The 72,089-nt window shown below is 42.7% G+C and overlaps 1 long non-coding RNA gene and 1 pseudogene across 2 annotated transcripts; one reads left to right on the top strand and one right to left on the bottom strand.

Annotated features, from left to right (window-relative positions):
* The first annotated feature begins 11,784 nt into the window (after positions 1-11,784).
* LOC123847675 (uncharacterized) lies at positions 11,785-54,025 on the top strand. 2 transcript variants are annotated; one of them, XR_010408363.1, is made up of 3 exons: positions 11,785-11,934; positions 12,929-12,990; positions 53,278-54,025. It is a non-coding gene; the product is annotated as an uncharacterized LOC123847675 (long non-coding RNA). The 2 variants fall into 2 exon arrangements; XR_010408366.1 differs by lacking the exon at positions 53,278-54,025 and adding an exon at positions 14,121-14,839.
* LOC123847677 (retinal rod rhodopsin-sensitive cGMP 3',5'-cyclic phosphodiesterase subunit delta-like) lies at positions 50,452-50,885 on the bottom strand (annotated as a pseudogene).
* Positions 54,026-72,089: the final 18,064 nt, after the last annotated feature.

Here is a 72,089-nt window from a genome sequence, read left to right as displayed (position 1 = left end):
AGCCTAGCTGGATATAGTGGTCTTGGCTGCATATTTTTCTCATTTAGTGCTCTGAATATATCATGCCAGTCCTTTCTGGCCTGCCAGGTCTCTGTGGATGGGTCTATTGCCAATCTAATGTTTCTACCATTGTAGGTTACAAATCTCTTGTCCTGAGCTGCTTTCAGGATTTTTTCTTTGTCTCTGAGACTCGTAAGTCTTACTATTAGATGTCGGGATGTTGACCTATTTATTGATTTTGTGGGGGGTTCTCTGTGCCTCCTGGATTTTGATGCGTGTTTCCTTCCCTAAATTGGGAAAGTTCTCTGCTATAATTTGCTCCAATATACCTTCTGCCCCTTAGTCTCTTCTTATTCTGGGATCCTAATTATTCTAATGTTGTTTCGTCTTATGGTATCACTTATCTCTCGAATTCTGCCCTCGTGATCCAGTAGTTGTTTTCTCTCTTTTTCTCAGCTTCTTTATTTTCTATCATTTGGTCTTCTATATCACTAATTCTCTCTTCTGCCTCATTTATCCTAGCAGTTACAGCCTCGGTACAGCCTCTTGTTCTTTTTTTGAGGTGATTTTTTCCATCTTGTCATTTTGTCCAGAGGAGAATAGATGAATAAGAGAAGAAAATGCTAACAGGGTAACAATGACCCCAGAAAAATATACATTAAACAAATCAAAAGAGACCTCAAACCTGGGGAAAAGAAAGGGAAAGAAAGAAAAAAGAAGAAAAAGAAAAAAGAAGAAAAAGAAAAAAGAAAAAATAACAAACAAACAAAAAACCAGAATATGATCAAATATGAACAGGCTGGTGCATAGATCAGTGCCACATACTAGATTTTGGGAGTATTTTGGTCTTTTAGAAGAAAGTGTCTCCCAAAATTTTAAAGAAAGAAAAACTTATATATGTACAAACATAAGGGTAAATACAATGAAGGAATGGATTATGACTGTAAAGCTGAAAATTATAAAAGTTTTTATAAAAGGAATTGATAAGATAAGAAGTTGGTTGAAAAAAGAAAGAAGAGGATTTAAAAAAAAAAGGGAGAGAATGTGATCAGGCAGGAGACTAGAACAAAGTCATACATTAGAGATTTAGGGTATATTTTGGTCTGTTAGAAGAAACTGTATCCCAAAATTTTAAAGAGAGAACAACTTATATATATATATCCAAAATAAGGTTAACTCCTATGAAAGGATAAAATATGACTCTAAAAATGAAAAATAAAATATATTTTTTAAAAAAAGAGATCAATAAGATGTTGGTTGAAAAAGGGAAAAAGAAAAATTAAAAAAAAAGACAGTTAAAAAAATGAATTTTGAAAGACTAAGGAATCATGGTAAAAAAGCATGAATTCTATCTGCTGTATTCCCCTAGTGCTGGAGTTCTGCCATCCTCATTGATCGGTAAACTTGGTCTTGGCCGGCTGTTCTTGCTGATCTTCTGGGGGAGGGGCTTGTTGCTGTGGTTCTCAGCCTTTCCCGGAGGCAGAATTGCCCCACCCTTGCTGGGGTCCGGCTAAGTAATCTGCTCGGGTTTGCTCTCGGGAGCTTTTGTTCCCTGCAAGTTTTCTGTACACCTTTGGAGGATGAGAATGAACATGTGGCCTCCCAATCTCTGCCCCAGGGGAGCCAAGAACTCGGGGCCCCACTTCCCAGTGAGCCCCCAGAGAAAAGCAGTCAATCACTCCCTTCTCCCCAGTCTCCAGCCACACTCTGTGCTCACCCTGTCTGTGACTGAGCATTTCTATCTCTGGCACACGATCCTGTTTGGAGTCTCCAAACCGAGGAGATTCCTGTGGTGCACTCCCAAGCCACTCCTCCTGGCGAGGGGGGAAGGGGAGTCTCCCCTGATCTGCCGCTTGTTGGGTCCCTGCTGGAAGTGCAGTGGCCCGACTGTGCCGAGGATCACGGTTTATGGCAACCCCGAGCTGAGGGCCCACTCCTCGGCTCCATCTCTGCAGCCGGCTTCCCTGCTCTGATACCTGGGAGCTCTGCTGCACTCAGGCACCCCCAGTCTTTCTGTGACCCTGAGGGTCCTGAGACCACACTGTCCCAGAGAGGGTTCCACGTCCCTCGGTGGAGCAGACTTCGAAAATTTCTGATTTTGTACTCTGCTGCTCTATCACTTGCCAGTAGCGGCCAACTGAGGCCCCCTCCCCCACCATCTATCTTCCCGAATATCACCTTGGATTCACTTCTCTGCACGTCCTACCTTCCAGAAAGTGGTCGCTTTTCTGTTCAGAGAGTTGTTGCTATTCTTTTCTTTGATCTCCTGTTGAGTTCGTAGGTGTTCAGAATGGTTTGACCCCTATCTAGCTGAATTCCTGGGACCAGACAAAATTTAGGTCTCCTACTCCTCCACCATCTTGCTCCTCCTGTCCATATACCTTCTGTTTTACCTCCTTTAGCAAATAGAAGTGCATTTACTTCCAGAGTTGGTATGGTGGAGAGGATATGGAGATCCAATGGCTTTAGGAAGTAATTTTCAACCTAACTACCATTTTTACCTCCACATTTATGCCCATCTCTATGGGGTCCTGAAGATGCTAATTTCTGACCCTTATGGAGGTACCATGGTACGAGATGCCTAGCTCTCATGTCTATGGTGTCTTCAAAGACAGTTATTACTCATTCTTCTGTTTCCTAACTCCCAAAATTCTGTGGTTATTGTTTTTTTCCTAATTTTCTTTGTCCTTGTTGTTCTATCCCTTAAAACATTTCTTTACTTTTTTTTTTAGTGAGGTTTTCAGATGAAGTGATGCTAAATGTTTTTTCAGTCTGCAGTCTTCACCTGAAGGCTAGATCTTGCTTCTTACTCTCTGGTCAAAGGTTGGGGTTGGGGGTGAGGAGGAATTACATGATAGTGTGATGTTACTAAAATTCAGAGTCATTGTCTTTCTCTTAATCCAAATGAGTAATTTTTTCTTTTAGTCATCTGACTAAATTGCTCAATCATCTGAGCTGCACGTGAAAAATAAATTTCAGGTTTACTTATGAAATACTGAATTCTACAATATCACAAGAACTTTTATAAATAATCTAAAAATATTTCCTGAACATCCATCATGTGCAAAACCTTGTTATCTAGCTATAGTCTCAAGCAATTTATGATTTGGTGTGAAAAATTGGTCTGTAAAATAAAAAGAAGTAATGAATCAAGATAATAATATAAGCAATTTTATTAATTTCTACATTACTACATTCCATGTACCCAGATGCAAACAATCATCATTCATGTGACATGATAACCTCCCAGATTCTGAGTCATTGGAACACATGATGGAAGTACACTTTATGATGATTAAATGCCTTACTTAGCATGCATTTGTGATTTCTACCTCTTTGGAGGTTTTAAAATTAAAGCTGTGTCATCTCTGAGTAAGTTAAATGTGGTTCAATCTGGAAATGATGGGATTTTTAGTGATTGTTTTTATTATGACTAGGTTCATCTACATGTGACAAATGACCTTAATTTCCTAAACAGTGATTTTATGGTAAACAGAGAATGGGGTACAGGGCTCATGCACCATAATTACCTGGCACCAGAACCCTCTGTCTTGCCACTTCACTCTCCTTAGGATGGCCTCTTATAGTCCAAGATGGCAGCATGAGCTCCAGCTACCATTTCCTCTTTCCAACCAACAGGAAAGAGGAAGGGCAAACAAAGGCCTGTGTTTTCATCTTGGGGACACTTCCTGGAAGCTATGTGCCTGTCATTGGTTAAACCTTGGTCTCATGGTCACACCTAGCTGCAGGGAGTGGCAGAAAATGTATCTTTTCTAGGCCGCCTTGGACTCAGTAGCTATGGGAGTTTGTTTCTATTTCTAAGGAAGAAAGGAAGAAAGGTAGGACAGATAAAGGAGAGAAAGAGCAGTCTACTTCACAGGGACACTATATGTCCAACCTGTGATTCTACACTGTTGAAAAACTGCTATGATAAGAGGTGGTGACAAGTGACCCTGGTGATGGGCGTCATGTCAATGGCAGGATCGACAATCAGTCATCTGTTTTACAGCTATTGCTGCTATTCTGGGATCCAGCTGGAAAGGAAATACTCTTTAAAATTATGTATTTTGATTGTAAAATATCTCAGATGCACAGAGAAGTCTGATGCCTGTTATCTTTCACTCAATTATAACAGATTTTGTCAGATTTACTTCTGATAACTCTTGTCCTGACAGGAACAGAAGTACCACAACCTCCCCCATTTCTTCCTTTCTGAGTGTTGAATCTTTACCAATGACATGGGATATTTTCCTTGGAATAGAACGTATTCACTCATGGCATTATGTAGGTGTCATGTGGTGATTAGGGGTGTCTTGGCTAATAGGGATCTAAAAAGCACAATTTGATAGGTGTGATTACTGATCTTAACAAGACACAATCCAATTAATACTGCTTTTATCTATTAAAAATATAAATTTCAGCTTAAAAATCTACAATACTAGGGCTGCCTGGGTGGCTCAGTCGGTTAAGCATCTGCCTTCGGCTCAGGTCATGATTCCAAGGGCCTGGGATTAAGCCCCACATGGGGCTCCCTGCTCAGCAGGGTGTCTGCTTCTCCCTTTCCTTGTGCCCCTCTCCTGCTTCTTCCCCCACTCATGCTCTCTCTCTCATGCTCTCTATCTCCCTCTCCCAAATAAATAAAATTAAAAAAAAATCTACAATACTATTTGTACACATATTTGAAGGATATAGCATATGATGTAATTTAAAGAGAACTGAACATCTAGAATAAATATATGTGCATATATAGAGACAGATGTATATTTTTATTAAGTGGCCTACTTGACTAAGAAAATGAAGCCAGAGCTTCCAGTGGAGTGAAACTCAGAACTGTTGGAAGCCTGACCAATCTCCTGGCCGCCTGTCAATAGAATTAACTTATCACTGAAGGTGCTTTGTGAGGCAACTCTCATACCAGGAATGCCCGGAAAAGGTTGTCGAACATGACTTCATGCCCGGGCCTCCCTACTGCCAATCCCGCCTTAGGAAAGGCTTAATTTTTTGGCTGCACCTGCAGTGGGGAGCAAGGGAAAGACCCGAGGGGAGCACAAGCAGGTGCCAGCAGCAGGAAGTTCAGCCTCAGAGCCTGGGTCCAGATCACATTTCAAGCATTGGCATTGGTATAACTGGATTGCTATTTGCCTGGTGCACACCCACCTTGGCGTCTCTAATGAGCAGCCCCCTCTCTCCATCCATGTGCGAACATAGGAGACTTTAATGAAGACGGAGGAGCAGCCCAGGAGAAGGTGTTGGAGTCTATTCAGCCTCTGAGCTCACTGAGCATGAGTCATCCTTCGAGCTGGGGGCCTGCACTCTGAGACCTGTGTCCCTGCCCTCACGTCCCCTCACACATAGATTCCCCTTTCTTTCTTCCCATTTCTAACTGAGGGAAGATACGCTTTATTTGAAGTGAGAACCCCCCTGTGTCCATGAATGTCCTACACTCCTGCAAATGACCACAAGGGGAATCATAACTCAAGTCATGCAGACAGAAGGCAGTTTGGTGATCTCATAGAGGAGTCCAGTGAGCGAAGCGGGGGGTAGGGGGGTCAGGGGAACTTGGCTCAGTCTGAGCTACACGAGCTTTCTTCTCCTCTCTTTGAGCAAGAAAGAGCATAGGCTGTGCTCTCTACCTCCTGGGGTTGCAAGTCAGGCGCACGACAGAAGGAGATGAAGGGTAGCTCAGCCCGTAGCAATCCAGGATCAATCAATCTGTCAACAAAACCTACCGGGATATTTATGGAACATCTGATATACGAGTGAGGGAAACCCAATGTGCATCATGATTAATTATTTTAAAATATTCCTTAAAACATTCAGAGGAAAAAAAAGAAAAGAATTAGCCCCTTTAAAAACTGAACGGAAGTTTCTGGCATTGGTGAGAATGGAAAACTGGCTGGAAACCTGCTTTGTGTGTAGTGTGGTAAAGAGACTACTTAAGCGTTGTTTTTTTATTTCCCCTAAAGTAGCCTTTCTTTCCATTCATTCAGGTATTTATACTCTGAGTAACGACTGGGTTAGGGGAGCAGCGTCTCCTACACTACTGGGAACCCTCACCTCAAGTCCTCGCTCCGCTTGGGGACCCTGCTTCTACCCCAAACCCTGCCTCCGCAGTTGTCCCAGCTTTGTACCTGAAAGACAAGAGAGGTGGGCAGGTGGGCATTTCTCTTCCTGCAAACCACAACCACCCATCCTTTTGTCCTTCGCATCTTAGAATAAAAGTGTTCTTCCTCCCTTCCTTCACTCAGGGCTGGCAACAGACCTGGCAAAGCCCAGGGCAAAATGAAAACCCAGGCAGGGAAGCCAATCTCCCCCTCCTCCAATGGCCCACTGTTTCAGTTCACAGGGGACAGGTGACCCCCAGGGTATCATAATCTCCATGGTGAACTTGTTTAATCCCTGATGGGGTGGGTGAGGGACCTTGCCTGTGTTGTCCACTGAGCAAGCCTGGTGCTGCCAGCCTGGATCAGAGCTGGCCAAGCCCGGCCCAGCTCCAAGATGCTGTGGGGCAGGCCCCTGCTGGGACAAAGGGGTGATGGCCAGTGTGGCTTTCCCTGCCCACACAACCTGCTCTCCACCTTGTGTGGGGGGTGAACATGTTTGTGGGGTGGGCGAGGCCACAGGGGAAGCACCCAGGTCCCCAGCGGGTGAGATAGCTTGTTTGCCGAGGCTCCACACCCCTCACACATGTTCCACTTGCAAAACAGAAAATCAAAGATAAAAGTATTAAGAATTTTAAGACAGCAACCGCAGAGCTTTAAACAATGTGGAGGGCCGTTCTGAACTGCACAAAGTTGGTCCTGACCCTACCTCTCCTCTGGGAACCACCCTCTCACAAATCCTCCACGAGGGTGCTGTGCCAGCCACACCTCTTCTCCTGGACCTCGCTCCATCCCTCGGCACTGACTCTTCATCCTTGGACTCTGTGTTCAACTTCTACCTATTATTTCGATGTCTTTCCACCTCTTCTCCTCTTTTTTCTTTTGATCACCCTCTTTCCACAGGTGGGCTTTTCTTGAAAGGAGTCAGCAGTCACTGGGTGTCTCTACTGCTTCACGTCTCATGCACCCTACTCGCCTGCAACGAGGCAAGCTCTTTCCTTACTCCACTGAAAGTCCCCTTGCAAAGGTCATTGTCAGACTCTCAATCACTCAACCCAGAGGTCAGATTTTCAGTTTTTTATCTTCTCTCACTAAAGATGTGATATTTGATGACATTGACGATGCCTCCTCTTGGGACCCACTCCTCAGTGTATTCTCTCTCAGTCCTGGAGGTCAGGAGTCTCAAATCAAGATATCTGCAGGGCCGGGCCTCCCCTAAAAGTCTCTGGGGGAAGGTCATACCTTGCCTCTTTCAGCTCTGGTGGCCACAGGCATTCACAGGCCGTGGCATCACCATTCCGATCTCTGCCTCTGTCTCCACATGGCCAGCTTTCTCGCATGTCCCTGTTTCTTCACATAGCAGTCTTTTTATAAGGACACCAGTCACATTGGATTAGGTACCCACCCAACTCCAGTGTGACCTCATCTTAACTAATCACATGGGTAGGGACCCTATTTCTACATAAAGTCCCATCCTGGGATACTGGGAGCTTTGAACTTCGACACTTCAAGCCCTAACATATTGTAAAAATAAAATTATATTTATAAAAAATGCATACCATTTAATTTCTTGGCTTCAGTGTACTTGTCTATATAATGGGCATGATAAAAAGCAAATCAAATAGTGAATATGGAAGCTATTATGGACTTAAGCACACTTCACAAGTTTGAGAGTTTATCATGATTATGATCCCCTTTTACGTTTTTGGGTTGTGCATCCTCAGACACACTGTGCTTTTCACTCTTGTTGTGAAAGGTACTAACCAGGTGTCGTAAGCACACACCAGGGCTTTGTTTCTTCCAGAATGTCTTGGCAACCCATGTTTCTTAACTCTATGTTCTCCCAGGCAGTGGGTGCTGCTGGGCTGTGAAAAGGGGTGAGATTTTATGCCAAATGGAAGGGTACACTGGAGGAACAGTGGGGAAGTCAAGCTTTTGGACTAGGGCTATGGGGGGTTGGGGGTTCACGAGTACATGGTAGCCTGCTCCCTGCCTCCACTCACCTCCTGCTCTCACAGCTGAAGCCACTTGACCAGTCAATCCTGCTTCTGGTCCTTGGAACTCTCAGGCTTTTAGATGAATTTGAGGTGTTTCAGGAGCCCGCATCAAGCAAGCCTTCCTGACCTTACCAGGAATAAGCCCTGCCTCATGGCTGTTACAGTAAGAGCACTTCCAGGCTCTCAGTCATCAGCCCCTTGCACCCAGAGCCCTGTCAGTATGCCCCTTTCCAAAATTATCTTCCTATTGGCCTTGCTGTGGAGCCTGAACTCCACTGTGATTCCCACTTGAGTTAAAGCACCGAACTGCCTTGTTAAGTAGCAAGCCAGAGGAAGACAAACTTCACCAGCCACAGAGCCCACAGCTTGCTCAGGTCAGCTCGTGATCAGGCGGTCTTTGTAGTGCAGCAACATCTGTCCAAAATGTCCCATCGAGCAATAATCAAAATGGCTCTTGGGGGAAAGCCTGTCTATAGCCCATGGACCAGGGCAGGAAAACAGAGCTTCAGATCCTGGTTGTATCACTAACCTATGACTTCAATCTTTATCTTCATTTTCTTATCTACAGAACAGAGATATTTCCACTTGAGAGAGCTTAGTAAGCAGTGAAAAGGGTAACTGGGTGATGGGCATTAAGGAGGGCATGTGATCTGATGAGCACTGGGTGTTATATGCCACTAATGAATCATTGAACACTACATAAAAACTAATGATGTCCTATATGTTGGCTAATTGAATTTAAATTTAAAAAAAGAAAAGGAATAAATGAGATCAAGTAGACAAAGTGCTTGTAGAGTGTCTGGCATGTGGTGGTGGACGTGAACACCCAAGTTCAACACTACGGACCTACATGTGAAAACATGTTGGAGTCCTTTTAAATGGAACAAAGTGGAAGTAGCCCCATTGTTCTGCCTTTTTCTCCCACATCCCATCCCTTTATTCCTCACCTGTTTAGAGCATCGCTCTTCTGTTGACCCTGCACCCTCATATAAATATGCTTCCTAGTACAACTGGGTTTTGGTTGGCTTAATACAAGGAACACTTTTTCGTGGCCAGAGCTGCCTGGAGATGGAGTGGAATGCCTCACAAGATGCTTACTATTATAGGGGATGTGTAAGCAAGAGCCTGGATAACCACTTGGTAGAAATGTCCATTTTTAATTATTTATTTGACAAATATTTACTGTACACTCACTATATACCGGGCATTATATTTAGCACTGCAGAAACAAAATAAATAAATCTTGTGGGTCTAAAACTCTAGCTGGAATTTTAGGCTGGAGCTATAGCTAACTACGCGGCGCACATCACGCTCTTCGTCGGTGCTGTGCCTCTTTTTATGCCTCTTTCCACTTTAAACTGTGTTCACAGTTTCATGCAGGCATCACTCTGTATAGAAAGTCTTATCTAAATTGCATTGGTTTGGGTTCAGTCCCTTTGTGTGTTCCCAGAGTACCTGGCTTTATCACTGTATACTCTAATCCTTGATATGCTGTGGATTCTTTGAGGCTCATGGTGATAATATTTTATTAATCTTAGTATCTCAACAGTTAGCATAGTGCTTGGCATCAAGTACATGTACAAATTGCATTTGTTGATTCAGTGTGAAATGAGACTGTACCTGCCCAGGCAAAGGACAGATTAGGGAGGTTATTTTTTCCCTTTAAGTAATTTCTGAAATTATAAAATCAATACATGTTCCTTAGAGATTGTAAAAATCCAGAATCAAGAGAGGATTAAGAAAATAAAAATGTGCTTGCTATCTTACCACCCAAACACATTGATAACATATCCTTCTGATTTTATATTTTTATAGTTTCTTATACATACACTTTAAAGACTAGTATATATTAGTTAATATTTTGCTATGTGCAGTAATAGAGAAACCTCCAAACATCAATAGGTTAACACAATAAAACTTTATTTCTCCCTTATGTGACATTCAAATGGATGCTTCTGATTGGGGAGTATCTCTCCTCCCAGTGATAATGCAGCTGTCCAGGCTCCTGCCATCTTGTGGCTCTGCCATCTTTGGCCCGGGGCTTCCAAAAATGTTGACTTGGGGAGAAAGGGTTAGAGGATCTTCAAGGGAATTTTTTATAAGAAGACCTGGAAGTAGCCACACCACTTTCTCTTATAGTTCTTTACCTAAAACTTGATTGTAAATTAGTATTATGTTAAGCAATAAGTTAGTAATGAGATCACAACTAACTCCAAGAGAGGCTGAGCAATGTAGTATGGTTGAGAGCCCAGAAAAAAAAAAAGGACAGGGGTTTAATGAACTTGCAGCAGCCCTTCCATAAATTCAAATGCTCCTTTTTTTTTTTTTTAAAGATTTTTTTTTTTTTTTGAGAGAGAGAGCATGTGCACATGCGCAAGCAGGGGAGAGGGGAGAGGGTCAGAGGGAGAGAGAGAATCTCCAGCAGCTCCCCGCTGAGCACAGAGCCTGACATAGGGCTCAATCTCAAGACCCTGAGATCATGACCTGAGCTGAAATCAAGAGTCCAATGCTCAACTGACTGAGCCACCCAGGCACCCCTCAAATGTCTTTCTAAGTACATATTTTATAGATTATATTTTCACTAAAACTAATCATAAGTCTTTCCCATATTATTACATAATCTTTTGAAATAGTGGATATATATTATGTTCCTATGTTACAGATGAGGATGGTGGAGGCAAAGTAATTTGCCTGAGGCCCTCAGCCAATATACAGCAGTGCTGGTCCTCAACCCTCCTATCCAGATTTCCTTCAGGGTGCTTTGTAAGGACATGCATTCAGAAATGAAAAGGGAAGAAGGTTAATAAAACCGTTGTCATGATGGAAACTGGGAAGATAATCTTGAGAGTATCCTGAAGCTTGATTAAGAATGACCAGCACTCAGATGTTTCACCCCAGATACATACTTAGGAGACAGAAAAAAAATAAATCCAAAACTCTCAGCAAAATGTGGTATGGATGAGGCTTGGTGGGTTGGGAGTGTTTAGATTGCTCATCACTTAGACTAAGTGGGTGGTTTGGCCCATGGCCACTGTTCTTTGAGTTAGCTTTGACCCTTGACAACTTAGTGGCCTGACTGGCTAGTGTGCAAGACCATTCAACCCATCTCAAGATTCCCAAGAGGAGAGAACTGGCCCCGCCTATTTGTGAATAACAACAGATACTTGGAACCAAGAAAATGTTTTGTTAGGCTGATGATTTCTCTTTTCCCTAATATCACATTGAGGGTCATGGGTTCTTGAGGTGTGAAATTAACTGGGAAAATTCAGAATTCAGCTAATACCTATTTGCTGGATTCTGAGCCTACATAAGGCTTGCAGAAGCCAAGAACATGTTTATCAACAGACAGAGCGAAGTTTCATTTCTCCTGTGAAATGACCCCTCGATGTGATATACGTATATTGAGTGCCCTGCTGTGACTAAGAGCTATCTAAAAAAGAAAAAATATAGCCACCTCCTGAAGCATGTATAAATTGCTTTTTTAGACCCTATAAAATTTTAGCTAGCACCAAACATAGAACTTCATTCATCATCCTGCAAGTGAGGACTGCCAAGGGAAGCCGGCTCTTCCTGAGCTGAAAGTGGCAACACTCCAGGATTGGCAGGAATCAAATGAATCATTTCCTGCTTTTAGTTTTAGATAAATAATCAGAAAAGATTGTCTAGATTATGATCCAAAAGCCATTTTTCATAGCTCTGAGGATCCAGAATCCTTAACTTCATGTGGAAGCCCCCTTTTCTAATGATTTTATTGAACAGTGTGCAAGAGAAGGCAGACAAACCTACCAAGGCCAAGCTAAATTTTTAATGCAGCGAAGACTTATGATCTCAGTGTGGTGAGTACATTCGGCACATCCTTTTATTTCCGTACTTTGATGCTTTGCCATCTGGAGCCTTGCTAACCCTGGAGGGACTAACCCTCTCGGGGTTAACTAATTCCTAGAGATAGTAAACAGCTCAGCTGGGTGTGTGCTCTCATACACGGACTGATCCATCGAGAGCTCAGACCCCGAACCACCTCCTCTGTCTGGCTCTCTCTCTGGGCCACAGTTGCCCTGCCCTAATCTCCCAGGGCCTTGCATCAGACAATTAGGGGCAGTACCTGTGCTCCAGAGCCTGCTGAAGTAGTTCAAACTAGTCGCTCCTCAGTCGGCCAGCTCTGCTCACCTGTCTTTCCTGTGGAAACCACACCAGAATCTCCCTGCCATGTTTTCCTCCTTCTGCCTCCCAGCCCACCCTGGTGTTTCCCCGTGTGACCCCCCCACCTCCCCATGCCATGGCCTGCCCCCTCCCTTTTGGATCTGTTACTATGACAAATTCTCTTTACAAGGACAATTGTCTCCATATCTGTTGGTCTGGCCATACCTGAATAATAATGAAATCTACATTTTAAGATGGTGAGGAGAAAGAGAAAGAAAAAGAAAGAAAGAAAGGAAAGAAAGAAAGAAAAGAAAAAGAAAGAAAGAAAGAAAGAAAGAAAGAAAGAAAGAAAGAAAGAAAGAAAGAAAAAGAGAAAGAGAAAGAAAGAAAGAAAAGAAAGAAAGGAAAGAAAGAAAGAAAAGAAAGAAAAAGAAGGAGAAAGAAAATAAGAGTCAAGGGCTGGGGTTCCAGTCCCGATTCTGTCAACTCCTTTCCTGGGAAATCTTGGACAAGTCTTCTAATTTCTCTAGGCCTCAGTTTCCTTGTCCTTAAAATGAGGTGGCTGGATGTCTTCAGACGAACCCTGAAATTTCTTCAGATGTTCAAATTCTAGGAGTTTATTTCTAATTCTAGGAGTTATTATAGGCTATTTTTTATATAGATTTCCAAATGATGTTATTTCTTCATCAGGTATTTGCTGAGTACCTGCTATTTGATGAACACTGAACTAGGGACTAGGGGTCCGAAGATGGGTAAGAAAAATTTCTGAGTTTCAAATGCATAGTGCTACTTTCACATTTGTGCTGATGGCTGCAGAGGTCCAAGAAACACCCAGCTGGCTCTCCTGAGAAGGTCTGCTATGCCCCAAAGGCTCTGGAAAGCTCTCAATTTAAAAGATTAAACATCAGCTGAGAAAATACAGAATTAACGTTAGATATATAGACCAGATATGATGATGAAATCTCCCCTCCACCCCCCAACCAGGTCTCTTTTCCATTGCATGTGTGCAGACATTCATAAACTGCATAGCCAAACAAGAGGAGAGGGGGTCATGTGGCCCCAGAGGTTTCCATATTTCTAAGCTTCTGTATTATCTTAGAAGTTTCTTAATTATTGCTTCTCTATGAGTGGACTCATTCATTGTTCAAGCACTCCAGGTTCCTTGCGGAAATGCTTCTCATGCCCTAGTACCTTTCTCCACCCCATCACATCCACAGAATGTCATATGCTCTGTCAATGCTGTAGAGAAGGACATTTTTGGGGGATTTCTGGTTTCTGTTTTGTTTTGTTGGCCAGAAAAGGACAAATTCCATTCTGAATTCCACTTTCCAGAGTTTCCATCCATTACGTGCCCCTCCTCCTGATTCTGTTTTCTTTATCTTCTGTGGCCTCCCCACTGGTGTTAGCCGCAGTTAAAACTTTCTGTTGCTGTCTCGCTGGGATTTTGCTGTACCCTCTTTTCAAGTATACTTTCCTATGCTGTAAGGAGGGATAATATTTTCAAAAAATATTAAAACAAGATATTTTTCCTTCCCCATAAAATATGTTGCCTAGCAATTTCATCTGCGTAATGAATCAATGCCATTCATTGATTTGGGGAGATTGTGGCCACCATCTAGAACAAAGAATTCATTGCTCGATTTTGAGTTTCATACTAGATTTTTTTTTAAAGTACATAGAGAGATAGTAGTCCTGTCAGCCTCTCATGGAGAGAGTAGAGGGTTTTTTTTTTCTTTAAATTTCCCCAAATTTCCATTCACTTATTAAAAAACAAACAAACAAACAAACAAACAAAACAACATGTTGGAGTATCTGAGCTTTATTTGCCCTTAACCGTTGTGTAGAGAAGACAAGGAGGAATATGTAAGTTTGTTTCAAACAGGAAAGGAAAGCCTCTGCTGATGTGATGGGGGAGAGCCAGGCTGCCAGGAAGAAGATGCTGTCTGCCTTGCTGAGAACCACCTGGAGTCTTTGCTCTCTGGATCACCGCTCACGCTGGGGACCATGCCGGACATATATCACTGATAGTTTGAGGCAGAAGCTGAAAGGGGAGAGGGCTTGCTTCTGAAATTCTGGAAGGAGAATGTTTGAGGGTCCACCATAGAGAAAAGGTGACCGGGGTAGAGCAACAGTAGGGTTTGGCAGAAGCCAGACAGGGAATTGTTAAGGGCACTTTCAGTTCTCCTCAAAGACTGCAAGTGACATGGAAGGAATCTACATTTTCCAAGGTGACTCTGTGCGGGACAAAGAAGGTACTCTGTAAACAGGCTGCAGGATGGACAAGCCCAGGGAACCCAGCCAGCTGGATGAGGCAGTGGTGTCGGAAGGTCTACCTCGTCAGCAAGAGCAGAGGTAGAGAGCTCAGCATCAGGGGAAGGTGGCTGAGCTCCCAGGGGCACTCACCCTAGAGGAGCAGCAGGTCCTTCCTTGCAGAAGCACTGAGGGCAGAGGTCAGGCGCTAGAATTTAAAACGACCTCAAACCAGGAAGTGTGAACTTCCCTTAATCCAGAGGTTAGTGGGAGCCAGCAAAGAGGGATAATGCATAGCCCAGACACCCCTCTCTCTTGCTCTCATATTTTTACAGAGTTTCTTCTGGAATTCAGAAGATGGAGAGGTGGGAAGCAGAAGAACTGGGCGGGGGTGGGGTGGGGAGAAGCATTAAAATCTGGGCATTTAGGGACACTTGGGTGGTTTAGTCCGTTAAGTGTCTGCCTTTGGCTCAGGTCATGATTCCGGGGTCCTGGAATCGAGTCCTGCTTCGGGCTCCTTGCTTGGCGGGGAGCCTGCTTCTCCCTCTCCTTCTGCTTGTGTGTGTGCTCTCTCTTTGACAAATAAATTAATAAAATCTTTTAAAAAAAACCTGAGCTTTCACCCTGAAGAGTTCAAGTTTACCTACACATTTGTCTTACGTTCATTAGTAGGCTATCTCATTGCACAAATACTTTAAATCAATCTTGCATTTAGTGAGAGGGTCTGAACAAGCACATGAACATGCACATCTATACATCCAGTTGTAATGAGACCACATGGCCCAAGGTCGTCATTCTACAGGCACGAAGACCTTAGGCATGACTTGTTGTGTGTTACAGGGCTAGTTCACCATGAGGCAGGACTAGATCCATGTCCTGAGGAAGTCAGGAGGGCCTGGGAATCTCTCCATGGCACTGGCCCCTTGGAAATATTGTACATGTCCATTTTGGCTATGGCAGGTCTGCTTTCATTCTCAAAAGATTTTATGAATTCTTCGAATGTCTTTTTTTCTTATAATGTTTTATAATGTCTCCCCCAGTTTTAGTCCTTTAGACATAGCTAAAGTGAAAATATTTTAGTATAACAGTGCTTTTTAAAGTGTAGTCACCAGACCTGAAGCATTGGCATCAGCTGGGAATATGCCAGAAATTAAAGTTCTCAGGTCCCATCCCAGGCCTACTGAATCAGAAACCCTGGTGGAAAGCCCAGAAGTCTGTTTTAATGAGACTTCAAGTGTTTCTGATGCATAAGAAAGTTTGAAAATCCACTATATTATCATACTGTAATTAGCCACAGATCCAAAAATTTATCCACTACTTCTTAAAATTCATATGCATACTTTTATTTAATTAATTTATTTATTTTAAATTTTATTTTATTATGTTATGTTAGTCACCATACATCATTAGTTTTTGATGTAGTGATCCACGATTCATTGCTATTGTATAAGACCCAGGGCTCCATGCAGTATGTGCCCTCCTTAATACCTGTCACCGGGCTAGCACATCCCCCCACCCTCCTCCCCTCTAAAACCCTCAGTTTGTTTCTCAGAGTCCATAGTCTCTCATGGTTCATCTCTCCCTCCGATTTCCCCCCCTTCATTTTTCCCTTCCTTCTCCTAATGTCCTCCATGCTATTCCTTATGGTCCACAAATAAGTGAAGCTATATGATAATTGACTTTCTCTGCTTGACTTATTTCACTTAGCATAATCTCCTCCAGTCCCATCCATGTTGATGTAAAAGTTGGGTATTCATCCCTTCTGTGCATACTTTTAAAATACAGGTATGGCTGCCTCTAAATTCAGTAGATAAAAGAGCATTTCTGTTTCTATCCCTTTCCTCAAAAGTCACTAGAAACCATAAAAAAGGTAAAACAGGGAAAACAGAAGCAGCTTCAGTGGAAGAATATGTGCTGTGTGCTGGGAAATGTGGATGGGATGGAGGGGGGTGTGGAGCAAAGACACATTTGCTCTCATACTTTATAAGCAAGACACAGATTTCCCTAGACGTAGGTATCCAAGTCTTAGAAAATCCAGCCAGTGATCTCATGAGTGCGGTCAGCCACAGAGCTGTGGGTGGAGAATGCCCCTGATTGACACTGATGCTGCAGCAGGACATAGAACAGACAAAAGCCCAGGAGCTCACAATCTAGCTGGAAGCACGGAATCAGAATAGAATATTCGCAAGTACTGACTTTTCTTCCCCCTTCGGAGAGCTCAGTGTGCTATCCTTGTTTTACATTTCATCTACAACTTTATTTGTTTACTTTTGAATTACTCTTTATTGCTTATATAAACATTTTATTTTTTTTTTTTTTTTTTTTTTTTTTTTTTTTTTTTTTTTTTTTTTTAAAGATTTTATTTATTTATTCATGAGAGACAGAGAGAGAGAGAGAAAGGCAGAGGGAGAAGCAGGCTCCCAAGGAGCAGGGAGCCCGATGTGGGACCCGATCCCAGGACCCTGGGATCATGACCTGAGCCGAAGGCAGACGCTCAACCATCTGAGCCACCCAGGCGCCCTTTTTTTTTTTTTTTTTTTTTTTAAAGATTTTATTTATTTATTCATGAGAGACAGAGAGAGAGAGAGAAAGGCAGAGGGAGAAGCATATATAAACATTTTAAACTAATTTTTTATAAAAATATATTTTTTATTTTTTCATTGTATTTTTTGATCTGTAAAAATTATTTAGGTATCTTGGGTTGGGATGCAATGCATCATAATTTTCCAATTAAAATAAATGGGCATTTAAAACATCGGTAGCAGGGTTTTCAAGTATATATTAAAGTCATTGAAAATGCCTTTATGAGAGACTATGGACTCTGGGAAACACACTGAGGGTTTTAGAGGGGAGGGGGGTGGGGGATGGGTTAGCCCGGTGATGGGTATTAAAGAGGGCACGTACTGCATGGAGCACTGGGTGTTGTACGAAAACAATGAATCGTGGATCATTACATCAAAAACTAATGATGTATTGTATGGTGACTAACATAACATAATAAAATAAAATTAAAAAAAAAGCAGATGTGCATTTTGAAGATAGAGCCCACAGAATTGGCCCTGGTGTGTGAAAGAAAGAGAGTAGTCAGGGGTGAATCCAAGGCTTGCAAACTGGAAGAATGGAGTTGACAGTAGGTGAGAATAAAAAAGCTGGGAAAGAAAGGGGGAGTGGAGAGGGAGAGGTAACATCAGGGCCTCAGTTATGAAAATGTTAAGTCCCAGAGTTGATGGATGGTTGGATGATAGATAGATGGATGGATGGATGGAAAGATGATAGATGGATGGATAGATGATAGATAGATGATAGATAGATAGATAGATAGATAGATAGATAGATGATAGATAGATAGATATATGTTGAGTGGGCAGTTGGATTGGTAGCCTAGAGTTAAGGAAGTGGTCTAAACTAGAGACATAAATTTTGGTGTCATCAAATACAGATTAGAGCTATGAGTCTGGATATAGGTAGAGAAAAGCAACTTTGAGTGAGCTCTGGTGCTCTCCAAATGAAGAAGTTGAGATGAGCAGGCAGCAGGTGAGGAGGAGGAACCACACATGTATAGAGTCCTGGACGGCAGGCCAGGAAGATGTTTCTAGAAGAAGGGAGTGTCCCCTGCTGTAGATAGGGCAAATGAGATGAACACTGAGGCTTAAACATCAGATCTAAAGTCCCTGACATCACTTTAACAAGATAGCTTTGGAGAAGGGGTAGGGGGTGAAAGTAGATTGAGGACAATAGAGACAGACTCAGACCTACAAATGGTATGATTCGATTTATATGACATTCTAGAAAAGGCAGATCCAAAGGGACAGGTCACTGGTTGTCAGCCTAGGCGTGGGGGAGATGTGACTACAAAGGAGAACAAGGTGATTTTGGTGGGGGGGGGGTGACAGAGCTGTCTTATATCTTGATGTGGTAGTAGTTACACGATTGTGTCCATACGTCAAAACTCAGAGAAAGGTACTATAAAAAGAGTGAATTTTACTGTATGTGAATTTAAAGTAAGAGATATGTGAGTGGTCACAAAAAGGACAAGATAATAGGAGTAGTGGATCTAGAAACAGTGAGTGTAGACACCTCTTTTCAGGGGTTTTGCTCTAAAGGTGAGCAGAGAAATGGGGTCAAAGCTTGAAAAGAAGGTAAATTCAAGAGGATTTTGTTTTAACTAGATAAAGGACGGCTGTGGAGGAATTTGAAGGCTGTTGGGAATAATTCAGTCAAGATGGGAACTCGATGGTGTGGGAGAGAGAAGGAAGAATTGCTAGAAGGATGAACGTGAGCAGAAGAATGTGTAGTCCAGGACTCAGCAAGAGAGAGGCTGACCCGAGACAGTCCTGACAACAAACGCTGGGTTGGGTGGATGGGATGGGGGTGCAGGGTGTATGTATGAATTGTCTTCTGACTTGCTTTTATTTTCTCAATGAAACAGCAAGCTAGAGAGGGAGGGAGGAAGTTGTTGGGGTTTAGAGGAGGAAGGGAGAAGATAGGACACAATTGTCTTAGAGGATGGGAGATGGATAGCAGGACACTGTAATGTGAGCCCTAGGGAATTGGACTAGGTATTAACGTGTATTCAGGGAACATGGTTCTGTGATTTTCTCTAGCCCCTGAGAAAGGGGAGAACTGAATATAATCGGGAGTGAGGCTTTGCCATGTGAATCACCATCTAGGGAGATGGGCAAGAAGTTGAGGACAATGCAACAGGGTGATTGTGGCGATTGGCTTCTCCAGCTCCAGCTGTACTTGTCCCCAGCTAGGAACTGAATTTCATCCTCCAAAATTCATATGCTGAAGCCCTAACCCCCCAGTGAGACAGTGTATCTACGTAGATGGGGCCTTTGGGAGGTAATTAGGTTTAGATGAGGTCATGAGTGTGGGTCCCTTGGGATGGGACTGGTGCCCTTATAAGAAAAGACACCAGAGAACTTACGCTCTTGTCCCTAGAGGCCATGTGCAGACACAGTGGGAAGAGACCGTGTGCAAGCCAGGAAGGAAGCTCACCAGCAACCAAATCTGCTGCACCTCGATCTTGGGCTTCCAACCCCCCAAAATGTGGGAAAATCCATTTTTCTGCTGTTTCAGGCACTCAGTCTATGACATTTTGCTTTGGTAGCCCAAGCTGAGTAAGACAGCCCCCTTCTATTTACCAAACTTGCCAGGTATACTCCCTCTGATGACATCTGTATTTTCCTGCCCCTTTGTGGAGAATGCTTTCTAAATCGCTAACAGGCATCCCATTCATGTGTGTGTGCAAATGTCAGGTTTTCAGTTGGGTTTCTCCTAGTGTCCCATTTAAAATTTCAGTCTCCTCTCTACCCAATACCCCTGCGTTTGCTATCTCCTTTCCCCGCTTTATTTCTCTTGTAGCATGTAAATTTTCTAGCGTTCTGGATACTTTAGTCATTTACTTTTTATTATCGATCTCTTCCCCATTCAATCGTAAGCTTCACGAAGGCAGGGGTTTTTGTATTTAGCTCGTTGCTACATCTATAATGTCTCCAACAGTGCTTGGCATGTCACAGGCGCTCGGTAAATATTTGTTGAGCCGGTGAATGAAGTCAGGACATTTTTACTATTTGACATTATGTCTGAATTAGAAATCAACATTCAAACATTCCACCCTGTTGTTGATGCCTCTGCTGAATCTCGCTTTCTCTTCTTGGGTCCTGGAGCGCCCCTTGCCTCTGCGGCTCAAGTGTCATAGGTATAATTTGGGGACCAGCCCACCTAACTTCTTCAGGCTGTATATTGAGACAGTATAATATGTGGTTCCTGTCCGGAGCGCTCATTAGAGAGAGTATCCAGGGTTCAGTTGATTCCAATTCCATTTTCATCTGTGGTTCTTTCTTGCAATTCCAAACCTGAGGTTGACTTTGGAACATCATCTTTCTTGAGTTCCCACAATATTTGCTCTAGACTAATGAAAAAATGAATGATCATAAATATAATTACTCTGAAGGCCTGAGGATATTTTTGGTATACTTGGAAGGAAGATGGGTTTGAAAGAAAAGCAATTGACGGTTGAGGACTTCAGGTGTTTTTCTCTGTCGGAGCTTTTGGGTACCAAAAATAAAGAGCATTTCTCACCCCTTTTTATGTTCTGAACAAATGGAGAAATAAAAAATAAGGAATATGACATCGATAGGCCAAAATATCACTTTAATTACTGGTAAGAGTTGAGGGGATAGTTTAGTGTGAGCGCCACACCACGCCTCGGACAAGCTAGACGTTACCACACTGCCATTGCAGTGGACAGAACTGATCTCCACCTGGCCAGCAGGGACGGACTCCCTGGTGACAGCAGAGGCCACTGGCACCCCATTGTCGGTCCACTCCAAAGAGGAATATAAGGAAGGCATGATTATACTCAGGGAGCTCCATGGCATTATTTTTCCTGGGGAGGGAGCATTCCTAAAATTTATCAATTCATGGAATTGCTTTGTCATGAAGAGTCTTGTGGAACTCGTGGAATAAGGAAGTCACTTGGAGAAGTGCTGGTGTGGGTAATTGAAGTGCCCTCCCACCCCGATCTCGAATATTCCATGAGATAGCACAAGCACTCTCTTTGTGAAGTTCGATAGATTCCTCTCATTGGCAAACATTATTGAACCCCTATAATGTGCAGGGCGCTGTGCTCGCCATTGGGCATTAGGATAGGAGAGAGGAAGACAAAATGACAACCCTGGCTTTCAAAGATCTGTAATTAAGTGAGTGGGATGGATACACAAACTCTCGAGACTTTTCCTGGATGCAGTTAGAAAAGATATTACAGTGTGATGTGATGGATGCCTCTTTTCTTTAGGTCATAGTCTAGACAACTTGAACAAGGAAGAGAAACATTTCTTCAGTTTGTTTGTTGGTATGATCTTGACTCTTTTCTTTTCTTTTTAATTAATTTATTTACTTTAGAGAGAGAGAGAGAGAGCAGGGGGAGGGGCAAAGGGAGAGGGAGAGAGAATCTCAAGCAGACTCCACACAGAGCATGCGTGGAGCCGGATGCGGGGCTCGATCTTACACTCCCGAGATCACCACCTGAGCCAAAACCAAGATTCTGCTGCCTAACTGACTTCGCCACCCAGGTGCCCCTGTATGATCTTGACTCTTAAAATGGAAAGTGACATCAGAAAAAAAAAACATCCAGTTACTTATCTGTACAAGGGGTTTAATTTTATTTATTTGAGATTTTTAACAGACAAGAAAATATAATTACATGGAAACACCAAGTCACACATGGGCTCTATCTTTTGCAAGTGGGCACAAGTTAACGTGGGGCAAACAAAGGGATATGAGTTCAAACCTCAGCTTCACTAATAGCTGGCTGTGTGACTTTGGACAAATCGCTTAACTTCTGCCAAAACTTTGCCGACCTGTCTGTAAGATGGTGGGCATTATGAAAGTCTTCTTGCCTCCCAGGTTCCTGAAGGACGTGTAAGAGGAGGGATGTGAAACCCAAGTGTAAACTGTAATATGCTAACATGACTACATTATTGCACACGTAGGCAGTTTCCTGGGACTGTGCGAGAAGTGTCCACGACCTTATTTCATATCCTTGATTCTGAATTTTAATACAATCTGGAAATATAAAGATAGTACTTATTTCAACCGTGTTTTGTTTTCTCTCCAAAGTTTTGGAGTAAGGCCTATGATTTTTAATGTGATGCTTTTAATGTATGGTTATTTAAAAAGCATAGAGAAGATCACACTAAAATCCTATAAGAAAAATCTTTCTTTTATACCCAATTTTGTAAAGTCAACTTTTCTTTAAATGCATCAAGACTAAAAATCCATGGACAACTAAAAAAGGCTTCTGGAAGGAGAGATATTTTACCTGAAATATCAGGGTGAGGAGATTTTTATGGCTGGTTTAAAACCCCCTTAAATTAGGGGGTTGTAATGGAAAGTCTGACAGGCTCAAATAAGGCAGTTCAAAAATATATTCTTAACACTTAACACATACTGTACATGAAATGTATTTTTAACATTCTATATGTTTATTACAGATTAAATACTTAAAAATGGAAAAACAGCCCAAATGTTTCTTAAATATTTGCTTAATATAGTCAGAACACATTGCGAATTGTAACCATGAAGAGTACACTTTAAGTGTTTGACTAACATCAAATGCAATAAAATGTTTCATTTGAAATGTTAAGCAGGCGATAAAAATGTCCTGTGAGACAGCAGATTATAGTTTCACCAAAATTCTGTCTAATTAAGCTGAAACTTGGGAGAGACACTTGACTGGCTGCAAGTCCTGAGCTTGTGAATATCACGGTCAGATTTGTGCCTTGATCCATTTTCCCTCCAGGGGAAAGATCATCTGAAACAGATGCCCAAACATCGTGAAAGAAAAGCAGGATGTTGCCTCCTCTTGGAAGCCATCCCTGTTTTTAGGAGCTTTTAAGCGCATCTTTTCTGCATCTTGTGTGTCAACGTGCATTCTATGGTAACACATTTTATCACATTAATGCTAACTCTATTGCTCCTGGTTGTGTGACGTTGGGCAAGCTACTTAACCTCTCTGTGCCTTCGTTTCTTCTCTTATAAAATGGAGATGATCGTAGGACCTACTTCACTGGGTTGTGAGGATGGGTTGAAATGTGCAATAAGCTTAGAACAGGTCCCAGGTACAAAGTGCGAGTTCAACACTTAGCATTTACTCTTCATTCTAAATTTGCAATCTGTTTTGACTATAGTAAACAAATAGTCAAGAAACACTTAGAGCTCCCCCCCCATTTTTAAGTACTAAATTTGCAATAAACATGTTAAAATATTTTCCATGTATGGTATATGTTGTTAATTTTTTTAAAACACTGAACGGTTTTGGGAATATCTGTTTAAAAGTACAGCTCATCTCCCCACTGGACTCTCATTTTCATCATGGTATTTTCTGCCTATTTCTCTTGGTGCTATGTTTTAGGGGCTCATTGTTTGTGACTGAATAAACAATAAATGAATGAATGAATGTAGACACCCCACCAAATACATGTTTGTCTAATCCACCTGATTAGGTTTTTTTTTCCAGTTTCTAGAACTTCAGAGATTCCTGACTAAATATCATTAATGAGATAAACCACTTCTAATTTGCAAGGGCTTGCGTTTGAACAACAAAAAAATTCAATTAATGGGTCCATAAATTAATGTCTCAAGCAATGCAAACGGAAATGAGCTTTGGCAACTGCTGCAGATATTGTGAAAATACTTGCTAATTCTGTGACTCTGGCTAGTTACATAAACTCAACGAGTTTATTTCTTATCTGCACAGTGAGAATAATAAAATAGTACTTCACAGGCTAAATGAGTTAACATGTAGAAAGTACTTAGAACAGTGCCTGGCACATAGCAGGTGTTCAATAAATGTAAGTTAATGTTATTGTATTATAATAAGTATAATAATTGCTTATACTTACTATAATAGGTTAAATGCATTACTAGCTGGTGCTGTTACTATTATTTAGCATACCAAAGAGATTCTATTCTGTTTTTGCTCTGGTGTATTTTCATTCTTGTTTTAGTTTCTATTTTTGTCTAGAAGCTCCTGGAAGGAGACAGATTGTGTACCTTAGTTCCACTGAAACTCCCAGAATCCCTCTCCACAGTTCCGACTGGCAAGATGGTCTACTTACCCTGTTTCTACCTCACATACAAATATGGATTGAGGCTGGAACTCTGCTCTAAGTGACAACAGACATTACCGAATGGCCAGAGGCAACTTCTTAGTTTAAAAAAAAGCTTCTTAAGATAACTGGTCAGAATTAGCCCTCCTCTTTTTTGAAAGAAAATATTGGTGGCTAAAAAAAGAAATATGAAAATTAACAAGTAATTGAGTCCAGCTGGCTCTGCTGCCAACAAAAGTCTGTCTCTTAGAGTCAGTGTGGCTCAGAGCATTTGGAAATTAATGGTGTGGAATTAGTTTGAAGTTCATGGCAATTTTGCACAAAAGTGCTTTTAACACTAATCTCAAATATGGAGATCGTTGGCATTGCCTCTGACCTCATCCTTTTATCTCTGCATCTCTAATGGACCCATTCCTTTATTTAGAAAATTTTCAGAATTTTCCCTCATTTTTGATAAATTATCACAGTTTATAATTGAATTCTTTCTTTTCTCAAATTCCTGTGTTGTTGCTTAACTTTAAGGAGACTTTCTGTGCCTTTATTTCTTTATCCTAAACATTTGAGCTATTTCTAGGACTGTGGGCAAAAAGTCATTTTGTGAAATCCAGCTAATAATTCCTCCAACTACACTGTTTTTAAGACAAGTGCAGGGAAGGCAATGAGCTTATTGAATTTTAAGCGCTTTACTTAATATGCACTTGGCAAAACTAATGAAAGGCCTTTGGGAACTATGGAACATAAATGTGTGTCACAGATTTTTTTTTTTAAACAACAGCTTTATTGAGATATAATCACATACCATAAAATTCACCCCTTTAAAGCATACAATTCAATGGTTTTTAGTCTGTTCATGGAGGTGTGCAATCATGATTGTCAAAGAAACCCCATATCCATTAGCAGTCACTCCCCGTTCACCTCTCCCCTAGCTCTTGGCAACCACAAATCTATTTTTCATCTCTATGGGTTTGCCTATTCTGGACATTTCACATAAATTAAATCATAGAATATGCAGCCTTTGTTGTTGTTTTTTTTTTTTTTTTTTTTTTACATTTTATTCACATTTATATGCAGCCTTTTTTGTCTGGCTCCCTTCACTTAGCTTACGCTAAGTGTGGCATGTATCAATAGTTCACTCCTTTTTATTGTTGACTAATATTCTGTTCTATGGATAGACGACATTTTGCTTATCCATTCATCAATAGATGCACATTCAAATTGTTTCCATTTTTTTAGGCTATCATGAGTAATGTTGCTATAAACATGGCTGTGTGTTCTTTCTGCAGCCTTATGTTTTAATTTCTCTTGGGTAAATACCTAGGAGTAGAATTTCTGAATCATATATGAGAGACTGAAGATACAAACAGAAAATGTCCAGATCATATACAAAAACAGCATTCAGACCCATAACCTGTAGCAACCTGCCCAGAAATCCATCTCTTTATCTACAATAAACAGCTCAGAGAGCCAACCGGCTGGAAATCAGGCTTGCAGGGGAGCCAGATCACTATGTTTAGTAATACTCCAGGATGCTAAATAATAGCTTCTGTAACAATTGGCCCCGGATGGTTAGGACTTGATTAGTAACTGACAGCTTCCCTAATGTTTGTTCTGGCTTCCAAGTAGGACCAATCAGAGAAAACCAGATATGTGCCTCTAACCAATCACAGGGGGTGCCTCACATAATATCTTCCAATGCAGGTGGATCTGCAACCTTCTGTTTCCCCCCACTGTGAAGCTTTCCCACCTACCTCTGAGTCTCTACCTTAGTGTATAAATGGTGGTGGCTGACTCATGTGCTGGAGAGCAAGCTCTGAAAAAATAGTTTTTGCTTTTCCCATCTGGCTGGTCTTCATTCATTTCTACATATGTTAACGCTGTGTTGAACACGAATTGCCCGTCTGTTTTCCATAGTGGCTCCCGTGTCACAGACTATAATTCTTTTTCATCTTATTGTTGGTGAAAGCCAGAGACAATAGGGAAAAATTGCAGAGCTGACTGCTGGAGGAAATGACTTCCTCATAACATTGTTTCATTAACTTGGGGGATGACAGAAAAGGAAGAACTAGCCTTAAAAAAGTGAGCCTTTTCGTTTGGGGAGTCAGGGTTGGATCTTTGAGAAGCTTCACATAGAGATGTTGAGGAGTTAGTCAGTCAGTCTTGGGGTTCAAGAAAATAGTTCAGTCTGGAGAGGGTCACCATCTTCCGCTTTTCCATAACCTTTCCTTTTGCCTCTCATACCTCTTTGAGATTTTTCCTCATTGAAGGTCATTCCTTCAATGAGATTCCCCATCATTATACCTTCCTCTTGGCTCATTAAGAGATGCAATGCCTTCTTTTCCCTTAATACCTGAGTACTGGTACAGTGATTTGCAGCTTTTGGTGGGAAAGGTCTCAGGGACAGAACAATAAACCAGGGAGCCGTGGTGGCCCTGTGAAAGTCAGGAGACACCAGTACTAGGCTTTTCTAGAAAAAGCTCATTACCTCCTTTTTAAAGATTTGTGACTTTTCGTGTGTTTACTGTTGCTAAGAGTTAACATCATGACGGGTATTTCAAAACTATTTCCCCATTTAAGCCTCATAACTCTGAGATCTAGGTATTTTTGTTCCCACTTTATAATACAGATTTTGATCCTTTTATGCTTACTGAGAAATCCCAAGTGATTAGAACAGTGTCTGGCATGTAGTAGGTGCTCAAACAATTGTTGTTGAGAGAGGACACAGGCTTTTTTATTTGCCTACAGTAGCTCTGGGGTGGTAGAGTTGGAATCCAGCATCCCCTTATTTGATTCCAAAGACTGTTTGTGCTGCTTTGGCCCACACTGTCTCCAGGGCCCTGTCACTCTAATGAGAAGACGCCAGGTCATTTTCCCAAGCTGGTGTTCCGACGACAGCAGGTGACTCATCTGTGTCTTCGTGGATATTCTGCTCCAGTAAATTGAGAACTGCTGAGTGCTCAAAGATCATTTTCTTTCCTTTGGGACTTGTCAGCCTTTCATATGCTAAGGCACATTGTGAATCACCAAGGGGAACAAGTAATACATTGGTCTATAGAGTCCTCCAACACCTCCTCACGTGTGTGCGTGTGTGTGTGTGTGTGTGTGTGTGTGTGTGTGTGGCATCTCTTAACATCTCCCAGGAATGAAGTTTTAGAGTACATGGTCTCAATTTCTTGTGTTCTTTTGATTGGCTACATCTAGCCCTATAATTGGTTGACTTGAATTGTGGTAAAAGAACAAATTAAGGTCAAATCTTATTATAGAAAATACAGTTAGAAAAATATTACTATAACAAAGATATTTTAAAGACCTGGCCATAAGCCTAGAGTAATAGGGGCTTGCTGATTTCTTCAGAGTTAAATATGCTGCTACAAATAATTTAGTACAATAAATGCTTTTTTCCTGCCCTATTTTTACAATAGAGGAGGAAAAAGTGGCACCTTGCTGTGTGGTATTTATCTTCCCAAGGAATATTTATCGAAGCCTCCCAAGTACCGTAGGACCTGGTGGGGGACACCAGGCGGGCCGACACAGGACTCCAGCCCCCAGGTATTCATGATCCACTGGGGAGTGATGAGAAGGTACACGGGATCAGAGAATCAGTGGCAGAGCAGGGAATGAAGGCTCCTGTGTACCAGACACAGGATAAAAAAATTAAAAAGCCATTGAAGATAATTTAAAAGATAAGGGAAGATGGGTTGGGCTTGAAGTCCACACAGACTAGGTTACAGGCTTCCTGGGGGCAACCCCAGTGTTGCTGAGCATCCCCTCTGTGCTCTGCCTGGGGTCTGGCAGGGAGTGGGTTGGAGGGAGTCGGTACGACATGCGGCCGCCGCCCCCAGCCTTGCTCCCCCTATTCCTGGGTCCGGGGCACTTTGCAGCTGAGTCTGCTCCTGAGCCCCACCTGAAGATGCAGCCTCGGCTTCTGGGTCCTTACCTTCGACATGCCACCCTCCTTGCCAGGTCCTGAAGCTTAAGGGAAAGGAAGGGTGATAGTGGTGCAATCAAGCACAGCAGGCCCTCAATTCTGGCCCCACACCTCTGCCACTTAGCCTCATAAACCTCTCGTTCTTCCATTGTGATGCCGATATGTGTGTGTGTGTGTGTGTGTGTGAATGTAAAATGTATACGTGATATCAAATATATGCTGTATATCATATATAGTGATATATGCAGTGATCTAGTACATGATATATATGATATCATGTATAAGTTATATATATCCATTGTGTTATCATATACATATATACACACACACACACACATCACAGTGGACGCATATATAGCTTATATATATGTGATACTTTAAAGTTTTATGGCAATGATTACATGAGATGGTGCGGGAAAAGCCTGAGTCCAGTGCCTGGCACTGAGTGGCCGTTGCTTCTGCTGCTCGGTCAGACCTTCAGGCTCCATATGGCTGCTGGGATCCCCTCAGCTCAGTCTCCCCTCCAGCTTGTTGCTGTGGCAGAGCAGGAGTCTGGGATCTGGCACCTTGGATCACAGCCCCTCTTCCCCTTCTGGCTGGGTCGTTCTGACAAACCGGACTTGCGCCCACTCTTCCCTGCTTCTCTGTCTTTGCAGCGGCCCCTCCAGATCCCAGTTATCTGCCAAGTGGGGGTTAGTGCCCTCACATCATGGCAGTAAGGATTATTTCTGGTCGCTCTAAGCTCAAAACATTTCACTCCTAGTAATCCCAGAGAAAAGAATGTGGTTTTCAGTTTCCGATCATCTGCACTGATCCTCTACAAATACTCTAATTGGCCCAACTTGGGTCCTGCCAGACCAATCACTATTCCCACTTTGACCAATGATAGCTGTGCCTCCTCTAGCTGGAAAGGTAACATCACATGACTGAGAATCACACAGCGTAGCGACAAGACAATTCCCTAAAGAAAAAGAAGCCAGACACCCGCCCCCATACACACACACACACACACACACACACAAGGCAGGAATCCATAATATGCACCACCTTAACTAGCTTCTACACTAAACTCAAGTTTAAAGTCTGGATTTCTGGTGATGAGAATGTTCTGAATCCCATAGTTTGCCGTGCTCTTTGGATATCATGATTTGGACCTGCCTGGATGGCTTCCCGATTTTGCATGTGTATTTTTTTCTGGGAAGAGGCTCCTCCACAGCTTTTGTTAAATCCTCAAGCATGCCCAGGACCCATGATGTTTCAGAGACACTCACCTAGAAAATAGATCTCCAGATGAATCCATAAATACTGTGTGCTAAGTTTGTTCCTAGGCACTGGGGATGCAATGCTGCGGAAGACAACACATAAGCTGCTCTCCGTGTGGTGGAATTTTCCCTCCCTGTGGGGCCCCTGGCAGCTGACATCTGGCCAGCAGGAGACTTGAAGAGAAAGCTGGCTTTAGGGAAGCAGAAGGGGATTTGCCTCAAAGTTAGAAAGTCCAGTGGGAGTTTGTGGATAAAGGAGAGACTCAGTGAAACAAATTGAGGGGTGGATTTGGGTAGTTGGGGAGCATCCATATGATGTTGGATGGAGGGGCAGGCAAATTGTGGTCTTACTGTGGGAAGACTGGAATGACATACAAAGGATTCATAGATCACAGGATTTCAGAAAGTCCTTAGCCATCACACAGAGGAAGAAATCAAGGTACAAAAGGTGAACTGACTTACTCTAGGACCCACACCACAATTCTTTCTGCTCTAAGATGCTACACTGGGATCTTCTGGCAAAAGCCCACTGTTTTTTGCTTCTCCTTGCATTCACCCTCCATCTGTGTGGCCAGCACTGAGAAATGGGTGGATTCAGTAGAAACAAAATACCTGGGAGTGAAGAGTGTAGATGTCACTGAGAAGCTGACCAGGAAACCAAGGACTCAGTGAGGCTGGACCACCATCTCCTGGCTTCTCCTGCAGCTCTCCCCCGGCAACCCCCTCGCCCACTTCATCTGGCAAACCTCCCCAGGACTCCTCCCATCAAGCAGGACCCTCTCTAGGCATGTTTCCTCCAGGATCCTCTGAGGGAGTCAGAAAGTAACAGCATGCACTTTTGATAGGCCTGGTCTTGGTCCAAATGAGAACGGCTCTTGTGGAGAAATGCAGATGCCTCCTACCTATTTGTGCCAAAAAAGTATGCCCCACCTACAAAATTATAGAATTATTAGTTCTTGAAAATGCACTGCTTCTACTCCTTTCATTGAAATTCAATCCAGTGCAATTAAAACATCGTGGCAGCCTCCACAAGGGCACAGATGCCCTGGAAAATGATTTTGGGGGTGTTTTCCCTGGCTATGAATAGTCCGTCAATGTGGAGGCGACCACACACGTGCTTAAAAATGAAAACAGTCCTGATGGTAATGGAGCAATTCAATAATACTAACTTGCATTTTGAGAGGCACTTTGTTTTAAGGTTAATTTTTGGTTGGGTTGATCATGAGCAAATATAACTAGGGCTCCGTTTCTGCTCTAAGTGCTTTCTCTTTGCTCACTCCTCTTCCCCGATGCCTTTCCTCCTTGTTTCTCTCTCGTTCCGTAAGACCTATGTGTTGGTGACTCACAAGGAACCCACTCTGATGGCAGAATAACTGATGCTGTAAAGATTCTCCATCCAGGCAATGTTTCCAAGGGGCTGTTGATGAGGCTGGTGACCCACCCCCCTCCAGTGGTGTCTACACCAAGTCCCGTTGGGTTATCTTCTTAACAGACTGACCTACTTATCACAGAGCAGAGTGCCATTCTTTAGCTTGGGATTCTAAGGTTCCCACACTGACCCTCACCAATTATACCTCCTGTGTCCCACCACTCCAACCAAACCTGGGCTTTTCCTCCTTTATGCTGGATTCAAAACTTAAGTGACATCATGGTTTCCTCTCTATCCATTGAGACCTTTCCCATTGACCATGGCCCAGTGCGTTCTCTGTGTTCTCCTCCTGGAGTCCTTTCTGACATTTCTGTAATCGCTTGCCACCTATTACCCACTGCTCCATACTACTGAGTTTATTTTACTAATGATGTTTGGCACATAGCTTGTTCAATAAGCAAGCTAAACAGGAATAATGCATACAAGTCACTAATGACCGACAAGCACACTGTTCAGTGCTCGGTTACTATTGTGCTCTGTTACTTCTTTTATGACAAAAGCTGCTGTCACAGACACTGATATCGTCACCGCTAACAGCAAACCCTTGAGCCAGTTTGTGTAGTTCGACACACTCAAATCCCACTTTAAATTTCTGTATTTCCATGTGATAACAGGTAGGGCTTTGGTTCTTCTGTACTGTTAAAGTTGATTCAGTGCTGTAATAGTTTCTTCATTTTATTTTTATTTTTTATTTATTTATTTTATTTTTTTAAAGATTTTATTTATTTATTTGAGACAGAGAGAATGAGAGACAGAGAGCATGAGAGGGGGGAGGGTCAGAGGGAGAAGCAGACTCCCTGCTGAGCAGGGAGCCCGATGCGGGACTCGATCCAGGGACTCCAGGATCATGACCTGAGCCGAAGGCAGTTGCTTAACCGACTGAGCCACCCAGGCGCCCTATTTTTTTATTTTTATTTTTATTATTTTTAAGGCTTACTTATGTTTTTTTTGGGGGGGGGGTCAGAGGGAGAGGGAAAGAGAGAATCTCAAGCAAACTCTGTGCTGAGCATGAAGCCTGACTCAAGGCTCAACCATCTCACAACCCTGAGATCATGACCTGGGCCAAAATCAAGAGTCAGATGTTCAATGGATTGAGCCACCCAGGTGCCCCCTTTCCTCATTTTATTTTATTGCAAGTTTTCTTCCTGTTTTATCCACTTCCCCTCTAGATTGTGTTTTGGTCACCCAATCATATCAGAAATTTGGTATAATTTTGGATTCCATTCAATGGTGGGACCTTCCAGCTTCTCACCACCTGATATTGCAGATCTCTGAGTATTTACATTGGCATTTCTCTTCCAGAAAAGTTACTTCTGTCCCTTGTCTGCTGGCAAAGTTCTGCTTGTCCTTCAAGAGAACTAAAGCATCCTGTCAATTATTCCTTTTACTTCAGAAGAATAATTCCTCCTTTATCTACTTGTCATTATAGGCAGTTTTTATATGGCATTGTCTGACACTCCAAGAGTAGCAGAACCATTGTTTACTATTGCACTCTCTGTACCACAAAGAAATTGACATGAAGTTAGCACATGTATTAGTCAGGACAGACTAGGATATGCTGAGTAACAAATAACCCCAAAGTCAGTGAATTAACACAACAGTTTATTTCTTACCTTTGCTAAAGTAACATGAATGACAGCAGGAGGTGCTTCTCCACACAGTCACTTAGGGATCTAGGCTGAGGGAGGCTTGAGCATCTCCTAGCTATATGATCTGGAGTTCAGGATCTCTTCAGTGCTATGTCAGTGGAAGAAAGAGAGAGACGCCACATTTATGTGTAGCCTCTTCATGGTCCCACCCTGGACATGATACATGTAACTTCCACTCATGTTTCATTGGTCATAACCAATGGCTTCAGATCATATCTACACCTAACTGTGCAAGGAGGAAAATGCAAGGAGAAGATTAAATATTGGGTGAGTATTACTGTCTCTGCTACAGAATGCCATAAGTATTTGTTGAATGTATGAAGGGGACACTGTAGCCCAATAAGAAAAAGACTCTCTGCACCCACAGAGAGACCAAGCTAGATGGTACAGACTTGGAAAAGCCACTTGGTCTCCTGAATCTCAGCTTCCTCTTCTGAGAAGTGTGGAGGGAAAATGCAGACCTCACTCTCAGTTTTGTTTTGACCATAAGAGATGATTTATGCAAAGCAATTAGTGCAGGCAATGATATATAGTAAAATGACTGTGGCTTGTTCCTTGTGCCAGTTATTCTCAATCACCTTGCCTGTATACACCCTCCCCCTTCTCCCTCTAAGAGCTGCTCCACTCAGTCTCCTTTGCTTTCTGCCTCTGGTTGGGCAGCACAGAGAGGAGATAGGAAAGAAAGAGGAGATGGGGGTGATGCATTTATTTCTCTCCTTCCATCCCTGATTCAGGATGCACTGACTGTGTCAAACAACCCCTTTCAGGGTTCTGATCTCAACTGGATTCACTTCAGTAGCACTGTTTCCTCTCTTACTTTTTCTTTTATTTATTTATTTATTTTTAAGATTTTTATTTATTTACTTTAGAGAGAGAGAGAGCACGAGCTGGGGAGGGGGCAGAGGGAGAAGCAGGCTCCCCACTGAGTTGGGAGACCAATGGAGCTCGATCCCAGGACCCTGAGATCACAACCTGATTTGAAGGCAGACACTTAACTGACTGAGTCACCCAGGTGCCCCCTCTCTTGCCCTTTTTTTTAAATTAATTTTTTTCCATCACGTTCAGTCAGCCAACATGTAGTACATCATTAGTTTCTGATGTAGTGTTCAACGATTCACTAGTTGTGTATAACACCCAGTGCTCATCACAACATGTGCCCTCCTCAATACCCACCACCCGGTTACCCTATTCCCTCACCCCCCTCCCCTCTGTAACCCCCAGTTCATTTTATGGAGTCCAGAGCCTCTTATGGTTTGTTTCCCTCTCTGATTTCTTCTCTTGTCTTTTCAAGCCCATGTGAGGTTGCAGCTTTCTGCTGTTGCTAGTCTCTGGGTGCCTCAACAAGCCATGTGGCTTTTTAAACTCTGAACACCTCTCTGTAAATGGTCCCTTCTTTAAAGTCTACTCACAAATCCTACTGAGCATGCTGTCTGCTTCCCACCCTGATCCTGGCTGATACTTTAACTGCCTGGACTCCGTGCTCCTTGGGGGCATGAGTTGTGAATCGTCTTTCCTCCTCATTCCCAAACATAGCACAGTGTTTGAGATAGAGGGCATATTCAATTTTTAAAAGAAGCTATTAAATATTAAATTAATAGATTGTACTATTAGCTAATATTCGTTGAATGCTTTCTATGTCCCAGTAACTTATGGCATTACAATTTCAGTCATCTGTGAGGTAGGTACCATCACTGCCTTCGGATTTCATATGATGATATTGAGGTCCAGGGAGGTTGAGCTACCTGTTATCTAGTTAGAAAGTGGTGGATCTGGGACTTGAACTGTAGATGCCTGATTATGGCTTTCCTGCTCATAATTGCTATCCCAAATCAGTTGGTACCTGCTAAAGAGAGGCTCTAGGCTTCCAAGATCTTTTGGATAGAGAGCACAAAGGCTTCCATTGACAATCATTCAGAAAGTATGGAAAATAAGGCCACCTTTATTCCTTGTGGGGTTCTAGGTCTATGGTTTAATTGAAGTACAAATGAAATTTCAGTGAAAGTGCCGGATAAGTTTGCCTGAGGCTTTTCCTTTGCCTTCTCCAAGGTGCTGCTTGGTTAATGAGGCTATTCAGAGAAGGTAAGGCCCTAAGTTTGTGGGTGGGATTTAAGGGTATGGGCAACAGCCCATAAAGAACATCTGTGTCTGTAGCTTCCATGGGTTGGGCCTGAGGGTGGAGGGAGGTCATTTCAGCCAAGATGGGAGAGCTAATAAGAGGAGAACTACCTGCATGGTGTAGGAATTGAGATGCAACTTGGAGCCTGAGAAAATGTTTTGAGACCCTGCTTTGAGACTGCTTCCCCATGCCAACCTTACATATACCCACCTGCTCCCTAAACAAATGAATAGTGAGACCTATCAGTACAATTAAGCTACTAAGTCATCTCACTAGATGATCACTCATTCATTCAACAAATATGTAATGAATGTCCACCCTGTGTCATGTACCACAGGGCACTAGAGAGGCATCAGTAAACAGTATACCTCAATATTCCACATTCTAGTAGGGACAGCTAATAACCATGAAAGACATGTGAATTTGATCTTGGGTCAGCAGGTGATATTGATAAGGGCCACAGAGAGAAGTGAAGCAGGGCACAGGGAGAGAGTGCACCAGGAGGGTTTGTCAGGGCATATAATGAGCAGGTGACATTGAAATGACTTGACTTGGTGAGAGAGTGAGCCATGGGGTATCTGACGGAAGGACAAGAAGGAAGTGCAAGTGCAGAGGTCCCAAGGCCAGAGCTTACCTAGGGTGTTTGGGGACCAGCAAGGAGTCCAGTTTGGCTGAGCAGAGGGCCCGAGGTTGAGAGAGAGGTAGGCGGTGAGGTGGGAGAAAGGCACACTTCATCAGCCTTTCAAAAGCCTTCAGTTTTTAATTGAGATTGGGATGGGAAGCTGTTGGAGGCTGGGTAGCAGAGGCATAGATGATTTGGCTTGATGTTAACAGAGTCTGGTTGTGCCATTGGGTATAGGGCATGAGGAGCAAGGGTGAAGATGGGGGAAGGGTTAAACTTTGGGTTCGTGTTCATCCCATTGCAATATGAAGGTAGCTTCAGCAAGTGTGGGGGAGGTGCAGGTGGTATGAGTGGGTGGATTCTGGGAAGATATCGTTCAGAGCAGAGGAAATTTCCTTGCAGTGTGTCTTAGAGCTCTGTCCCTGCTCCTGTTCTCACTAACATTTATATCCTCAGTAGGAAATCTACTAAGCACGTAGGCTGGCAAAACCAGCATGGAGGATATGGCCTAAATTGGAAGGTTGGGTGGCGGAACAGGGATCCAGGGTTAGTAAGACAAATGGGAGCAGTGGGCTCGAGGTAACCTAGTCAGTGGCAAATGGCTGGCTTCCCCAAACCAACCATATGGATAAACAAACCATGTCATCACATCACATCAGCACTCTTCAGGATCTCAATTGCTGTAAATTTGTTATGTATGATGTGGATCTCACAAAAATTGTATGCTTTATCAATAAAATATAATACTGAGGGAAAGAGGGGTAACAGCTTGATTCTTCTCTACTCTAATTGAACCGTTTGTCATATATTGGCATCCTTCCTTCCATATTCTCAAAAGGATATGCAAGCTGAACAGAATTGAGAGAAAAGTGAGCAGGATAATTATGAAAAGCATAATGCAGCATAAGAAATGATTCAGGAATTAGAGATATCATGTCCGACAAAGAGAAGAATTTTACAGGTGGAGAGTTAATAAACAGTTTTAAGTAATTCATACTCAACATGATGAGTAGAGAATACTTAGATTTTCCTAAGACATTCCAGTGTAAACTTATTGACAGAAGCCCCAGATGAATATATTTCAATTTTATGTAAGAAAAGTCCAGCATCCAGAGTTGTTCAAAGATGAAATGTTTTGAACTGAAAAGTCATGAGTGCTCTATTCCCGCAGGTGCTCAAGCAGAGGCAAATAGGCTGTTAGACTGGGTGTTCTTTGAGAAATCTTCCAGTTCAGGGATCTCAGTCGTCTGGGACTCTGGATTTGCTGGAGCCACAGCTCTTGTATCTTAATTCTTGAGCTGGATTGTAAACTCTATAAAGACAGTGCACATTATTCATCTTTGTTTTCCTCAGAGCACCCAGAACAATGTTTTACTTATTTTCAATTTTAAAAGAATTCTTGGAGAAAGAACAAGCATATGGTTTATGAAACTATTATAGGTTTGGTTTCAACACTATTTTAGACCCACATTAGACTTGTAGTATTTGTGTAGGAGTAGTAGCTAGGAATATACTACTTCTATTTTTGACTGAAGTATACCAGGAAGGGAAAAGAGGGTTCATTTTCAACTTTAACCTCATAGTTGAATTTTTTCAGCCTTTACTTGCTTTCTTTTTGACCACAGGAGGATGGAGGGTGTGCCTGAGCAGAGAGTCAGATAAACTCAGGAGCCAGGGCAAGGACGTGGTGGTCTCAGGGAGGCCTGCAGGGGTGGGGGGAGCCAGGAACATCCCCAGCTGCAGTCCCTAGGGCCTGCAGAGGGGCAGACTTGCATGGCACATGTCAAAAGCCCAATCCGTGACGTGGCAGCAAGGCCCCAGCTAGGAGATAAACCCCAGGGAGATGTGCCAGGTGGACCTGGCTCTGAGAGGGAACGACCTTAAAGAGGGATCTGAATTTGCTGGGAATGGCCCTCAGTGGTGTGTGGGGATCCCAACTTATAGTATGAGTCATCTTTGTGGATTTCCTCCTGTTCTAGGTCCTCAGTTATGAGCTCCTTTGTCTAGCCCACAGAGGGCCATGGGCCTGGAGCAAACTTGTGGTGCTCAGAATGAGACACAGGTCGTGTTCCATGTTCTCTCCATCCTTCTGTTTCTTCCTGGAGTCAATGGAAGAAGGCCAAGTCTGTGACGGTACTTTCTCTGGGAATTGATTTTAATTGATTTTTAAATTTTTTTAAAAAGATTTTATTTATTTATTTGACAGAGAGACACAGCAAGAGAGGGAACACAAGCAGGGGGAGTGGGAGAAGGAGAAGCAGGCTTCCCACAGAGCAGGGAGCCCGATGTGGGGCTCGATCCCAGGACCCTGGGATCGTGACCTGAGCCAAAGGCAGACGCTTAACGACTGAGCCACCCAAGCAACCCTTGATTTTAGTTTAGAGAGAGGACAGATGCAACACAGTATCCAGGAGCCAAAATAATGTCCCTTCCTATGTCTTTCTACTTTCATTCATGAGCATGATGAGAATTAAGGATGACTGGAAGACGTTCTTCGAGGTTCTATCTTGCAGAGGTTTGGACCCAAGCTTGCACACTCACTGAAGTTCAGGCATCTGCCATTTTTCAGGATTTCCTCTCTTGACAAGCACGTGGGATGTAAATGAGCATCTGCAACATTTTGGGGCCACACAGTCATGACCTTCTGAGCCCTAACGGGATGCCTGAGAAAAAACCATTTCTGGGTCAGTCTTGTTGACAAGGCTGGGACGTGAGGGTTGGAGCCGAGGGTGCAGAACCTCGTTATCACCATAGACCGTGTCTGCCAGCAGGGAATGTTCTGTTTATTTTCCATCGTGAAGGTCTGAGCGATCCCCTTCTGCTGGTGCGCCATTTCCCTGAAGTTGAATGATAGACCCCGAGAAGGCCGACTATTCATCCAACATCTGTTTCTCCGATTTTCCAGGCTCCTTGTTGTTTTGAAGTGCTCGGAATCAGTGTTTTAAGTACATGTGGGCATAATATTCAGTATATTAATGCACACTAGAGACAGTTCTGCCTACTAGAAAGCCAGGTACTACAGGGTTATAAAAGTCATCTGATACCTTGTAAAGCCCAAGACACCTCACCCAGGCCCTGTTACTTGATGTAGTCAGGTGATAACATGTGTGCACTTGTACAACCTTGTCCAGCAAGTGCCAAAAGTTCATGCTAAGTACTACATAAATTATCACCTAATTAAGCACTGTTATGGTTTGGATTGGGGGGGAAGTGTAAACTCAATTCTCCTTGGAGAGCAATATGCAGAAATATGATGTGGAATTAATTGTATGGGTCCAGGTCAAAGATCAAAGTACAGGTGGAATTGCCTTTGCAAGGGGAGAATTTGGAAAGGATTTTTGTTGGCATCTCAATAATTTCATTTTTCATTATTTGGCTTCTGCCAAGCGGGCAACACCATTGGTTCCCTCTTCCTTCCTTCCGCAGTTCTCTGTAAATGGGTTGAAGGGGCGTCCTCTCCCGTCCCTTCTGCAGTCTCTGTCCACCCTAGTTCCTCGGCTAATCCAAACTAAAGGAGGAAGGCCTTGGGTTTGAATGTTGGCTCTCCTAATTACTGGCTAACCTTGGGCAAGTTACTTAACTCTGGAGGCTTAGGTTCCTCACCTGTAAAACGGGGATAGTTATAGTCCCAATGGCATTAGGACCTGGTGGTGTAAATGAGACACTCTCTATGCTGCACTTGCACGATGCTACAAGGGTTCAATAAACACCAACTGTTACCCCCCCATCTTCTCTTCCTTCATAGAGTGACAGGGGCATTGAGTCCTTTTGTGACGGCTTAGATTTTGGGTTACCACTTATTCTCCACCCCAGATATCGTTCAAATTAAGGGACCCATTTACCCATTTATAAATTCAATACATTCATTTGTTAAACCCTCTATGTGTACCAGGTACTGTTCCTTTTCCTAGTTCCTGAGGCTGAAAATTTCCCAAGCTTGAATCTCTTCTGTGATCCTGTTCTTAGGACCAAGTATTTTCTTTGGTCTCCTGGGAGACTCTTTGGTCCCTGACCATCTCCTCACTCCAGCTGGATTAATGTTCCCACTGAACTCCATTATTTATCTATGAGTGGCTGTGTGCCAGGGTGGATGAGAACGTAGTCTCTGGGGTCCAACTCTGTGATCTTGGGCAGGTGTTTTTATTCCTCCGTGACTTAATTTCATTATCTGCATTCTTTACAATAGCACCCACCTCATTGGTTTTGTGCTGGTGTCTTACCAGTTTGTTCTCAGATCCATTACTCATTATTCCTCTGAAAACGTATCTCTTGCCTCCCAGCAGTGTTCAGTCAATGGGAGACACTTGAAAGAGATTGGAGGGCCAGGGAAGGGAGAAGTCAGGTGATTGGAGTCATTCCTCCAAGGTCCCAGCCCCTGTTGGGTAGCCTCCATTTGTGGACTGAGTTTCTTCTGGTCACTCTGGCTTCTCAGCTCTGGAAACACCAGTCCATCCCTGTGTCCCCTCAACCTACATCCCCATAGGTGGGGTCGTGTTTTCGTGTTTCTGCTACTCTCTGGGTTGCCTTGCCATTGTCTATTTGGTTATGCAGCTTTCCCAGTACTTTTGTAACCAAGTACCTCTATTAAATTCTTTCTATTGAACTATTAGAATGGACTCTACTTTCTTTACTGTGTAGGGTTTTTGTGAGATTACATGGAGTCATACATATAAAGCTCTTTAGGTAGTTACTGCTACATACTAAGCACTCAGCACATTTTAGTTATTTCATTTTATTGGAAAGCTTACCATATTATACTATAAATCTTGGTTTATTTGACATGTCTCCCCTCTGTGAGTTCCCCTTGTGAGCTTGAGGTTGGCCTCGTGTTTACGCCTGTATCCCCTGCCTCTACGATAGCACCTGGAGGATGACAAGTTCTCACCAGATGGGCAATGACTGTGATTCCATTTTGAGTTCCCTTTTCCCAACTTGTCCATCTCTCCTACTGCTTGTCTTCCCAGGAGCTGGATTCTTCCCTAGAACCCAGGCTGGCAGAAGATCACCGACCAGCAGATCAGTCTGCAGGGTGGCAATCTGTGCTTGCCGAGATGGATGTGCAAACCTCCCAGACTCCCCATCCTGGCCTTTTCTCTCTCTGCTTCCTGCTTCCTCAGCTCCTGCAGCCACGCTGGCTGGGTGATCGGCGTGGGCTCCTGCACCCATCCCCTGCCTGCCCAGCGAGGTCTCCTTATCTTCCTCTCCATTGGGATGTCCTCCTCATTCCTATCATGCCCTGTTGGTGGGTAAACAACCAGGCCCTAGATCCTCCTCCATTTTTTTGAAGTCCTTTGGTGAGTGGATATGAAGGATCTCATATGCCAACATCCTCAGATCATTCTCAACTGATGCTGAGATTTTCTCTCTTTTCAATTGATTTCTGATATTTTTTGGAACATTAAGATATTCTTCAAGCACTGTCAGACCTTATGTGAATGTCCATGCATTGTGAACTCTGTGATTGAGCACTAAAATGTTTTCCATGCTTGTTATGGGTAGACTGTACATCATTTTGGGAGAGCAAAACTTCAATGGCCAGAGCCTAGTCATTTGAAATTTCACTTCTCCAGAGTTTTATCTTTACATTCCATGGAGGGAGACAAATAACAAGGAGAGTCCGTTAAATGCAAAGGTGATTCACTGAACGTTTGCTGTGATCCTGCAAGACTGTTGAATGCTTGGGGCATCCATATGGACAAGACACAAATTACAGTCTCAAGGAGGTAACAGTCTGGAGCAAAGATGCAAATCTCTATAATCATGACGAACAGAGAACCATGTTCATGCAAAAAGTGCCTCGTGAACATAGAGAGGGAGTATTGATTCATCCAGAGTGGAGATTTGGGGAATCTGGAGAGGAGAGGAGGAAAGTAGATGATGAGGGTGATAGCAGAGATATTTTAAAAGCTCATTTTTAGGTACCTGACTTCTTTAACTCTAGGCTTCTCTGATTAGGTTGAGGTTTCCCCTAGCATTCAGTTACATGCCTGGCCAAAGAGAAAGACTACTTTTTTCATAAGTACTGTGAGATTTTTGCATATTTCAGAGTCGACAAGGCAGTTATATCTTTCTTGTCCTATTACTCTTATACTACTACTGCTATTACTTTAGCTAGCACAGCTGCTGTAAGGATTGCTAGTTCTGCCATCAGGATGGCTACTACTAATAGAACTACTTTCTACTGCTATTCTGCCATGGTTAGGGAATCCTTACTTTTACCAGACATCATTCTAACGGCTTTATTATTTAAGAGAAAAAAACTATCAGTTTTTAAGAAGATGCCTCAAGGGTATTGCTAAAAAAGGGTGATTGTCCCATCAGAAAAACACAGTTAATAAAATGATCCCACTTCCAAAGTAGTCTGATAAATCACAATGTAATTCTTTTTGGGGGTGGTGGTGGTGGTTTTATCTATCTATCTATCTATCTATCTATCTATCTATCTATCTATCTATCTATCTATTTATTTTTTATTATTATGTTCAATTAGCCAATATAGAGTATATCGTTAGTTTTTGATGTAGTGTTCTGAGCGGTAGTCTTGCTTTCATTTTTTTCTCTCTGTTGTTTCAGTAAGTATTCTTTGATGAATGGTAATCATTTGTCCCCAGGTCATCTCTTTTCAATATCGATCGCTAAAACTTCTCTTTTGTATCTTTCCAAACTATTTTTTGTAGGACTTTGAATACTAAATAATGCCAAATGGATAAGCTATGTGCATACAGTTCTCTTGAGTCATGAAATGTGCCTATAGTTCCTCAAATGTAATTTAATGCCTTGCAATTTAACGCCTCTGTGCCTTGCACATGTTCTTGTTTCAAACAGGAACTACCTTTTTTCTTTCTCTGACAGGTCAACCCTTGGGCGTTCTTAATGTCTAATTCAGAGGACTTCTCACCAGAAAACCATTTCCTTAGCTGGAGGTCAGGATTAGATGCAGCCTTTCCATTTTTATCACACTCTGCTGCTTTTTTTCCATCATGTACACATTCAATGCTCTAAATATTATCATTTATCACATATGATTATGCTTGTTTGTCACTGATTCACTTGTTTGTGAATCAGCTTGTATACTATAAGCTCTTTTGTATTCTTTTTTTAAAGATTTATTTATTTATGAGAGAGAGAGAGCGAGAGCGAGCATGCTCACATGTGTGCTTGCAGGAGTAGGGGGAGGGGCAGAGTCAGAGGGAGAGAGAGAATCTCAAGCAGACTCCCTGCTGAGTGCAAGCCCTGCCCGGGGCTTGATCTCACAATCGTGAGATCATGACCAGAGCTGAAATCAAGAGTTGGATGCTTAACTGACTGAACCAGCCAGGTGCCTCTGGATTTTGTATTCTTGATACTAACTACCCTCCTTGTCACACAGTAAGTATTTCTGGAGCAAACGAACAAGTGAAGTTAGATCCAGGGACCATGCAGAGCAGGGATAAAATTCATTTTCCTAGTCCTAAGCTTACTTTCTTTTTTTTTTTTTTTAAAGATTTTATTTATTTATTTGACAGAGAGAGACACAGCGAGAGAGGGAACACAAGCAGGGGGAGTGGGAACGGGAGAAGCAGGCTTCCCGCTGAGCAGGGAGACCGATGCGGGGCTTGATCCCAGAACCCTGGGATCATGACCTGAGCCTAAGGCACACGCTTAACAACTAAGCCACTCAGGCGCCCTGAGTCCTAAGTTTTCTATGAACAGAATTCATCTGGTTACACTGCAGTACTTTTTTCATTTCCACATTTAGCTCCATTAAACTAGGTGTATATATATGTCAATCTGACGCACCCCGTGTGCTAGAATGGCCTCAGGGACAGTGGTGGAAACATTTCACTCACTTTGGCAGAGAGAGAAGAATGAGATTGGAGAACACATCAAACATCAGCAGCTCAACTGAGGGAGCTGGAGTCTTTATTCCCAGTCCAATGACTGGATATTTCTCAGGGTGGGAAGGACGGAGTGTAATAATTTGTGTGAGACTCTCAGCTGGCAATATTAATGAGAAACGGCCTCTTTCAGGTTTGAATGGTGTGAGCTCAGGAAGGCCCTGTGAGGCTGAGTCTGTTTTAAATATCTCTCAGCTTGACTCATCTTGGTACCAGCTCCTCCAAACTCACAGTGCCTTGGACAGTTTCCTCTCTCTGGAATGGAGTGTGTATGTTGGCAAGAGCAGGCCAGGCAAGGGCCATCCTGGCTTAGCTGATTCAGGGAGGAATGTTGTAGTTAACTGGGTAAGACCGTTTGAAAGAAATCACTCAGAAGAACAGCAAGATGTTGCCTTCAAACAAGTTAACTTCAAATAAAGTTTCCTTTGTTTACTTAGAAGCCATATCTTGGCTTCTAGATGTCTAAAAACGTTTGGACTTACCTCCCTTCCACCCCTGCTCTGGCTTCACTGTCTGCAATGAGATATAGGACCAAAGAGTAAGGCAGATAAGGTCAAAATACTACCTCTTGACTGATAGTGGAAGGATTAGAGAGCACAGAGTTTAGTGAGACAGCCAGATAGACTGCCTAAGTCATAGGTGATGCTGGATCCTGAGACTTGGGGTATCAGACAACTGAGGATAAACGTACCCTTTGTGCAACGAGAGCTACATATGCTCCCAAGAGGAAGGAGAGAAGAAGGAACAAGCATGACTTTCTTTATTTTCTTTAAAACTCACCCATTGGATATGTCTTTCCTCTTCCACTAGTGTGTAGTGAACGAGGGGCAGTGGGACTGAGAACACTATGCTGATGAGTCTCCTTTTATGTGAAAATCAGGCATGGCAAAGTGGCCTCCTCTCTCTCTATCCCATCTGAGCATTAGTCACCCACCTGTGTCCCACACGTTGCTTACATGACCTGATGCGGCCCTCACTACAACCCAGTATGTGCTAAGGCTCAAATCTGTATTCTGACTATCTGGTTTGTATCTGAGCTCCACCGTTTGCTAGTTTTGTGACTGTAGGCAAACCATGCAGTTCTGGGAGCACGTTTCTTAAGGTGCAAAATGGAGGTAATAGCAGTTCCTACCTTACAGGGTGTTCTAAGGCTTAGTTAATTAGAACAGGCAATACAGAATATAGTTTATATATGACACCGCACTTAACAAACGTTATACATGTCGGATATTATTTTCACAGATTAAAAACAACAGCAACAACAAAGCTCAGAGAAGTTGGGTAATTTGCTGACATGCCATAGGTAATAAATGTCACACAAAATTTGGGACTGTCTGACCCTGATGCCCATGCTTTTTCTGCTTCATTATGCTTCTTTCTCCCATGATTGATTCAATTATTGACCATTGGAGATTGATTCAACTTCCAGCCCCTCCCCCCTCCCCCAAAGTCCCTTGACTGAAAGTTCCTACTTTGTAATTCCAAGGTTGGTTCCCCTGGCAACTAGCCCTCCTTCTTAGGTGGGGGTCCCAAAGTCACCTCCTTAACATACCAAAAGGCCCCTTTACTGCTCTCATCACTTAGGAAACTCTTAGGGTTTTTGAGACCCAGGAGCCAGGAAATGTGGATGAAGACCAAATATATATAAGAATATATGAGATATGAAAAATATGTATTTGGTCATCTGAATGACCAAATATATATTTTTTACTAATCACAACATTTCAACAACCTCCTATCTTCTCCATTGTTTTCAACTACTACCACCCCTCTCTCCCTAGGACCCACTGTCAAAATTCTTTTTCTTCAGAAAAACCTAATAATGATGACAATTAATATTTAGCGAGTGCTGAGTATGCACCAGATTTTTTCTTTCTAAGTGTTTTACATTTATTAAAACATATTATCCTCACAATAACAATTTGAGTTAAGTGATATTCTCCCTATTTTACAAATAAGAAAACACACAAAGATGTTAGGGAACTTGTCCAAAGTCTCAGAGCTAGTAAGTGGTGGAGCTAAAATATAAACCTAGGCAGGCTGGCTTCAGACTGTAAGCTCTTAACTACTAGCTATATTGTCCCTCATGAATTACTAAGATGAATCGTGCCAGGAAATTCCTGGGCTCCAATAACCTTCCTCCATTTGGGTTTTGTCCTATGTCCATGCCATACACAGTCCCAGATCTCATTCTTCTCTTCAGACCCTCCACCTCTCCCAACCAAGTCTGACCACTTCCATTTTCGTGCCACTGTGATTCCTGTCAATCATTCCTATTATAACCCCTTATATTCACTCTGGCACATTTTTTTTATTAGTAAAATGTCATAATTTATTGAGATATAGCTTATATTCAAAGAAATATAAAGATCTTGAGTGTACAGTTTAATTAGTTTTGACAAACTCTACAAACCACACCCCTCTCAGATACGGAACTTTTCCATTTGCTCAGGAAATTCCCTCATGCCCCCTTCTAGCCAATTCCTGCACATCCTTCTTCTCCAGACCAGCCACTGTTCTGGTTTCTTTCACTGTTGGTTTAGCTTTGCCTAAGTATGTCATATAAATGGAATCATACAGTATGTAACTTTGCTTGTTTTTATTTCACCTAGTACAGTGTTTTGAGATTCATTCCATATTGTTGAATGTATCAATAGTTTATGATTTTATTGGTCATATTCCATGATATAAATGTATTTGAAATTTGTTTAGTCAGTGGATATCCTGACATTTGTTCATTTATTTTTCTGATGGGACACTTGTGTTTCTCTTTTCAGATTTTGACTCTCATGAATAAAGAGCTCTGAACATTCTTAGACCCATACTTTTGTGGACATAAAACATGTTTTCATTTCTCTCAGATAAATGCAAAGAAGTGGAATTCATGGACCAGAGAGTAGAAGTTTTATTTTATTAAAAAAAAATTGCTGAACCATTTTCCAAAATGGTTGTACCATTTTATACTCTCACCACCGATGGATGAGTGTTCCAGTTGCTTCTTATCCTTATTGCCACTTGGTATTTTCAGTGTTTAATTTTAATCATTTTAGTGGGTGGGTAGTAGTATCTCCATGTGGTCTTAGCTTGCATTTTCCTGCTGACTAAAGATGTTGAACTTTTTGGCTATTCATCTATCTTCTCTCATGAGATGTCTGTTCAAGTATTTTGCTTTCTGCCCACCTCTACCATTTCTATATAGATTTCTTGACTTTTAATTTTTGAATTGTAAGTGCTTATAGATTATGGATACAATCCCTTGTTTGATTTATACTGCAAATATTTTCTCCCATTGTGTGGCCTGTCCAGTCATTTTCTTTTTTTTTTTAAATTTATTTATTTATTTATTTATTTGAGACAGAGAGAATGAGAGAGAGAGAGCACATGAGAGGGGGGAGGGTCAGAGGGAGAAGCAGGCTCCCCGCCGAGCAGGGAGCCTGATGTGGGACTCGATCCAGGGACTCCAGGATCATGACCTGAGCTGAAGGCAGTCGCTTAAGCAACTGAGCCACCCAGGCGCCCCAGTCATTTTCTTAATGGTGTTTTTTGATGAATAGAAGACCAATTTTGATAAAATGCAATTGATCAATTTTTTTTCTTTAATAGTACTTTCATGGTTCTGAAAATCTTTACCTATACCAAGGCCATGAAGATGACCTTCAATACTTAATAGTTTGCATTTTACCTTAGGTCTATAATCTATTTTGAGTTATTTTTTGTGTGCCATGTGAGGTAGGAGTTTATACCTTCTTTCCCTCCATATCTAGTTATTTTGGAAAAATTGATTGAAAAACTTTCTTACATTGAATTGCTCTGTGTATTTTTTCAAACCTTAACTGACTGAAAAAGTAAGAGTATACAACTTGCTTGTTCCCATCTTTAGGGGAAAAGTTTTACATTGATTGATTTGTGGGTGTTAAGTCAACATTGCATTTCTCAGATGAACCCCTCTGAATTGTGATGCATTGCCTTTTTTTAATATATTGCAGAATTTAAACTGCTAATATTTTAAAAATATTTTTTTCTATTATATTCATGTGTAATGCTGATCATTAGTTCTCTTTTAATGTTTTTGAATGATGTTGGGATCATGGTTATACTGTGCTCATAAAACAAGTGTTCAAGACTGTGAGTTTTTACTTATTTGATAGAATTCACTAGTGTCTCCATTTGGCTCCGAGCTTTCTTCATAGTATGCTTTTTATTTTATTTTTTTAATTTATTTTTTAAAAAATATTTTATTTGAGAGAGAAAGTACGTGCTAGCTGGGGGAGGAGCAGAGGGAGAGGGACAAGCAGACTCCGTGCTGAGTGCAAAGCCTGACGAGAGGCTTGATTTCACAACCCTGAGATCATGACCAGAGCCAAATCAAGAGTCAGATGCTCAACCAACTGAGCCACCCAGGAGCCCCTTCATGGTAGCTTTTTAAATACTAATTTGATTTTATTAATAAATATAAGGCTACTTAGATTTTCTATTTCTTCTTGAGTCTGTAAAACCTATGGTGATACTCCCGCTTTCATTCCTGACACTAATAATTTCTGTTTTTTTGTCTGCTTTTTAATTTAGTCAAAGTAGAAACTTATCAATATTCTTGAACTTTTCAAAGAACCAACATTTAATTTTATTGATTTCCTCTACACTTGTTTATTTTCTATTTTATTGGTTTGTATTGTTTTACATTATTTCTTCCTTCTACTGACTTTAGGCTTAATTTCTTCTTTTTCTGGCTTCTGTGAAGCTTAGGTCCTTGACTTTAGGCATTTATTCTTTTCTAATATAAATAGATAGAGCTATAAAATTTCCTCTAAGCCGTGCTTTAGTTGCCTCCCAATGCATGTTTAGATGTGTCTTAATTATCATTCCATTGAAAATATTTTTTAATTTTGCCAGCTGTAATTCTTTGACTGAAACCAAGAGTCAGATACTTAACTGACTGCACCACCCAGGCACCCCTACACCACCTTTATTTCTGAAGTGTATTTGTGCTGGATATAGAACTCTAATTAAAAAAAAAAAGTTAAGCAATTCAAACATGTTTTATTACCTTCTGGTTAACACTGTTTCTGATGAGAGCCCAGCAGCCATGCTTACTGTTGCCTTGCAGATAATGCATCCCCTTTCTACAGATGCTTTTAGGATGTTCTTTTCACCTTTTTTTTTTTTGGCAATTTTATTATGATATTCCTAGGTGTATTTATCCTTCTTTGGGTCTGATAATATTCTTGATTTTTTCATCAAATTTGGAAAATATGTGACCAAATATCTTCATTTTTTAAAAATTCAATTAACCAACATATAGTACATCATTAGTTTCAGATGTAGTGTTCAATAATTTATCAGTTGTGTATAAGACCCAATGCTCATCACATCACGTGCCCTCCTTAATGCCTATCAGCCAGTTACCCCATCCCCCACCCATCTTTTCTCTAGCAACCTTCAGTTTGTTTCCTAGAGTTAAGAGTCTCTCATGGTTTGTCTCCCTCTCTGATTTTTTCCCATTCAGTTTTCCTTCCCTTCCCCTATGACTCTCTGTGTGTTTCTTATATTCCACATATGAATGAAACCATATGAAATTGTCTTTCTCTGATTGACTTATTTCACTCAGCATAATACCTTCCAGTTCCATCTACATTGATGTAAATGGTAAGTATTTATCCTTTCTGATGGCTAAGTAGAATTCCATTGTATATATATACACCACATCTTCTTTATCCATTCATCTGTCGAAGGACATTTTGGCTTTATCCACAGTTTGGCTGTTGTGGACATTGCTGCTATAAACATTGGGGTGCAGGTGCCCCTCCAAATCACAACATTTGTATTTTGGGGGTAAATACCTAGTAGTGCAATTGCTGGGTCCTAGGGTAGCTCTATTTTTAACTTCTTAAGGAACCTCCATACTGCTTTCCAGAGTGACAGCACCAGTTTGCATTCCCACCAACAGTGTAAGAGGGCTCCCTTTTCTCTACATCCTCACCAACATTTGTTGTTTCCTGTCTTGTTAATTTTAGCCATTATGACTGGTGTGAGGTAGTATCTCATTGTGGTTTTGATTTGAATTTCCCTGATGCCAAGTGATGTGGAACATTTTTTCATGTATCTGTTGGCCCAAATATCATTTTTGGGGGCCAAATTTTTTGGCCAAATTTCTCTGACCTCCTTTCTTGGGGGCTCCCATGACCCACCTCTTTGAGCACTTGTCCTTGTGTCACCAAGGCTCTGCTAATTTTTTCAGCTTTTCCTTTTTTGTGCTTTGCTTCCATTTGAATTGTTTCTGTTGCCAGTTCTCTAAGACTATTTTTTCTCCAGAAGTGTCTAATTTGTCATTAAACCACTCTTGAATTTTTTACTTCAGATACTATAATTCTATTTTCGGGTTTAGTGTTTTTATTTAGTTTTTATTTCAATTTCCATTTATGTTCTCTTTTCTTATTTTATTTTATTTTATTATGGTATGTTAGTCACCTTACAATACATCATTAGTTTTTGATGTGGTGATCCACGATCCACTGTTTTCATATAACAGCCAGTGCTCCATGCAGTACGTGCCCTCCTTAATACCCATCACCAGGCTAACCCATCCCCCCACACCCCTCCCCTCTAAAACCTGTTTGTTTCTCGGAGTCCATAGTCTCTCATGGTTCATCTCTCCCTCCGATTCCCTCCCCCTTCATTTTTCCCTTCCTTCTCCTAATGTCCTCCATGCTATTCCTTATATTCCACAAGTAAGTGCAACCATACGTGGTTTCACTTATGTTCTCTTTTCTATGTTTTGCCACATCATGTTTTCCTTAAATATTTTGAACATATTTTATAATAATTATTTTAAAGTCCTTATCTGTTAAATCCAAACCTGCTAAATAGATGTAGACATGTCTACTTCTACTGACTTATCTTTCTCCTGCTTATAGGTCACATTTCCCTACTCCTCTGCATTTCTTTTTTTTTGACCGTAGGAATATTTTAATTCATATGTTTTAATTCATTACATGATAATAATAATATCACAGTCTATTTTACAAGTTAAATGTATGAGAAGGTATGAAATAGAAATGGTAGGAAAAAAACTAAACATAGGTCAGGAATATGAATTTTTCCAAAACTAGGGGCCAAAGGAAGATGTGTCGCCTGCAGGGCCCAAGGAGGAGGCAGGGCGGGGGCGGGAACAGCAGTGGCTTTCGTGGTAAGCGTCTGTCCCGCGTCACCCTGGGAAGGAGTCAAGGCTCACCCTCTGCCCTGGTCTGGGGTTGGGAGTGGAGTCTGGTCAGTGGAAGATGGCGGCTCAGGAATTAACAGCCATCTGGTTACCTACACAGAACTGGTCCCCTGGTGGCCGCAGGTGGGTTCTGCCCTACAGGGAATTAGGGTTGGAAGTGTCAAAAACCAAATGCGTGGAGGAAAAAAGTACACAGTTTCCTCCTTTCCCCCCCAAACCCAAATTCTTGAAATGCACACACATTCTTGTCTCAAACGTAGAAAAGTCTCACTCTGGATGCGCTTACAAGAAGATGGTCTTCAAAACACTTTGTCTCTATGATAGCATTCCCAGTCGGCACGCTGGCGGGCGTCCTCTGGGACTCGGGCGCTGCCTCTCTCAGGGACTGCCAGGTGTTTGTGGAGTTCGGGGTCGCAAAGCCGGACTCGAAGAACCTCTCTTCCAGGCCTTGCCCTGTTCCAGGCGGAATTTTTCCATTTGCTCTGCTGAAGAGAAGTTCAATTCTCGAGACCTGCCTTGCACTTGAGGACTTTCTTGGGAACACGGGCTTCATGCTCCTCTCCAGGGACCGACAGGTCTTCTGTTCCTTGCACAGTACCTTCCCTGTCTCAGCATCCGGAGGCTCATCCGGTTTCGTTTGAGGGCCCTCAGGATCTCCCTGGCCCGCTCGTCCTTGGCGGACATGATGCGGTGGTCGCCGCCTGCAGGTCTCCTACACCCGCCCCGCGGAGCTTCGCCGACGGTGCCCAGGAACGGAGGCCGGAGCCGCAGCCGGGCCTGGAGACCTCGGCGAGCAGCTGCCCGGCCAGACCCGGACCGGCCTCTCCCTCCCCTCAGCTCCCGCTCCTGATCCCTTCTCCCCTCCGCTGCATTTCTGGCAACACTTTCCTTTATACTAGAGATTGTGAATTCTACAGAATTGAATGCTTGGATTTTGTGTTTCTTTGGCATTGCTGACTTTTGGTCTGGTAGCCAGTTAATGTACTTGTGGATCTGCCTGAACTTTTTTGAGGACTTTTTAAAGCTTTGTTAGAGTGAGTGAGGGGAGTTTATTGTTAGGGGAGCACCCTGTCCTCATGCATGACCTTTCCAGTATCTCAGCTGAAGGCCTGGCTGGTTTATCAAGTTCTCTCCACTTAGTCTGGCTGGAGCTCTCACATGTCTCAGTCTTTCCTGTTCTGCTCATAAATCCCTGATCAGATTTTTTGCCAGGTGTTATGGGTTGAAATGTGTCATTTCCTGCCCCTGCCCCATTCCTGTGTTGAACTGCTAACCCTCAATACCACATAATGTGACCTTATTTGGAAGCAGGATCATTGCAGATATAATTAGCTAAATTAAGATGAGGTCATACTAGAGTAGGGTGGAATCCCAATCCAACATGACTAATGTCCTTATAAAAAGGGGAAATTTGGACACAGACATGCACAGGGAGAATGACAAGTGACCATGAAGGCAGAAATCAGGGTGACACGTTTCCGAACGAAGGAATGCCAAAGAATGCCAGCAACCATCAGAAGCCAGGGAAGAGGCATGGAACAGATCCTTTCCTTCTATAGCCCTCGGAAGGAACCAACCCTTGATCTTGGTCTCACAGCCTCCCAAACTCTGAGACAGATTATCTGTTGTTTCAGACACATGGTCCATGGTACTAAATGACAGCAGCCCTAGGAAACTAATATACCAAACCTCGCAAAATTGCCCTATGGTATATATGCAGCTTACTAATTACCTTAGACTCAAGAGACCCCTCAGAATTTCTGGATCTCCTTCCCGGCACAGTGTCCTCCTTGTTGGCATTGTGCGTCCAGCATTCCAATGACTTTATTTGTCTTTTCCATCTCTGCCTGCTCAGCTCAGCAAGACCATGCTCTGCTCGGGCTTCACCTCCCTGCATTGCAAACCAGAAAATTCTCCCAGCAAAGAAGCTGTGCAAACATGGGCCACTCCTTGCATGTCTCTCATCCATCTCAGGCAGCACAGTGTTTCACTGCCTGTTGTCCAACGTCTGAATTATTTCATGTGTTTCATACTGTTTTCAAAGTTTAGGGTCAGAGGGTAGTCCTGTAACAGTTACTCTGTCATGGTTATCTGGTATAATTTTTTTTATATTCCAGACTACCCCTTTATATGGATAACTAGATAAGAAATGATAACTTATGTTCCCCTCTTCCAACATTGTATGACACAGGAAATACACATTCATTCAATCCATTCTGCTTTCCTTCCTCCTGCCCTTGACTAAGCTAGGCACTTGGAGAAGAAAATGATACCCATTCTTTTCAAGTGGGAGTGCAGACAAGAAAAATTGCTACTGAAATACAGTTTAATAAACACCTTGCGAGGGTAGGACAGGACATTATGGGAACACTGAAAAGAAGTGCTTACTGCCACTAGGTACTCAGCAAGTGCTCAACAAATGCTTGTCAAATTCAAGAGGGAACTCTATATGTGTTCGGTAAGATTTCCAAGACACTCCATTAATTCATTAAAGAAATATGTACTTCATACCTACTATGTAATAAACTCCGTTCCAAGAATATGGAAAGTAGCTGCAAACAAGAGAGCCCAAAGTGTTTCTTAAATAAATACATAGATGCAAAATGTCTTATTAATAAATTCCCTTCATAAATATTTATTTAGTGCCTTCTATGTTGTAGGCACAGTTCTAAAAAATTTTACCTATTTTCTAAAGCAATTAGTGAAAATAATCTATCATTGGTATTATTTGGAAGTAGAATTTTAAGACCCGAGTTCTGAATTAGGCACAGACATGTAATCGATATGGTAGATTTCGGATGATGTTAGGCAGACTGCCCTGGGGGAATCTTCTAAGGGGATAATCAGGATCCAATTCCATGATTCTTGTAGTCTGTCATTTGCTTTGAGAATATAAAATGTTCAAGAAAATGGAGAGGAAGAATGGTGGGAGCTTTTCTTTGTAAGGAGTTTCTCTTATGTGTCAATTCCAATCCTAACCTGGTCAGGTGAAGGGTTGAGGTGTTAGGTCTTTCTCATGCTTAGAGAGCTTGTTCCAATGGCAGCACTCATAAAGCTTTAGTTATGTTCCCTGCAGTTGGTGGACACCAAGGACCCAGACATACTATCACCTCAGAAAAGCTAGAGCAACCTGTGACGGGCCAGAGAGAGTAGACTACAGTGCCTGGCAAGTAACCAGAGAAGGAAGAAGTACAAGGGCATGTTTCATGGAACGGATGGTGACAGAGCCAGCCTGGAGCCATTTCAAGTCCTGCCCAAGTGGACTGCCTGGGAGTGCTTTTGGACTTACGTGGCACAATGGATGTGGACCTCATCTTTGAGGAATCTAGGGTGGGGGAAGCAGCCAGGTGAAGGCAAGGCATTGCCCACGTCAGAGGAGTCGTAGTTGGAGGGGCCAGCAAAGAAGCTTCCAAACAACTTTCAAAGAATCTACAAGGAAAGAGCTACTGCTGTCCAACTGCCAGGTCCAGAGAGCATGAAGCCATTCACTCTAGTAGAAACTGCCTTTTCTCCTCCTCTTCTCCTTGGCAGCCCATCCTCTTTGACTTTTATGAGGTGTGGAGCAGCAGCTAGTGAGTGGGGGAGGGAATGGAAGAGAAAGAGGGCAGAAGCCAAACATAGCCACCTAGCCTGAGGTGACGGTGGTATGGGAGGAGTCTAGCCTTGAAGGAAGGTTGAAATGTGACTAGTAACTTCGGCAGACACTTCCAATAACTGAATTGAGATTGTGTTTTGTGACTTAATATGGTTGTAGAACTACAGGAATTAAATGAAAAATATGGTTCCTGACAATTTTTCATCTTCCTCCTCTGAATAAATTTGAACAAGACCGTAAGAGATGAAGATTCAATGTTTTTGATTATGTCTGGTGTGTTGTGTTTGTCTAATCAACTGGCTGCACTTTGAAAATTTTCTTTAGCTACTGACAGGGATTTCATGCATTTCTTCTCCAATCCTCATACCAGATGAGCTCTGTCAATATTATCCACACAAATGTTAAGGTCTCAGCCCTTGGAAGATCGAGGATTTTACAGTCTATTTGCCAGAGTCATCAAGAGACTCAAGTTCGAGTGTTTAGAAATCTGGGTGTCAAGGAATCTCTTTTTCTGTTCTCTTTGTCAGAGATCTTGGGAGGGGTGGAGGGTGTCAACCAAATGACTTGGGAATTCCCTTTTCAATGTTTGGACATTTTATTCCCCAAGGGCAGGAGTGGGGAGAGAAGCAATAACTAAAAAGTCCACTAACAAAGATAGACAGGCATAGGGGCCTCACCAGACACAACTTTTTGGTGACTCCTGTTGGAGGAGCTGCCTCTCCTGGCTATTTCTTGGGTAACTCTCCCTAGTCAGTTCCACTTGGAAAGACAAACAGCATTAAAACTAAAGAAAGTTCCACAGCTGACTCTATGGCATTAGAATTATCACCCAACAAAATTGCGGTCTGTAGCCAAAAGACACCTTGTCACAGTGTCAGAGCAAGCATGGCTGACGATGTCCAGGGGAAAAAGAGAAGCCTGTCTAGACAGATTGGAACGTCTCATGTGCCTAATTAAACAGTCCCTCTTACAGCCGGGGCTGTGTGAAAAGTTTGTTTGTTTATTAATTACTGGTGGAACATACTTTTAAAGAGGTGCCATGCACTTCATCCTCTTCCATGGATTCATGGGGATTAGGAGCCCAAAAGGGCCCTAGGATCAAATAATCCAATCCTGTAAATTTCCAGAAGAGAAAAACTGAAGATCAGAGAGATCAGAGAGGATGACAAGGATGAGGAGTGAGCCAGTGGCAGTGACAACATTAGAATCCACATTTCCAACATCCAGTCCACGGCTTTGTCCACCATGCCAGCCTGCCTATTGTGTAGACAGATGATGTGGTCACCCCAAAGGTGCTGCTAGGAAGGCTCTTTGTTGAGATTTATTCCCCCACGTGACTATCCTATTTATTAAGTTTCCCTCATTACTGGTTCATCCCTTTGGGGTGTCAGTCCAGCTACCTGCCTTAAAAATATGAATATCCTTGAATGGAGCAACACAACCCAGGCTTGGATTCTCCTAGAAGCAGTCCCAGAGACAAGGACTTGAGGGCCAGCAGTTTATTTTGGAGGTGATTCTGGGGAGCATTGGTGTGGGAGTGTGGAGGACACAGAGAAGACAAGGAAACCAAGAGAAGGTAAGCTATTGAATAGGCGACTGTTATGGGCAGCTGAGGCTCCAGCCCTTTGGGGGAATTCTGGGAGGAAATGGCCAATATATGTCAGAGTTGACCCATTAGAATGACAATAAAGTTAGGGAAGTTGTCACTCCAGCTGTCATTGGTTGACAGCTATTCCCCAGGGGCCATGGACACTCGCTCTTCCAGTCTGTCATGCTTGGGCCGGCACTAAGGCAGAGAACACCAGTGTTTGCAGTAGGTCCCTGTTGGGTACGTCCTGGGCAGGGGGTGTTGGGTCAGTCTGTGCAGCTGTGTGTCAAGAGTCGCTACCTATCAGTGCTTGCCAGCTTAGTATGAACTAGACTGAGTGAGGGCTTGCCTCCATGACATCTAAGGTTGGAGAAGTGAGGACAGCGGTCCATTTGCTGGGGGTGGAAGGAGTTGAGTGAAGAGTTTGGGCAAACAGAACACTACCTGCCCAGGAAATAGCAGGCTCCCATGCTTGCAGACAAGTTTACAATGCAGGGTTCTGGAGGTCTGACCTGTTTATAGGTTACTTGACACATATTAATGAATTACAGCCAGAAATTTATAGTCACCAAGCCTGCCCTCAACCTTCCTCCCCTCTTCTGCTTACCCCCTCAATTTTAGACAAAATACAGCAAATCGAAGAGTAAAAGACACCTTAAAAGTCAGGTTAATTTAAATGATCTCAATCTATATTAATTCAAGCTGAACATTTGCATGCCATTTATTTTCTGTGATTCACTTAAATAAGATCAAACATTTTTTGATTACTTCTCCACTTAATTAATCAATCAATCAGTATAGGGGAAAGCAAATTGGACTTGAAATCGGATTTAGTTCTGAGGCATCACTCAGTGCCTATTTAGTGGACAAGGCATCAGGAAATCTTTATCACTAAGCCTTTCTTTCTGGAAAATAGGGTAGTCGTCGCAATTCTGTGTAGCTCTGTGTATCCTGTGAGGGATACATGGAATAACAGACAGGAAAGCGCACTGTAGCCTGTAACACATGTCTCACACTTGTTCTACACATGCTATCTCCATGCCTGCTGCATGTACTGCCACGGAGTCTAGAGCTATTCAGTGGCATTGAGACTCTTTACAACACAGAGTGGGAGGCACAAGCACATAGCCCATACGATCTCTGCTTTTATGGGCTTTATGATCTAGGGGAGGGGAGGGAAAGTTAATGACCAAAGAATGAGGCAGTGGGTATGGTTCTAGTGTAGTGTTAAGGTATAGAGAATTATTTGAAGGATGGGTAAGATTTCAGTAAAATAAACTGGGAAACATGTGGGGGTCGCAGACACTGTTGGAGATCCACCTGGATTTTCTTGGATTCCCCCACTGGCTCTTTGCTCTTCCCTCTCAGCCTCCATTTGCCTCCAAAGCCTGCACCCGTGTCTCTTCTTTGGAGGGCTGCCCTTGGCTCTCCGCACACTTGCAGACAGCTGGAAGTACCTGGGAGTTTACATCCCTGGGGCAGCCCTTCGTTGATGACTAATTAACATCGGAGTGTGCAAGCTCAACTCTCTTGCCTGGGGTTGGGACAAACTTGGAGGCATAATTTACACTTGAGAACTCCCCAGTGGGATTATGTGGAAGTTGCCGTCTCTGGGAGTCTGCCTGAAATCACACCCTTGTCTGGCTTCTTCTCCTTCACCGTCATGCTTCCCCCACTCTTCCTGGTTTCTCTTGGGCGCACTTCCTTAATAAATTACTTGCACACAGACTCTTGTCTCACAGTGCATTTCTGGGGAATGCAACCTAAGACACAGGGCATTCTGGGTGTGATGAACAGCCTAAGGAAGACAGTGAGTTTAGGAAGGTGGAAGGTGTGACTGGGGAACAACATGGTTTGTGGGTTGTGGCTGGAGACTGTGAATTTGACATTGAACCATGTCAAATTCATTCATTCATGAGACATTTTTGGGGCAATTCCTATGAGCTCAGTGCTGGTTTTAGTCCTTGGGATATATGAACGGAGAGGAAAAAAGATGAAATCCTTGCCCTGGTACAGCTTATATTCTAATAGGACAGAAAGAAAATAAAGGATAAACATAAGGAAGTCAATTTTATAAAAAGTGTGTTAGAGGATAAGAGATGCATGAGGAATATGGAGGTTTATTGATTTCATATAACTTTGGGGAGGATTCTGCCAATGAGTCATGGTAAGGTGATTTGTGGCTTGGGGCTCTGAACTGTTCTTTATCAGTGATCTTATTTTAACAGCTAGAGTTTTAGGGTGCATATCATCAATGACTTATGGAGAACTATTTTAAAGTTGGGAAGAGTATTATTGTGTTATTTATGTGTTGTTGCATAACCAATTATTCCAGAATTCTGTAGCTTAAAAGAACTTTTACTGTCTCATGATTTTTGTGGGTGAGGGAATCTGGGTGAAGCTTGGCTGGGGCTGCTGTCATTTCAAGGCTTGGCTGGTAGGGTAGCAGAGAATCAGCTCCCAAGCTCACTCACGTGTCTCTTTGTAGGTCTCTGTGGCTGTTGGCCCTAAACATCCGTTCCTTGTCACATGGCTCTATCCATAGGGCTACTGACAACAGAGCAGCTTACATCCCCCAGAGTAAGGGCTCTAAGGCAGAGAAAGAAGGGGAGGGAGGGAGGGAGGGGGAGAGAGAGAGAGAGTGAAAGTCACAAGAGAAGGGAATGAGCAAGGTGGAAGATACAGTTTTTTGTTCTAATCTAGAACATAACATATTTTGCCACACACAGATAGAAGCGAGCAAGTCAGTAGGCGCAGTGCACATAAAAGATAACCCAAGAGCCTGAATACTTACTAGGAGGCAGACATCGATGGGGACCATTCTGTAGGTGCCTACACAATGATACTTTGTTGATATTCTGAGCATTAGGGCATTCACTAGATCCTTGCTTTCTGAGAAACAGAGACCTGAAGTCAAGTGATCTCCAACATATCACTGTGATATGTGACTCTTGTACAAAAGTTTCCAAGCAAGTTATCACAATTCAAACTCTTAATCTTATAATATAATAAGACTTGATTGCAGAAACCTTATTTCATGCTTCAAAATATAATGCTTATCATATAGGTATGCTTTTGCATTTAAGTATGCAAAGCTGATTGCTCAACACAAAATTTACAAAATCGTAAGTTCTTTCTGGAAATTCTGCAATGTGGGCTATGCTGTGTGTTGCTTCTCAAATCAGAGAATAATTAATTTAGAATAAAAGTCGGTTCTTTATTTCTTAATGAATATTGCCATTCTTCCTTGGGATCTGCTGTCCCAGTGTTTTACCGAGATCTGTTCTCTGCCTCCTCTGGATTGTTTTGATGATGAACTTGGTATGGGTGTTAGCATCAGGACTGACTTTGGTCCCAGCGATTAGGTAGGGTTGTAAAAGGGTGAAGTTGGGTCATTTCCATAAAGGTATTATTTGTAATGAAAATGATTGTAAAAGGTAGGGGTTAAAAGATAAACCACTGAAAATCAGGGGTTCTTGAAATCCCAAAATCGTGCTTTGAAACTTACAAAGTTTTGATGGTGAATGCTACATTCCCAATAAAGTTGTTTAAAAAATACAGTTATCCCAACCTCATCACTGGAGCGACCTACCCTGAGCTAGTTATCTTTACTTTGGAAATTTCCTTCCTTTTCCCACATCTACACAGAAATAACTCCAAATTGTAGAGCAACTCTGAGGCACCGATTTTGGAAGGAAGAATTGAGATTGGGAACTATTTTCCAACCGAAACTTCCTCTTACTGAATACACATTTGGCACTGGTGACTGATCGAAGGGCCATGTAAACCAAAGTGAAATATCAGGAAAACAGGGCCACACCAAGTAAGAAGGCAGGGAGCATTTCTGAAGGAAGAATGTAAATTGCAGGGTTTTTTTTTTTAACTTTTATGAGAGGCCACCGGGATGGTCCGGGTACCGAAGTAGGCTGTGATGTTGTGAGAAATAACAATGGAGCTTGCAGGATGTCATAATACAAACATTGCCTCGAACAGGATGGAAGGCTGCCTCCCAGCCAGTCGGCCAGCTCCCTGCTCCCCTCCCTGCCCTGGGTCCTCACTGTCCTCTCCCCTTCCCCACACCTCTCCTCGGCCGCTTTCTTCACAGGATCCTGGTTGGGTCTGGATGGCCCCCAAACACCTCATTGGACAATAAACACGCATGTCTGTGGTGGTCCTGTCAGGCCCTGCTCTTTGTAAAATAACCACTGACCCCCAGCCCTGGCTGGGATGGATTTCCCAGATGGCCCCGCATCTCTGCACTGACAGGCGCTGAGGTCTGCCTTACGCTGTCTTTGTCCCATTATCGGAAGGTCTTTAAGAACCAGGAGGAACGCATCTCGGCGCTGCCCCTGGAATCAGTTACAAATCAAACACTGTGCTTACAAACACTTACGTTTTGAAAAGAACACTTTGCAGTGATTAAATGTTTATGTGTGGTACTCACTTGAAACTTTAACTTTGATGATTTATTCAGATTTTATAACTTAGAGTAAAATAGAAATTGTTGTCCAGTGTAAGATATATATAAATATAAATAAATATATAAGTCTATAAATATAAAAAAATATATATGTATGTATGTATATAAAAGAATTCTTTTCCCTGGAAATGGAGTGTCCAAGATGCTAGATGACAAAATGCATCTGTTTTGCTGTGTGTTTGCTTTTTTTTTTTTTTTTTTTTAATGGTCTCCATAAATCCAGGGAGCTCCTTCTTGGACCGCTAGCTTCTTTCAATAGAAGCATGTTTTCACTGGGATTTCCACGTTCATAATTATTCCTCTCATTTCTCTGCCGTGAGAAGACAAGCTGGTATTTCATTGCTTTGGGGAAGTTAATAATATGGTAGGCAAAACATCAGGAAAAATTATAATGAATGAAGCTATACAAATTGGGGGAAACACAGGCTGCTTTTCTAAAGTGTTCCCGTCATAAACCCTGGGAATTCCACTGTAGTCCCGAGCAAGTAATGCTTTAGCGCATAAACACTCAATTAATTAGATGTAATATGCTATATAAGTTTGAATGAGTTCTAAATACAGAAACGGTCAAATAATGGTGCTTGAAATCACTGGCTACGAGGAGTTCCATGTCTTATTCTGAATTTCTTAACTGGAATGAGACCCTTCTGCAGGCCTCCTGAAAAGCACTACATGGGTCGTTTGTAAATAGAGTATTATCGATAATCCTTACTTAGTACATGCTGACCAAGCCTCACACTCAAGCATAAAAAAAGCCAAACAAACAAAAAAACTTTCCTTGTCTTAAATTTCTGTCTCTCAGGATGTCTCCAGAGCAGTTGTTTGAAGAGTTCGGTTTTCTTCATTATTTCCAATTTCTGGAAGCATCGGTTTTATTATCCTCTTGCCCCTCTTATGTTTCTTGAACCATTTTTATATGGTGTTTAAGGGGACACATCTCACCTGACTGATACTCTGTAATCCCTAAATAACTACTTCTCAAATGTGACTCTGAAACTACTCCCAGGGGAGGACAAACCTTTTGAGAGGTGACAAGCCTTGTCTGACACTAGGCTGAGGGTGACCGCTATTGTGTGCGATTTCATGACACCTCACGCCTGTCATTGCTCACTGTGCTTTATAAAAGTCAGTTCTTGGTGTCTCTCTGCCTTCTTCATGCCTGTGACTGTATCTTTCCCATCTTTGTGGTCTTGCACTCTGATCCATCTTCTTGGTCCTCTGTGTGCCTACGGTAATGTTCAATATATGTTTCAGGCATGCACTACATTCCTTCATTCAGCAAGAACTGTTCCAGGCCCTGGAGAACTATGATGAACCAGACACAAAGGATCCTCTGGATCTTAGGGTCCAGTCTGTTTTTTATAGGTTGAGGTGAACTAAAATAATTTTATAAATAAAACAAAAAAATGTATTAAAGGAAAGCACTTGGAGATTTGCCATTCAACCCTTTCACTGCCTCACAAGGAGAAGTCGACCTGAGGAAAAATGGGTCTTATTTTTTAAATGTTTCTGATCTGACCAGACCCAGAACTCAGTTCTTTCCCAGAGTGTGTCCCCCAAACTCTGCTGCCTCTATTACTTTCTTCCAACTGTGCAGCAAACACTTATAAAAACTTTGAAACCATTGCCGAACTGATGAGAGAAAGAACAGGCCTCTTCTAGGAAAAATCGTTGGGCCACGTCTCTTCTTATAGAAACCAGAAAAATCAAATCCACTGATACAGAGACATTGCCTTAATCTTAAATTTAAAAAAAAATTATAGAAGGAATAGCTCTTAGTATGAAGCTTAATGCAGAACACTGGACAGAAGTTTTAGGACTACATTTTTCTGTGAAATACAATAAAGAAAGGAAGATTTGTAGTACTCAGTTTTTTTTCTGCATTAAAAACACCCCCCATCCCCACCCCCCACACACCAAATCTCAGAGGCTGGAATAGCACACATTTCTTTCTTACATGTTGGTGACTATAGGTTGGCTGCCGTCCAGGAACCAGGAGTGGGGACCTGCTCTTTTCATGGCAGAGAGACATGAGCAGACTAGAGCCTACAGAGAAGCATGCAATGGATTCGAAATCTTTTACAGACCAGAGGATGTATGGAGTCAGCCTGCAAATGACACAGCCAAGCCCAGTGTCCATGAGGGTGGAGATGTGTGCATCTATCCACCAGGACGGATAGAAGGAAAATAAAGTCCACTTGGGGAACCGAGTGTTTGTGAGCAGGATTGTTGTAACCCCTTGGCCCCTTCTGTTCTTTCCCTGCCCTGAATAGCTTCAGCCCTTTTTCCTCACAATGGACTCCTGAAAATACTCCCAATAGACAAGGATAGACATCTGAGGACGCAGGACTGGTCTCTCAGTCGTGGGGAGCTCAGTGTCCAGGCCTCTTGGGACATTTATCACACTCTATTGTGTTCTACTCATTTTGTTTCTTAAGACTGTAACATTGTATCCAATATAATGGGGGCTCCTCAGAAATGCCTGAGATGTAGAGTATGGCTGAAACGTCTGTGATTTTGAGATGGCTTAAAAGTAGGAAATAGAAACAATGTCTACGGGTGATTTTAGCAGCCAAGACCCACATTTGTTAATTCTCTGCAGGGAGAAACAGTTTTCTGTGGGACCCTCTTCCTGAATGCCTCTTTTACTACAGATACCAGCAGTACCGAAGCAGAAATTTTCTTCACATTTATTTCTCTGGTATTAAGTTAATATCTAAATACCCTGAAGGCACTAATCATGCTGCCCTGTGCCAAGTAGGTCCCTTCATCGATTTTTAAAAACTAATTTGCATATGACAAAAACAAGGAAAAAGAGGGAAGCAGAGACTTTAGTAATGTGGGTAGAGGTATCTTCTGAAACACTTCTTGGCAGGAGGAGCTAAGACACAATGAGCTAACATTTCCAAGGCCAATTTCTCTTTAAAAAATGAGGGAAGGGGGCACCTGGGTGGCTCAATCGGTTAAGCGTCTGCCTTGGGCTCAGGTCATGGTTCCAGGGTCCTGGGATCGAGCCCCACATCGGGCTCCCTGCTCGGTGGGAAGCCTGCTTCTCCCTCTCCCACTCCCCTTGCTTGTATTCCCTCTCTCACTGTGTTTCTCTCTGTCAAATAAATAAAAATAAAATCTTAAAAAATGAGGGGAAAAAGGCAGAACAAAAAGATTGAGGAGAAAGAGGAGGGAAAGAAGGACAATATTGCATGGAAAAAGTCTGAGAATTTTGTAGTGACTGATCCTTGAGATGTGTGGTAGATATCAAGTATGTCCCGATCATCCTAGTGCTGTTGAATATGAAAACACAGGGATCCAGAGATCCATCTTCCAGGTTCTCTGACATTTAGAGACTCATTCCAGAAGTCTCCAGAATACACAATAAATCCTGTCTACTCTTGGCCCCATGCTCGAGTCACCGAATTCCCCGTCCTAACTCCTGCTGAGTGTCCCTGAAGACCAACCTCTATGAACTGACATTCTTCCTCAGGCCACAGATACTTGGCAGTTTAATGGGGTGCTGTCTGGAAGAAGAAAACCAGCAAGAGGGAAAGAATAAAGTAAGAGAAGGGTGGGAGGAAAAAAGAGGGGAGGAAAGGGATGGAGATGTTAATTTTGAATTCAGTGAAATGATGAAGTTCTAAATGATGTATACATATTGTGTATAGGGAGAGGGAGGGAGAGAAAGAGAGAGAGAGACAGAAAGCAGGAAAGGAAGAATGTTACTGGCTCTTCCTCTGGCAACTCACCTTTCCCCAGATGTTAGGACAATGAAAGGAAAGAGACTCCCATTTCTGGAAGGCTTCCTGCTTGCCAAGTACTCTGCTACATGTTTTGCATCTATGATCTTACTGAGTTTCTATTTTCTGATGTAAGTGTTCTGATCTCCTCCTAGAAGGGAACAAACTGGCTCAGGGCATGTGAGGGACCAGGCTGAGGGCTGGTGAATGGGTCAGATCCCCACTGCTGTGGGGCTTAAACCCAATTGCAAGTCAGCGTCCTGATTAAATAGACAGGACAAAATTATAAACCTCAAAGGCAGGGAGGAGACCCTAAGACTATCCTCGCTTGTTTCAAGGAGGCTCTCGGAGGAAATTGGGCCCTGATACCTGAAGGACCACTATTAGAGCAAACCTGATTTAACAGAGCGGGTCTCAAGTATTTGGGGGAGATATTGATTAATGTTTTGAGAAGGTAACCTGTGCTCACATAGACTTGGCATATGCCGGGTTAATCTGCAGGACTTCTCAGAGCCTTTAATAAGCTAATGTGCACCTTGGCCCCCTAAAAGCCTGCAGCCTGCAGGTCCCTTTCCTTACATCTTTTGAGACTACTTGTGCTCAGAACATATATTGCTTTGGAGTCCCTGACTTAGGTTCAGAGTGGGTGCTGAGTTGTCAAAACAGCTGCCCAGAGCTCCCGGCTCCTTCCTGAGCACTGTCCCCGCTCCCAGAATCCCTGCACATAGTGTGTATGAGAGGTTCCAGGTTCATGCCACACAGCCATCAATTGTTTCAAGGGTGAGTGCCTGACCACTCTGAGCCACTCAGTGGGCTTCTCTAGGAATTGTAGAGTCAAACCTGAGACGAATATCTCTCTGGATGCCTGGAAGTGAGTGCAAGAAAGGAAGCAACTTCATGTGCATCCCACTGGCCAGAGGTTCAGATGCACAAGAAAGTCAGAGCAGTGAGGTGGGAACCCTCTGGAGCCCTCTGCACCACGCCAGCCCCAACATGGCTCACCTCCCATTGCAATAACCCAGCTCCAGAATCCCATCAGGTACCTGACATCCTTCCACGGGATCCCTTTAGTGGTTTGAGCTGTTTTACTCAGGATTTCCGTTACATAAGTAACAAAGTAATACAAAGTAATTAAAATGAATACCCTGTAATCAAACAAAAATATATATAAAGTGTTTGAAATAAATGCAATGCCAGTTTTGCTTGCCTGGAAGGAATAATAAAACAAGGGAACAGGGATTTAGAACAGTAACGTGTGAGTGGGAGGGGAGAGAAAACAGTTAGCAAACCAGCGGTGAAGTTCTAAATGTTTATAACGGGAGAAGATGGTAGTTGCACCTACAGACTGAAAGATTCTGTGTGTTATCTGAAAACATTATCACATTTATTCATTCATAACCACATTCCTCCTTCTTCTTTTAACTGATTCACAAAGATCCATGTGAAGACTCATCTTCAGTGTTGTGGACACATACATGCGAATGACGTGGTCTCTGCCTGAAGAAGTCTCACCATCCACGTGTATAAGTAAGTAAAAATATGCAAATGTATGACGTGTGCTATTTTCTGCCTGTTTGCTTTCAGACCCATTCCACACCCTTCCCCTAATCTATCACAGGGAGTGCATGGCCCAGCTCCCTTGTCAACTGGCCAGTGGAGACCCTTCCTGGAGATCGGACAGCAGGGAGAGAAGAAGGCCAGCCTCTCTGCCTTCCTCTCTGCTTCAAGAAGCCTCCCTGGCAGTAGTCAGAGCTGCCCTACTGTTCCAACTGCCTCAGGCAGCGCCCCTCAGAGTGGGTGTAGATTCTGGGCTCTGGTCACACAACCTCCACCATTTGACCCTCTGGCTCCAATGGGGAAAGTGGCTTCCTGTCTTTGCTGACCTCTGGAGGGCCTCACAGTCTCCTGAGTTTGCCCTTTTAGGTCTTCCAAAACTGTTCTCACTAGTTCCTTATATGAAATTACTACATTGTCCTCTCTGGCATGGCCTTCCTGTCTTCTGAGTGGACCCACGCTGATATGCCATCTTCAGTAAGTGTCTTAGCAGAAGAAACCAGTGATGGGGGCAGGTCAGAAAAGTCTTCAGAGTGAAGGTGTCCATGAACCAGTCCTTGAGAATCTGATAGGCACTGAACACACAAAGAAAAAAAAGGGCATTCTAAGAGAAACAATTGGAACTATATTTTGCCTTGCTTTTAGGGTTCATTGGGTAGAGTTGTTTATATAGGAGAGTTGTGGCCAGGCTGTGAGGGCCCATGCATATGATACACATCCAATTATAGTTTGGATGTACTCTAGGTACAATGAGAGAGCCAAAATATCAGGGAAGCAGTGAAAGGTGAACTCAAGGGAAATAAACACATGTGTCTGATTGGAGGAAAGAGAACAGCCAAACACAGAAAAAACATATAAGTAAAAAGGACTTTAGGAGGCCAGAGTCAATAATAACCTCTTATGTTTGTTGCTCTGTTATTACTTTCGGAGTGTTTGCACATTATCGTATGGGATGTGGCTGTTTCTTGTATTGATTTTTTTACTTTGCCAACATCCACTGAGCCCATGGCCCATGTCAGGCTCTTTGCTAGGAGTGGGGCACATGGAGACAAGGAAGAGGGGCCCCTTCCCTAGCAGTGCTCCTAGCCTCCTGGGAGAGGCAGGAAGGGGAGGGCAATGAGGCGCAGCGCGTCACCACACCGGAACATGACTGTGCTAGGGAACGGGGGGTTGGATGGCCAAGCTTGCAGGGCAGTTTGAGAGGTATGCAGACGGAATCAGCAAACTGAGTGATGAGTCTGGGGCTAATGGAGAGGAAAGAATTAGGAATAAATTATCGGAGATCCAGATTGCCACACGCCAGGGAGGTAGGGTCATGGCAGCAATCCTGTGCCAGATGTGGATTAAAGTGATGAGTAACCCATGCTGCTGACAGATTAGGGTGGTCATTGAGCCACTGAGGCAAAGCGAGAAGTCAAACCAAGAATCAAAGCATCGAATGCTAGTTTTTTTGTTTGTTTGTTTTTTTGTTTTGTTTTTCATCTCATAGATTATTTGGGACGAAGAAGGGATGGAAACCCAAGGCCTTCAGCTCTTATAAAAATGCACCTCCTGTTTATATGTTGTTGGGGTAGAAAACTCATTCCATCACTAAATTATCATGTGGCTTGGAGCAAATTGCTTCTCAGCTCCAGGTCCTTCACCTCTAAAGGGTGATGTTACTGGAGGAGACGCATAGTATCACTGCTCGCCGAGCGCTGGTATTTGGGTCACTGAGATTTAGGAACAGAAAGGTAGGTGTTCCTGAAATGTTAATTTCCATTCATCACACACTTTGTCTTTTTCATACCTGATGTAAGGCTTCATATTTGAAAACGTCAAGGAAATTATTTTTGCCTTTGAGAAGATGCTCAGTGACTCTCCCGATGAGTGAGCCTATGAGGGAGAATTTCAATGGAAAATTCCTTATTGTGAATGAAAAAACCCCAAAGGCCTTAGGGTGTGTCCCAGATACCCAGGCAGAGCTAGAAATTAAATACATTTTTAAAAATACTCAACTGACTCCTCAAACACTTGGAGGTATTTTCAGATATTTGGGGTTCTTCCATGTATAAAATATACAGTGTTTTTGTAATACTGGTAATTTGGTGACAGATGCTGCTGACGTTCATATAATGGAGCATGTAAAAATGAGGAAGCAATTAAGGCATTTTTAGTTTCCTCTGAGGCTTGCAAAAATTGCTTAAATATAGCTATCCAAAACAACATACATTTTTTATCAAAGCCAAATTTAAATGTTATTTAATGCTCAACCTTTTGGCCAGGAATAGATGTCAAGTTTTTCTTTTTATTGTTATTTTTAATTTAAACAAATGTTGCCTTGGATCACTTTCTCTTTGGTAGAATGTTTGTGAGTCTCCGAGGAAACTCTGAGCATGCTTTGTTCTCACCATAGCATTTACAAAGGACACTGGCTTCTCTCGTGGAAGGGAATGCTGCAAATATCAAATGTATGCCATGGTAAATGGCGTGGTCATGTCGCACTTTCCTCTCCTCATGTCTCTGCCATTTGGAATCCCATGCACCTTTCAAGGCCCAGCTCAATTTCCTTGCAATGGAAAGAGCTTAACTTTTGTTCCAGGGAGGGGGTGGGAGTGGGTGGGGGTTGTGAGGGTAGCAATAGTGATGCCCTTGGGCTCTAAACTCAGGCAAATTTTCTATTCAAATTTTTTGGGCTGGTTTCTAAAACTTGAGAGTCTCACTCTTTCCTTCCATCCAATGGGAGTCCTAGTACTTCATATGGTGGCTGAGAGGAGAAGGAATGTAAGAGATAGCTGCCACCCAACATCCATTCCCCCTCCCAGGAACAGCACCACAACTGTACTTTGGACATCTCCGTGAAGAGACTGTCAGTCAAGGTGACCTGCCTCTCCTGGCCAAGAGGTGGCCATGTAACCGAAGTGAGACCAATCAGAGCTTCTCTCCCTGGGAGTTGAGTCTTGAGGGGAGGGACACCAAGGCAGAAACTCTTAGAGCTCTACCTGTTGACCAGGGTACCTTTAAGCCACCAGGACTCCCTACCTGGATCTCCAGAAACTGCCCTGGGTACTGCTCTTTGTGAAACCTAGTTCTTCTTCCCCCTCTATTTCCAGTACTATTTTTTCTTGCACTATAAGTAATTGATTTCTGTTGCTTCTAGTCAAAGAACTGCCATAAATATTAGATCCTTCACATTTTTCATTCCTCCAACAAAATGTCTGTGTTTTTCTCCCATGAATAATCAAGGTTTCCTTCCTTCAGATAGTGTTGTTTGTATTGCTATTAATGATTCTTGACTCCTTGCGCCTTGTAGGGGCATTAGCCCGTGGCCCTGGTTCCTTCTTGGACCTTCTTTCTTGTGGGCAGGAAGTCTGTACACAGTCTCAGTACTCTGTGTGCCATGGAACATTTGCTTTGCTGACTTGCCCATCTGCACAGGTGTGTGGCCCTGCAGGAGAGCACATGTCCTTAAGGACTAGTTCCCCAGCAAAATGGCATCTGGGCCAAATGTCTGGGAATTCCTGCACTCCGCGGGCCCTCGGGCTGAGAAATCCCATGGTAAAGACAAATCAAATCAAAACAAAATGTTTTAAGTGTAGTATTTTCTCAATGAATTTGAACAAAGAAGTCACCCCCTATCATTAATAATATTTCTCTGGGTAGGCCTGCAGTGGATCAGTGGGGGAGAAAGTGTCTGCTGAGGACACATAGCCACAGCCGTGGCATTCTGTGGTCTTCTGGAACTAAGGGGCGAACCAGTGGTTTGGGGATCACTCCAGATTTCTCAGCAGAATCTAATTTGATTCATTACCATTCCATCTAAATATTTATTTTTTCTCAACAGATATTTATGGAATATCACTTTACTCAGTAACGGAACAACTACTTTGTAGTGGGCCCTACAACTGAGTCTTGGGATGTGAGGATGAATGACATACAGTCTCTGCTCCCTAGCGGCCCATGCAAAGGGTGAGCCCAGTACAACAGTGGTGATTTCAACAAAGTAGGGCAAGTGCTGGGATGTAGCAGATGTGAGGTGTTATGGGAATGCAGTGGGAGGCATGGTGTACCCAGGTAGGGAAGGCTGGGGTGGGCATTGTGGATGTCACTATACCTGAGCTGATTCTTGAGGGGTGGATGGGAGTCATTGTCTCTGGGAGTGATGATGTCATAGTCCCTGCTGACACGTACAAAGTGCTTATACCGAGGCAAGTCCTTTCTGTGTGTTTTAAACTTAATCCTTACTCACATGGGGATGAGGGCAGAGAGAAAATAGAGTTAAGTATTTTCTCTTTCCTAACACCTCACACCCACCTCCCTGTGGACTTTACCCCGTGATTTTGAGTATTTGTCTCCTTTTAGCAGAATGTGTGTGGTCTAAATAGATCACAGGGATGGTTCTTCAAAGAGCCACCCCTGCCTTCCCATCTGCACAGGATCAAGAGCACCACCTGGCCCCGGGCAGGCTTTCATAATGACTCGTTTCATTATTGTTGACCTTGTAAAAATTGGTCTAATCATGGTTACAGGCCCCCTTGTATCAGGATAGATCTTCCATATTTGAAGACTTTATCTTGATCAATATTTAGCCGCACTTCAGGCATCAACTGGGACTCCATAAATATTTGTTGAGTGAATCCAAGCTGAGATAAGGAAGTCTGAATGAGCCTTACATCCAGAGACCACAGGGCCTGGTCTCCAAAGCAGAGAGAAAAGGAGACTTTGGGGAATGATGGCATGAGGGCCCATGTGATGTCATCACAGAGTCCTTCCTGAGGCTGGGGCAGGCCTAGCGTAGCCTCTGTCAGGGGTGAGGATTTGGGGCCCAGTGTTAATGCTCGGCACCACCAATGGGGGTGTCTCTTCCATTTGAGGTTACCACCTGAAGTATCTTACTTCTATTAAACCTAAAGACTTGTACCCCTAGCGACTGTGGTTTTTCACTAGATTGCTTAATCAGGAAAACTGAGATTCAGAAAAACTAATTGACGTCCCTGATCAAATGTTGGGATTTGAAGATTTGGAACAGGTCCTCTTTCCTGCTACAAATATGGATGCCATGCAGCTCTTACCCAACACATATTCTAGAATATTGTACCCGAAGAAGAAAAGAAAGAAACAGCTGAGGGCATGCTGTAGCACCTTGGCTTAGCCTGGAAAAACTTGGGAATGGATTCTACCTTTCTCATGCTGAACTCCTTTGACGTCATAGCAAGTTGGACATCAGGATGCTCAGTTCCTGAGTTCTGCAACTTAAAAAAAACAACGTATTCTCTATTCCTCCACCGTGTTTCAAGTTTCTAACATACATAATGCACTACAGTCTTGGATTGTAATTACCAAGATAAATGATGAACATATTTAAAAAAAATACATTCCCTGGCAGAGGCAACCTGACAGGCTGCTTTGGTCTGTTTCCATGTGTCCTCTATGAGGTGGGTTGGCAAGAGCCTCTGAAGAAATTTTCATCTCTTGAGCCCAGATCCTAATTCTCTGCAAAATGTCTTTACATTTTCCTTATGGAATTTTCACATGTTTCATATCTTCTTGGGCCAAAGAGGTCCGAGTTTAAAACCTAGGTTCGCACTTTCACCTAAGAGGTTGGTAGCCACCATAATCATTGTGTTCATTACCTTCTCCTTGTCCTTGGCTTCTCCCTGACCTGTTTTACCCATGATCATTTTCCTGGTAGTTGATTGGTATTTAAAGCATAAGCAGACACACAGACACACCCTTAAAAATGTAGTGAACCTAGAAATTTTTAAGGACATCAAATTTAACATCTGGGTCCTAGAGTAGTAGTCCTGTGTTCTTGAGCATGAGGTCATGTTTATCCACCCCACCCACTGGGTGACCTGAGTGAAATTTACCCATAAACATTTGAGGTGACAAAGACTGATATTGAAACAAAGTGCTCCTGCTCCTTCCTCCACATTTCCCTCATAGCTTTTCCAAAGCCATAGAATCTAGGAAAGGTGCTGGGCTAGGAGTCAGGATCCGGAGCCCCCACCTCAGCCCATATGTTGCTACCTCAAGTGCTCTCTGGACCATGGCCAAGTCTTTTGATCTCCCTAACAGTTCCTTCAACTTTAAGATAGCCCTTGTCCTACCTGTTTCACAAGATGTAGCATTAAAATACAAATTCTTTTGGGATATGTCAAATATTACACATTCACACTTATTTCACTTCAGTATGAGGAAATGATCATTTAAACTTCAGAGGTTTTGTTGTTTATCAAAAACTGAAATTCTCACTTTCTTCTTTTTTTTTTAAGATTTTATTTTATTTATTTGACAGAGAAAGAGCACAAACAGGGGGAGTGGCAGGCAGAGGGAGAGGGAGAAGCAGGCTCCCCACAGAGAAGGGAGCCTGATGTGGGGCTTGATCCCAGGACCCTGGAATCATGACCTGAGCTGAAGGCAGATGCTTAACCGACTGAGCCACCCAGGCGTCCCTCACTTCCTTCTTTTAATTGCATCCTCTCCGCTGGTCAGAAAAAAAAGAAAAAAATTAGGTGATGCAGCAGAGCCCTAATATGTTTGTGTATGGACAACGACCTTTGATTAGGAAAAAGTAGATAAGCCAGAGCATGCTGAGTAGGTAATAACATGGGGAACATTTTAGGTTTGACTTTTCTTTAAGTTAGCTATGTTGCCTTTCCTCCATCCTTTTGATTAGTTTAGTGTTTGAATAGTCGATGTTCACAGACTTCAATATATTCTTGACTTTACACAGTGTTTGAGAGAGTGGCCCTGGGGTGTTAGAGCTCCTTACAGAGTGCCCGGTTTGATTTGGCTAGTCTCCTGACTGGGAGAGTGTCTGCTTTATTGAGACGGTGACACGCCTCACTGAAGAGCAGTCTCGGTCAGTCAAATGCATATGAGCACAATGTATCATGCAATGCATAAGACATCTAATGCAATTGTCTGCTTTTTGCTTAGGGTTGTCAAACTGTAATCT

This window comes from Mirounga angustirostris, unplaced genomic scaffold (genome assembly GCF_029215605.1).
Source record: "Mirounga angustirostris isolate CCGP_5_RB_7025 unplaced genomic scaffold, mMirAng1.0.hap1 SCAF_2, whole genome shotgun sequence".
NCBI lineage: Eukaryota > Metazoa > Chordata > Mammalia > Carnivora > Phocidae > Mirounga > Mirounga angustirostris.
The sequence above is the reverse complement of the archived record's forward strand: the minus strand, read 5'-3'. Positions and strand labels throughout refer to the sequence as shown.